The sequence below is a fragment of the Mobula birostris genome, chromosome 10 (genome assembly GCF_030028105.1).
Source record: "Mobula birostris isolate sMobBir1 chromosome 10, sMobBir1.hap1, whole genome shotgun sequence".
Lineage (NCBI taxonomy): Eukaryota > Metazoa > Chordata > Chondrichthyes > Myliobatiformes > Myliobatidae > Mobula > Mobula birostris.
In genome coordinates, this window is record NC_092379.1 from 93,557,046 (window position 1) to 93,629,134 (window position 72,089).

The 72,089-nt window shown below is 40.0% G+C and overlaps 1 protein-coding gene across 1 annotated transcript; it reads left to right on the top strand.

Annotated features, from left to right (window-relative positions):
- The first annotated feature begins 30,000 nt into the window (after positions 1-30,000).
- LOC140204165 (endothelin receptor type B-like) lies at positions 30,001-48,721 on the top strand. Its single transcript, XM_072270605.1, has 8 exons — positions 30,001-30,140; positions 36,163-36,691; positions 39,311-39,423; positions 40,371-40,575; positions 41,968-42,117; positions 43,141-43,274; positions 45,310-45,418; positions 46,794-48,721. The coding sequence occupies exons 2-8, from the start codon at positions 36,236-36,238 to the stop codon at positions 46,938-46,940; spliced, it is 1,314 nt and encodes a 437-aa protein (XP_072126706.1). The 5' UTR covers positions 30,001-30,140; positions 36,163-36,235; the 3' UTR covers positions 46,941-48,721.
- The last annotated feature ends 23,368 nt before the right edge of the window (positions 48,722-72,089 follow it).

The window sequence follows — 72,089 nt, forward strand, 5'->3', positions numbered from 1 at the left end:
GTGGTCTAATCTGCTAAAAATACAGTAAAAGCATAGAGGAAGAAACAGACTACCTCATCAGAAGGAATAGCTGGCAAAAAATTGCCAGCATCATCAATTATCATTTACACTAGTCAGCTTAGAGTAACTCTGGGATGCAAATTTAGTTGTGAACATTGGGTGGTCTGCCATAAATTAGCAGAAGGAAGAGGCATACCAAGTGGGAAAAAATGCACTTAAACAGAAGTTATGCTGATATCAGCAATTGACTACTAAGTGTTTGGACAATGATAGTAGGATCCTACCATGTAAAGAAGAATCTGAGCTAAATTTCAAATGCTGTCTCCGTACTGAAGTCATTACAAAATTATGTAGCAGTTGCCAGGCAAACACAAGGAATTCTGCAGATGCTGGAAATTCGAGCTACAGACATCAAAGTTGCTGGTGAACGCAGCAGGCCAGGCAGCATCTCTAGGAAGAGGTATGGTCGACGTTTCAGGCCGATACCCTTTGTCAGGACTAACTGAAGGAAGAGCCTCCCCCTCCTGTCTTCTCCTATCATTTTGGATCTCCCCCTCCCCCTCCCACTTTCAAATCCCTTACTCACTCTTCCTTCAGTTAGTCCTGACGAAGGGTCTCGGCCTGAAACGTCGACTGCACCTCTTCCTACAGATGCTGCCTGGCCTGCTGCGTTCACCAGCAACTTTGATGTGTGTAGCAGATGGCAGGACTAATTGCCAAGGGAAAACCAGTTGCTATTCTTCAGAACAAAACTGGAGGTATTGTTTCAACAATGCAGAGTAGTTGGGACAAGTGGCAAATGCATTAACCTCCGCTTATGTTGCACGGGTGAGGAAAGTCCAGTAGCATGGCTTCACTCCATTGACTGGCTAATCCACTGGTATTCAGGCCTGTTGTGAGTGATAGGCAAAATGAGGAAAATATCCATCGGATTCCCAGATCACCAAAGAGAATGTGTAGAATGTTCAGAGTGCTCCCGCTCTCCGATTAAGAAATATTGCAAATTCAAGAAGTCTACCTTTTTAGGAAAAAATGGACATCATCATGATTTCACCATTGACAATGCTTTCAATGAACATATCTGAAAGTTGCCATTTCTTCACTCAGTCCCCTCAGATACATCCAGAGGCAGAAAACTCTCAACTGGTGAAGGGTGTAGAAGTATAAGGCCCCAAACTACAGACAGATACATTTGTTTACAACCAAAAATTAGCAAGCATCATACGGTTCCTGATAATTATTTGGGGGTTAGGCAATTTAATTCATATATAAATGTAAGTTACTTTGTGCATTATTATTATTATGAATGATCAGTTCCAAATCATTGCTGCCTGCATCCTAATTAACACTACTCAATATCCCAATTTAATTGACCTAAATTAGCTCCAACTTCCAGACCACCTTAATCCTGGGCCCATTCAGGATTTGACAATGCTAAGTAATGACCATCTCTGTTCTTAGAGTTTCATAATCAGATGAAGGAGTCTGCCACATATCTGACCATGGCTTCTTGAGTACTACGATAACAACCTGCAGCTTTTCGTTCCCCCAAAATGTATCAAAGTGTCATAAGCGTCTCAGGAGTATAATTAAAGAATGACTTGTTGCCAAGCAAAACATTTGACCATAAGACCGAGGAGCAGAATTAGGGCATCCGGCTCATCAAGTCTGCTCCACCACTCCAATCACAGTTTATTTATTATCCCTCTGAACTCCATTCTCCTGCCTTCTCCCCATCCCCATGAATCAAGACCCTATCAACATACACCTTAAAATACCCAATGACCCAGTGACTTGGCCTGCACAGTCGTCTGTGGAAATGAATTCCACGGATTCACCACCCTCTGGCTAAAGAAATCTTTCCTCATTTCTGTTCTAAATGGATGCTCCTCTATTCTGAGGCTGTGCCCGCTGGTCTTAGACTCCCCCACTGTAGGAAACATCCTCTCCGCATCCACTCTGTCTAGGCCTTTCAATATTAGATAGGTTTCAATGATATCCCACCTCATTCATCTAAACTCCAGAGAGTACAGGCCCAGAGGCATTAAACACTCTCCATATGTTAACCCTTTCATTCTCAGGATCGTTCTCCTGAACCGCTCTGGACCCTCTCCAATGCCAGCCATCTTTTCTTAGATAAAGAGACCCAATACTGGTCACGATGTTACAAGTGTGATCTGACCAATGACTTATAAAGCCTCAACATTACATACTTGTTTTTGTACTCTAGTCCTCTTGAAATGAATGCTCACATTGCATTTACCTTCCTTACCACTGATGAACCTACAAGTTAATCTTCAGGGAATCCTGCACAAGGACTCCCAAATCCCCATGCACCTCCGATTTTTTTTAAATTTTCTCCTCACTTAGAAAATAGTCCACATCTTTATTCCTTCTACCACACTGCATGAACAAAACTTCCCTACACTATATTCTATTATAATTTGTAACTCCAGAAACTAATCAAAAGGAGAACACTGGAGCTTTAGTGAGGTGCAAATGTATGACGCAGTGGCATAATGTCCTATGCCATGCATGTAGTTTTACATATAACCTGTAATGAATTATGTAAACAACTAAGAGTGCTGAATCATAAAATATATTTACAACATTACTGAAATATTAAGTACACAACACTCCTCCCTGCTTAGCTATAAACTCCAACTCAATATAGAATGCATCTCAACTTATATACCTTTAAGAGTGACTCTGCTTGGCAGGAGAGGCTTGCAGCTGTGTAACAATTTAAGGTTCTGAAGCCTCCTCAGTGGTGGTTGTAGGAGCTACTCTGGACTGCAGGAAATGGTTCTGAAAGCTTTAGACATCATTCTTCCACAAAATTGACTCTGCTCTCCTCACCTGATCAATGCGTCAACTCTAGATGGTGTCCAATGCAATCTCCACTGTGTAGGAGAATGGTCCAGTTCTGGAGTTACTATTTCCAAGTACCCCCGTCAGGACACTTGTCCAGGAGTGAAACTTCAAACCTATTTGTTTGAGGAGCCTTCAATTTGCCTCAGCTGCTTATCCTGCGTACTCCTTCTGAGACTGGGTTTGAGGAGATCCAGAGGGGCAACCCAGGAACAGCTCAGCTGATGTGGAGTGTGCTGCATTGCGATATGCAAGGAGGAAATTCGCGAACTTCTGATTCAGTATCAATGTAGTATGTTGTGCTGACATCGCTCACAGAGCACTCTTTAGACTCTGGACAAACTTTTCCATGAAGCCATTTGTAACTGGGTGGTACAGTGCAGATGTCATATTGCTTCTCTACTGGTAGTTTTCACATTGAAAATCTCAAGCCTACTCAGTCCTGTGTCACTTTCATTATCAGATTTTTTTTATTAACAGCATGCAGATTAGTGCTCTTTTTGAAAATGCAACTTGATATTATATCTTTTTCTCTTCCCTGCACAGTCCATTTACTTTTGTCTGCTTGACCTACTATTTGTATATGTCCTACTTTGCTGCATTTTCTGCAAATTTTGCCTTTAAACCTCCATTGGTCTGCTGTATGTGAGCTCCCACCACAATGGTATAACAATTTGTTTGGGCAGACAAGTTTCTGTCCAGACATTGCAATTTTACTCCAGCTCCCTTTCATTCCCGACTGCAACTCAACTGCAAATCTCTCAGCTGTTTCCATTGATACAGCAATTTCAACGGTTACATATGAGTTGTGCTTCAGTTAGAAGCCATTTTTGAATGCTTTCTTGTAAGATTCCGCAAACTAAACAATCTCTCAGTTCATCATTAAACTCACTATTGAACTGACAACGCTCAGACAATTTCTTCAGTTCAGCTACGTAAGCTAAAATGGACTCTGCTTCTTTCTAATTCCATTTAAGAAACCTAAAGCATTCTGCAATCAAGATAGTTTTGGTTCTAAATATTCTTGCCTTACATTCATGTTATCAGCAAAACTCATGTGGACTGGTTTGGTTGGAACAGTCAAACTTCCAAGAAAGCTGTATGCTCTTCCATAAATTTCACCCAGAAAAACTGGCACTCACATCTCATCAGCTATTCCATTTACTTCAAAATACTGCCCAATTCATCCAGGATACAAGATCCAGTTACCTATGATGCAATCAAACATGTCAATCTTTCCAAGCCAGCCATTTTCTGGTTTATAATTATTATTATTATCATTCTGTACTCACTGTTTATGAACCCATGAATTTCATCCATTTTCTGCCTTTTTTAACTCAACCATCTCTGTCCCTTTCTGAGGAAAAAAAAGTTGCTGCACTTTTTTTTAACTCGAATATCTCTCTCCCCTCTGAAGAAGAAAAGTGCTGCGCTTCAGCAGGTAGATAATTGTCTTGGGTTCATTTTAAAACTTATTCATTACCACTGTTAACGTTTTGTGACTCCAGAAACTAATCAAAAGAAAAACACGGGAGCTGGGAAATGTGCGTCTACTTCATTTTTACTTTAGTGAGGAATGCACTTCAGATGTGGTGGCATAATAACTTATGCAATCCACATACTTTTACATATAACCTGTAATGAATTATGTAAGCAACAAAGAATGCTAAATCAAACAATATATTACTCAAATATTACTGAAATATTAAATACACAACATGTGCCATCTGCCACTTCTTTGTCATTTCTCCTACTCTGTCAAAGTCCTTCTGCAGAACCCCTGCTTCCTCAGCACTACCTGCCCCTCCACGTATCTTCGTATCATTTGTAAACTTGGCCCCAAAGCCATCAATTCCTTCATCCAAATCATTGACATAAAAAGTGAAAAAAGCAGTCCCAATTTTGAACCCTGCAGAACACCACTAGCCACTGGCAACCAACCAGAAAAGACTCCCTTTATTCCCACTCTTTGCTTCCTGCCGGTCTGCCAATCTTCAATCAATGCTAGTATCTTTCCTGTAGTACCATGGGCTTTTATCTTCATGTGCAGCACCTTGTCAAAGGCTTTTTGAAAATCCAAATAAACAAAATCCTCTGACTCTCTTTAGTCTATCCTCCCTGTTATTTTCTTGAAGAATGCCAACACATTTGTCAGGCAAGATTTGCCCTTAAGAAAATCATGCTGACTTTGGACTGCTTTATCATGTGCCTCCAAGTACCCCAAAACCTCATCCTTAATAATAGACTTCAATATCTTTCCAACAACTGAAGTCAAGTTAACTGTCCTATAATTTCCTTTCTTCTGCCTCCCTCCTTTCTTTAAGATTGAAGTGAAATTTTCAACTTTCCAGTCCTCGAGAATCATTCCAGAATCTATTCTTGAAGGATCACTACTAATGCCTCCACAATCTCTTCAGCTACATCTTTCAGTGGCCTGGGTGTAGACCGTCTGGTCCAGGTGACTTGCTTACATTTAGACTTTTTAGCTCCCCAAGCACCTTCTCCTTAGTAATAGCAATGACACTAATATCTGCTCCCGACACTCTCACTTTTCTGGCATTCTGCTAGTGACTTCCACAGCGAAAACTGAGGCAAAATACTTATTAAATTTGTCCAGCATTGCTTTGTCCCCTGTTAGCACCTCTACCTTATAGATGTTTGAAAGATTTGTTTAAGACTCAAGTTATTAAGGGGTTATCTAAAGGAGAGAAATATATAGGAGAGACTGGAAGGGAAATGTCTAAGCCTAATGTCCTATACAGGTTCCAGTTAATATGTCCAGCAGGGGTTCACAACCTGTGGTCATGGACCCCTTCTTTAATGGCATTGGCCCATGGCATGAATAAAGGTTGGAAAATTCTGATGTAGGGGAGGTTGTGTATGCATAACAGACCACAATGTAGGAATGCAGAGCCGGATGTAATTGAGACGTAATGTTTCAGTTGTAATGAAAGTTGAACCAGAACTAAAATATATGTTTGTGCACTAAGTAGTCTCCTGCTAGTTCTGATTTGAATTCTGATTGGAATATCCTGAAGGTCTGGTCATTTAAATTACATAGAGTATCCCAATTGTTACAGATGTTATATGACAAATGTATGACATCAACTTATCAAAGATTTCCCTGAAGGATATTCCGTATGGAAGACTAGCAGCCTCTGTCTGTAACCTTGTTGTGTCATCCAGATATTCAATTCATTCCGTCTCCACAGACAGTTTATCTCCATATCAGGATCCTTAATCCTAACAATAGGCCACCATAATCCAGGGGATAGTATTGAGAGCGCACCATACAGTCAGAGAGTTATAGAGCACTACAGCACAGAAACAGGCCCTTCGGCCTATCTAGTCCATGCTGAACTGTTATCCTGCCTGGTTCCATCAACCCTCATCTGGACCATTGCCCTCCATACACCTCCTATCCGCGTACTTCTCCAAACTTCTCTTAAATCTTGTGCAACCCTCGGTTCAGCTAGAGGCTTAATCTAGGGGAAGGCAGCCCTCAGCCCAGCCAAACTTAAGAAATCTTGTTTGGGTGGATGCTGTGTGATGTGTCCCCTTTTATAAATCAGTACCATGAAATTACAAAGAGTACACAATATGCAATTAAACGATTGAGCTTTATAATTCTTAATTTGATTATATGGTTAGTAAAGAAACAAAAAAAAAGTAAAGGGCCCATTCTCATGAAATAGTCCAATGCACAACGTTGGAGCTCACTGTTCAGTCCACTGGTTCCCCGTTGACCTCCTCCGAGCGTAGCTGACCCTCGTACCCTATAGACACACACACACACACACATATACTTACTGGAATTCATTTTTTTTATTATTTCTCTATTATTGTGTGTAGCATTGTACTGCTGCTGTAAAATCAACAAATTTCACAGCATACTCTGGTGATATTAAACCTGATTCCATTTACCATTCTTAACACATCATTGTTTGATTCCGTTTCTAAAGTGGTTCAAGTTCAAATTAGTCAGCAGTGACTAAAGGCAGCCTTCTTTGCTAAATTTAAAATGTCATCTTAAAGACCTTTGAAGCATGCCAGAAACCATGACAGCTGAAACAGCACATGATCCTGCACTCAAACCAAACCTGAAAATCCAGAGCAAACATTAAAGCAACGATGAAAAAGTCAACTGTTGAAGTCAACATGAGCAGAAAGTCCAGCAATGTGGATGTATCACGGGAAAATGTCCAATGGACTTTTAGTCTGAGAATGCAGGGAGGAGGTACAGTGGCGTTCTCGGAGAAATTACTATCAGAAGGACGAGGTACTGTACTAGCTGCATGGTGGGCATGATGGTGTATAGCCCTGGGTAGAAATTCCTGAGCCGTTACAGTGCAAATGTTGTCCCAGGTGACAGATGACTTGAGGACAGAGAATGTGGCCCCTTTATTCAGGATGGACAAGTCAAGTAATTACAGGCCTAGTAGTAGTGGGGAGGAAATCAATGGAAAAATCTGAGTCACACGATTAGAATACACTTAGAGAGGCAAGGATCGATCAGGAATAGTCCATATGACTTTGTTAAAGGAAGATTCTATGACAAATTTGATTGAATTTTTTGAGTAGGTGACAAGTGTGTCAAAAGGGATAGCATGGTTGATTTAGTCTTCAGTGAGGCCTTTCGTATGGGAGATTAATCTAAGAGGTAAGAGACCAAGGGATCCAGGGCAATTGGGCAAACTGGATATGAAACTAGGTTGGTGAAAGGAGATAAAGGGTGAAGATCACGAGCTGGTTTTACAACTGAAAATAGTGTTCAGGGTGAAGGGCAGGAGTTGGCAATGGGATATGTGCTATTTGTTTCATGCATTTAACAATCCGAATGTGAATGTAGAAGTTATGATTAGTAAGCCTGCAGATGGCACGAAGATGGATAGTGCTGTTGATAGTTAGAAATCTGATCAACTACAGAATTATATTGATAAATTGTTAAGAACGACAGAGAAATGGCAGATGTAATTCAATCTTGGAAAAATGTGAGTTGAAATATTTTGGGAGGACTAATGAAGCTGGGATAACATGCAAAATCAGAGGCACTGAGGAACACAGGCAGCTTGATGTACAAATCCAGTCAGCAGCAGAAATAAAGGCAGTGGTTAAGAGTGCATAGGGGACTCTTTCCCTCATTCGCTGCAGCATGTATATAAATTATTAGTTAAGGCACAGCCAGAGTACAACGTATCATTCTAGTTGACATACGATATGCCACTACGCAGGATAGGTAGCAACTGCAGAGTGTGATAAACTCAGCCAACTCCTTCATGGACATTAGCCTCCCCACCATCTTCAAAAGGCAATGCCTCAGAGAAGTGACATCCATCATTAAGGACCACTACCTCCCAGGACATACACTCTTCTCAGTACCACCATCAAAGAGGAAGTACAGGAGACTGAAGGCACGTACTCGTCACTTTAGGAACAGATTCTTCCCCTCGGTCATTAGATTTCTGAACTAATAATGAACCCATGAACACTACTTCACTATTTTGGGCTCCTTTTGCACTAGTTATATTTTTAACATATATTTCTCATTGTGATTTATAGCATTCATGCATTGCACTGTACTGCTGCCATAAAAGAACAAATTTCATAACAGTTTCAATAATAACAAACCCGATTCTGTATGGATTGCAGAGGAGATTCACCAGGGTATTGCCTAGAATGGGGCATTTCAACAATGAGGAAAGACTGGATAAGAGGGGTTTTTTTTTTCAAGCAAGGAAGACCGAGGCCTGACTCAATTAAAATACGTGCAAATATGAGGAAGATAATAGTGAGAATTTTCATCCTTAGCAGGGTAACACTCTGAGGAATCAAGCAAAGCAGCAGCAACATATTGCAGATCAGAGAGAGCCAGAGGGAGAGAAGATAGCCCTCCCACAACTGGGTGACCAAACCATGGTAAGGGAGCTGCCTGAAAAGCTAGGTTTCACTCTCAGGTGGATAGGATGACAGGTGGTGCTCCAGACAAATGAATCTGTGTTTATGTACAGACCAGGGCCAGACTTAGTGGGGTCAGGGCCCCTGGGCTGGAGGCCCTGATGGGCCCCTGCCGACACTGTAAAATGCTGCTGTACCAAGCAAAAAAAGGCAAGAACAAGAGCAAAGGTCGTACTGGTCTAAATATCAAAGCTGTGGACCAAGACATTGGTTTAGTACAATACATAGGCTATAAACTTACAGGCCTTAAGAGGGAGGACAGAAAGTAATGCAGGTTCTTAGTTTGAAGGACAGCATCTAAAGCACCCAAAAATTGACCTAGGCTTAGTTGGCTTAGTAAAGTTATGAGGGAGACAAAGTATGATGTACCCAATCTTAAATCTTTATTTAGCTATTGCTGCACATACCATAGGCCTTATTTCTCAAACAATGCCAAAGCATTTTTATCTAGGTATTTTTCTCAACCGTGTGTTCTGAGAAAGTAAGATGGAAATGAGAGACAAAAAGGCCAAGAGAGATGGCACGATGGCAAACTAGGAAACTTGACAATACTCCAACAATCCTTTTGGAAAATGAGATCTTGCACATCTAGCAGATGTGCTGTGTGGCTTGCAAAGTAAAGCCTAGTTCTTCTGGATTTCTTCACAGCAAAATCCTTGATCAGATCACTAAAATCCAGTTTCTGAACAAGATCACTTTCAAGTGACATCAGAGTAAGATGATTCAGCCTGTCCTGTCCCATTGTGGATCTGAGCCTATTCTTCACTAGCTTGAGCTTGGCGAAAGATCGCTCACCACTTGCACTTGTGAGAGGGAGAGTCAGGTAAAGCTTAAAAGCAATGTTTACATTTGGCAAGATGACCTACAAGTTTTTTTCTCTGTGGAAGCATAAAAGCTTTGTTGCGGATGAAATATCTTTGCCACTTACAAATTCCCTGAAATGGACAATCTCCTCCACAAAGTCTAACTCCAGGTCAGCTGAATATCTGCTTTGGAGATCAGATCTTGTAGAGAGAGAAGTAGGGATGCCAACTTTCTCACTCCCAAATAAGGGACAAAAGTAGCAGTCAAATACGGGACACTTCTGAAAGACTACCATGACCATGAAGCCTTGCGCGGGCACCTGTGTGCGCATATGTGACGTGCACATGCGCATACGTGCTGATTTTTTCCCCCACAAATCGATTCTGTATTAATCTTCCCGGCTGCACTGTACATACATTATTTCTATTTTATATAGGCTGTGTATTTATCATATCATTCCTGCTTGTACTATAAGTTAGTATTATTTTAGGTTTTATGTGATATTTGGTATGATTTGGTAGGTTATTTTTGGGGGCTGGGAACACTCAAAAACTTTTCCCATATAAATTAACTGTAACTGCTTCTTCACTTTACGCTATTTCGGCACAAAAGGTTTCACAGGAACGGTCTACCTTAGCGTTGCTGTGTATCCCCGCAGTGATCTCACCAAGTTCACAGCATTATACAGGTCTAGATTTACAACTTGCAATGCAACACTTGCACTTCCAAAGTGCTGAAGAATGCAATGCCGGTGGAAGAGGAATATAAGAGTCATTTCCTTGATATGTACTCACCATTTAAGAGCTTGCATTTGAAGTGAAATTTGGAGAAAAAAACATCTCTGCTGTTTGCATACTCATTCCGAAGTTTTGATATCCATATCCTTATTCTGGCAGGACTCCGGCCCTTTCTTAGCCCAGTACGCTCGGACTGAATCGTCTAACGTCTCCTTTCCCCAGCGAGCAGGATCAGTGCTGTAAGGATCCTCAGTAGCGGTAACCTGAACATTAATGGCGGCCCGACTTGATTGTTCAGAGGCCTCTGTGATTGGGAATCCCAAAGTCATGCTGTCTGCCTCCTAACATTAGCTGCTGACTGTGGCAAGGACGGTGGTCCTGTGCTAACGCTGGTGCCAGCACTAGCTGTTGAACAAGTCTCCATCTGTCCACCAGTCTCAGACTGTGACAAGAGCAATGGTATTGCTGCATCATCGAGAACAGGTTTAAAAAATTCTATCAATTTCAATGTTTTTTTTAATGCTTCTTTCTCACGGTCCTCTTTTTCTTGTTTCTTTTTTCTTTGCTGTGCTCCACTCTCGTCTTTTTTTTTGTCCGCCATGATGATAGTTACCTATTTTGGGCCCCTCTGCAGCTCTGGCCCCTGGGCTGCAACCAAGCCTAGCCCTGCCTGAAGTCCAGCCCGGGTACAGACCCAGAGAGGCAGCCAGTGGAAACACCGGACTCCAGTTAAAACACGTCAAACACCTTCTTGTCACCCTCACAGACAGAACAAGGGATCAAGTCTACCCAGTAACAGTGCCATTTGCAGAGAATCTAAGTGATGAATGCCAGTCTGCTGTGTCATGTCTGACCACATCTGACTGAAGTAGACCCACTGATCAAAGAGAACAGAAACGCAAATGCAGATGGCAGAGAGAGAGCATGTCAGCGAACTGTGACTAAAGTTTAAAGTATAACAGTAACTGTACTGGAGGCTGGTTCTCGGAGGTAGATGATTAGTTTTATAGATTGGAATAGAATTTGGGGAAAATAGATGGGAAGGGATCCATGTTAAGGCAGAGATATCAAGTTCCACAACCCCGAGAAAGGGAGAAGAAATCTTAGAGCTGGTTGGTAGCTACCCCAGCTGAGTGGGGGATGAACACAAATAAGCTGAGCCCTTTCAGTATTTGGACCAGCAACCAAAAGGATTGCCCAAGAGAGTGTGCCACTGGGGCAAGGTATTCGAATAGAGACCACACAAACCCTTCTGTGGAGTGAACAAAAAGCCTGGTTGTCAAGATCATTCTGATAATTTTCTGTCACGGCATGGAAAGTGAACTGCTACTGATGAACCTGAAAGAAAGTTTCCTTGCTGTGATGCTACCCACAGATTAACTGCTGACAGCTACTACTGAAAGCTTTAGTTATCAGAGATTGAAGGGTCAAAGAGGATGTGATCAAATTTCTGGAAGGTTTCATTTCCATTTTGTAGATAGCCAATTAGGGATGTTAGATAGAGTAGATGTAGGTACAGATAGGTTGGTAATTGGGGATGTTAGATAGAGTAGATGTAGGTACAGATAGGTTGGTAATTGGGGACGTTAGATAGAGTAGATGTAGGTACAGATAGGTTGGTAATTGGGGAAGGGATCTGAAGTGAAGGGCATTTTTGTTGCCCTGCTTAATCAGATCCTCCTTAAAGTAGGGCCTTTCTGGGACAGATTTCTCTCCAGGACCTGGGCAGTGGGGTACATTAGGGAGTATTCTGGAAGTATGTGAATATAGCTGATATTAATTCAAACAAGAAGCAGGCTTCAGTTCTTACTGTAAATGTAAGTAAATTCAGGAAGCTTGCAATTAGCCTTCAGTTTTTTGAGTAGTAAATTGAAGTTAAAAGCATGGACTGCTCCATAGACTAAAGGATTGCATATGCAAGGGCCAAATGTTAAGACAATGCATCAAACCAAGCAACATGGCTAAGTTACCTCAAAGCACTGGAGAGATGGTACCAATGACATCACTGTAATGTTCTCCAAATCCTTTGCCAGGCTAAGGAAACCAATGTCAACATCCTGTCTTCAAATCATTGTTCCCATCATCAAGATTCTCATTACACCCATCAGCTCTGATGGGTGGGCTGCATCATTCTCATACCTGACAACAGTCTCATAAAACATACGCTATTTCTAAACCTGCCTCGAAAAAATATGTAAATTTCTTCAGAGATGTGGGAATCTCTTACCCATAGCCACTCAAAATGGGAAGAGGCTACCCAGGAACACACTGAGTACTTTAAGTCTCTTCATTGAAAGAATGAAGAGGCCATGCAAAAACACCAGAAGGAAGTCACTCAACCACTCAGTCTATCAATTGTTTCCAGTCTCATTCCTTTCTGTATCAAAGTCTACTGATCCCATATTGGCTTCATCAGTTGCCGCAGATATGAAATGGAAGCAAGTCATTCTTGACGTTTAAGGACAGCATGTGTAAAGCTTATCCAAAGAATACCTTAAAAAAGATAAAACTCTCTCAAGTAGAAATCTATTTGAGATAATGCCTCAAACTTAAGGTTTCCAATAAAATATTTAATAAATAAATTATCCGGTTGTATCATTTTTCACAAAATAGAACATCCACATACAGTAGCATGCAAGGGTTTGGGCACCCCGGTCAAAATTTCTGTTACTGTGAATAGTTAAGTGAGTAGAAGATGAACTGATCTCCAAAAGTCATAAAGTTAAAGATGAAATATTCTTTTCAACATTTTAAGCAAGATTAGTGTGTTATTTTTGTGTTAATAGTGTGTACAATTTTAGAGTGGAAAAAAAGGAAGGGAGCACCATGCAAAAGTTTGGGCAGCCCAAGAGATTTGAGCTCTCAATAACTTTTACCAAGGTCTCAGACCTTAATTGCCTTGTTAGGGCTATGGCTTGTTCACAGTCATCGTTAGGAAAGTCCAGGTGATGCAAACCTTTTTTTGGCGTGTGCCTGCGTGCATGCGAGTCTGTGCGTGTGCGTGCGTGCGCGTCTGTGCGTGTGCGTCTGTGTGCGTGCATCCATGATGATATCTTTTTCATGGCTTTTTTTTACAAGGCACAGAGCGAAAGAGAGACTGTGTGGCGTGCCACTCCTCACACAGGCATTTTCGCAGTATTTTCCCCTTATTTTACAAGGTCGAGTTGCGATCTCGACACTCAACCCAGCACGGATGGAAAGCATACTCAGGAGCGGACCCGGCTGGTTTCGAACCCGGGAACCTCTGCTCCCAGGTTCAGTGCTGATGTCATTGCGCCACCAGCCAACCCACAGGTGATGCAAATTTCAAAGCTTTATAAATACTCTGACTCCTCAAACTTTGTCCCAACAATCAGTAGCCATGGGCTCCTCTAAGCAGCTGTCTAGAACTCTAAAAATTAAAATAAATGATGCCCACAAAGCAGGAGAAGGCTATAAGAAGATAGCTGTTTCCTCAGTTCATAATGTAATTAAGAAATGGCAGTTAACAGGAATGGTGGAGGTCAAGTTGAAGTCTGGAAGACCAAGCAAAACTTTCCGAGAGAACTGCTTGTAGGATTGCTAGAAAGGCAAATCAAAACCCCTGTTTGACTGCAAAAGACCTTCAGGAAGATTTAGCAGACTCTGGAGTGGTGGTGCACTGTTCTACTGTGCAGCAACACCTGCACAAATATGACCTTCATGGAAGAGTCATCAGAAGAAAACCTTTCCTACGTCCTCACCACAAAATTCAGAGTCAGAAGTTTGCAAAGGAACATCTAAACAAGCCTGATGCATTTTGGAAACAAGTCCTATGGACTGATGAAGTTAAAATAGAACTTTTTGGCTGCAATGAGCAAAGGTATGTTCGGAGAAAAAAGGGTGCAGAATTTCATGAAAAGAACATCTCTCCAGCTGTTAAGCACGGGGGTGGATCGATCATGCTTTGGGCTTGTGTTGCAGCCAGTGGCATGGGGAATATTTCACTGGTAGAGGGAAGAATGAATTTAATTAAATATCAGCAATTTCTGGAAGCAAACATCACACCATCTGTAAAAAAAGCTGAAGATGAAAAGAGGATGGCTTCTACAACAGGATAATGATCCTAAACACACCTCAAAATCCACAAAGGGCTACCTCAAGAGGGCAAACTGAAGGTTTTGCCATGGCCCTCACAGTCCCCCGACCTAAATATCATCGAAAATCTGTGGATAGACCTCTAAAGAGCAGTGCATGCAAGACGACCCAAGATCTCACAGAACTAGAAGCCTTTTACAAGGAAGAATGGGCGAAAATCCCCCAAACAAGAATTGAAAGACTCATAGCTGGCTACAGAAAGTGTTTACAAGCTGTGATACTTGCCAAAGGGGGTGCTACTAAGTACTGACCATGCTTGGTCAGTACTTTGCTTCGGGCCCTTTTCTGTTTTTGTTATTTTGAAATTGTGAAAGATGGAAATATAAAAGTAATCTTGTTTAAAATATTAAAGAAATGTGACAACTTTAACTTTATGCCTTTTGGAAATCGGGTCATCTTTTACTCGCTCAGCTATTCACAGAAACAGAAATTTTGACCAGGGGTGCCCAAACCTTTGCATGCCACTGCATTCAGATAACTCATCTGACATGAAATGGGGATTAGATTTAAGCATAACAATATTTATTACAAAACCGCTTTTGTGATAAGATTACTAAACGTAGTCCTATGACTGGTGTGATAAAGGATGTCTGATTTTGTTAAATGTAATCAGAGTGTATGAACAATGTTCCCTTTGTGTTAGTACTAACAAACTCAATCCTGTGACTGTAACAACTACAAGAAAGCTTCACAAATTGATTTTATGGAGCGTCGTTTCTTTATAATAAACCATTCAAGAAGGATTACTATCAATACATCTGTCAAATATTTATTACTGGAAGCAAAGTGTGTTGGGTTCTGTTATGTAAGCATATTGCACTGAGATATGTACAAATTTTAAATATATTCTCTTTATATGTAGTGCATGTAGTAAATTGATCTATAGCTAACTAATAACTGTAAAGATACGGTACTTTGAGGAAGCCAGCTTTCCTGAAAGGACAGATTTGCAAGGGAAAGGATGAATTCTTCCTGACAATGAACAAATACTCACATGTTTAGTTCCCAGAGAGCCCAACTCAATCTTTTCACTGAAAGGCAATTATGGAATCCTTTAAAACAGTTACATTATAAGTGAGGATCATTATTCTGTTTGAGCAGAGTTCCTTTGTATATAAGTTGAGTTCAAGATGATTTTGTTGAGGGTAAAATGCCAGTGGCTAACCTGTAACTTAACGTCTGAGACAATGCATACTGATACCTGGTTGTCAAACCTGGCTCATGGGGAGATGCTGAAAGACTTGCATTTATGTATATAGCTTCTCTCAGGACCATCTTAGAATTCTTTATGGCCCAATTTGCATTTCGAGTACTGCAACATCCACCAAGCATCAGAAGTGTAACAGCATCAATCTTATAAAGCGGTCATTTTGGTTCCACATTGGCACGCCAAGCCACAATTTTCCAAAAGCTAGCTAAAACTGAAGTGTAAAATCATCAAGGCTCAGATTTAACACAGGACCTTTGCCTGTATATTGCCTATTTCTGTGTACATGCTTTAGTTGAAAGATAATATCATCACTGGTCCAGATGTATTCAGAGTTTCAAAGGAATAATGAGTGAAGTGAATGGATCAGAGAAGCCCCAACCACAAAACTTCGCTAGGAGCCTTCAACAGCTGACAAAATTCCTCACTCCCTGTTGATGGCTGTCAAAGCTGTCAAATATCTTTAAACAATTAAAATATTAAAAATAAAATATATTGCAAATGCTTAAATTTAAAACATGGACGACGTTTCTTTAAAATTTTGGTTATTTGTACCTTCTTTTTTTCCTCAATTCTCACTAAAATTAATAAACTGGGTCCTACATCAGGTACAACCAAGAGTAGATTCCTCAGCAGTAATGCTGGTGAATTCTGGTAAGATTTTTTTCGATCTCAAAACCTTACACAGTGCAACTGTGGGACGCTGAGAAAAGGTTACAAACCCATATTATAAAAATCACCTGGTTTTTATTTTATCAAAAAAAAAGCTTCAGCAAAATGAAAAAAAAATGTTGTGCAAGAACTACTACAGGCTGACAAACAAATAAATAAATAAAATGCAGCATTTATTCTACACAGGCAGTTCACACAACTAGGAAGGGCATAAATACTACCCAATCTGTGTTAGTGAGGTTTATTATGAAATAAGTATCAATAGTCAAAGGACTCCATAAGATCATAAGACAAAGGAACAGAAGTTGGCCATTCGGCCCATTGAGTCTGCTCCACCATTTTATCATGAGCTGATCCATTCTCCCATTTAGTCCCACTCCCCCGCCTTCTCACCATAACCTTTGATGCCCTGGCTACTCAGATACCTATCAATCTCTGCCTTAAATACACCCAATGACTTGGCCTCCACTGCTGCCCGTGGCAACAAATTCCACAGATTCACCACCCTCTGGCTAAAAAAATTTCTTCACATCTCTGTTCTGAATGGGCGCCCTTCAATCCTTAAGTCATGCCCTCTTGTACTAGACTCCCCCACCATGGGAAACAACTTTGCCACATCCACTCTGTCCATGCCTTTCAACATTCGAATTGTTTCTATAATGTCCCCCTTCATTCTTCTGAACTCCAAGGAGTACAGTCCAAGAGCGGTCGAACGTTCCTCATATGTTAACCCTCTCATACCAGGAATCATTCTAGTGAATCTTCTCTGTATCCTCTCCAATGTCAGCACATCCTTTCTTAAATATGGAGCCCAAAACTGCCCACAGTACTCCAAGTGAGGTCTTACTAGTGCCTTATAGAGCCTCAACATCACATTCCTGCTCCTATATTCTATTCCTCTAGAAATGAATGCCAACTTGGCATTCGCCTTCTTCACCACCGACTCAACCTGGAGGTTAACTTTAAGGGTATCCTGTACCAGGACTCCCAAGTCCTGTTGCATCTCAGAACTTTGAATTCTCTCCCTATTTAAATAATAGTCTGTCCCTTTATTTCTTCTGCCAAAGTACATAACCACACACTTTCCAACATTGTATTTCATTTGCCACTTCTCTGCCCATTCTTCCAATCTATCCAAGTCTCTCTGCAGACTCTCTGTTTCCTCAGCACTACCAGCCCCTCCACCTATCTTTGTATCGTCAGCAAACTTAGCCACAAAGCCATCTATTCCATAATCCAAATCGTTGATGTACAACGTAAAAAGAAGCAGCCCCAACACGGACCCCTGTGGAACACCACTGGTAACCGGCAGCCAACCAGAATGGGATCCCCTTATTCCCACTTTCTGTTTCCTGCCAATTAGCCAACGCTCTATCCACGTATGTAACCTCCCCGTATTTCCATGGGCTCTTATCTTGTTTAGCAGCTTCATGTGCGGCACCTTGTCAAAGGCTTTCTGAAAATCCAAATATACAACATCCATTGCATCTCCCTTGTCTAGCCTACTTGTAATTTCCTCAAAAAATTGTAATAGCTTTGTCAGGCAGGATTTTCCTTTAAGGAAACCATGCTGAGTTCTGCCTATCATGTCATATGCCTCCAGGTACTCTGTAACCTCATCCTTGACAATCGAATCCAACAACTTCCCAACCACCAATGTCAAGCTAACAGGTCTATAATTTCCGTTTTGCATCCTTGCCCCCTTCTTAAATAGCGGCGTGACATTTGCAATCTTCCTGTCCTCCAGAACCGTGCCAGAATCTATTGACTCCCTACTTTTCAAATTATACCATGCGATGTTTACATCCAATTCCAGTGCCCATTTCATCATCTTATCCAACAGACAAGAGCATCAAATATGCAGTGGAGTGTCTACTACTGGAGTGTCAGCATAGATTATTTGTACAGGAATGCACAATAGTCTGACACACAGATCTTCGTACTACTTAGTCGAAACTAACACTGGCTCAGAGCATGCAAATTGAATAAAAATTCAGCAGATTTGTTATTTCTTCACCAAATTATTGGTAGTGGCTACCTATGTCACCTCTACAGGATGTGACGACCCTGCCTTACACGAGTCCTGGGCTCAGCTGGCTTCGGCTGACGGTACCCAGTATGGGCCCCTATCCAGGGTTACAGATCCCACTGCCTTGTGGGTATCTTCAGGAGAAGAGAAAGCTAAGGAGTAAACCCTACACAAATCCGGAGTGGAGCCCCTAAGGCGGTTGGATGACGTATCACGTCACCTCCCAGCAGCTCCTGCAGCCAAGCTGATGCCAAATGTACTGCTTCGCATTCCTTTGGACCACATCCACGAGGCCAACAGGGGGATCTTGATGTCTGGGCAGCCCAGGATCTCCATTTTTATTGCCCAGGTCTGTGCCCCGGAACGGGCACATCCATTGTCTACTTAGCCAGATGGAGCCATGATGATATTGATAACAATTTGAAACCTGAAGGCTGGCACTGGAATCTAGAAAACAAGAAGAGCTCAGTAGGTCAAGTGGCATCAGTGAAAGCAGAAGATGCACAGTGATATTTCATGTTCAGACCGTGCATCGTGTTGAGAAGGAAGAGGAAAGAGTGCCAGGATATCGAACTGTGGGGTTGCTGTTGGGTGCTGAAGGTGGTAAGTATAACTAGTTGATGAGTGGATGGTGGATAGGTGCAACCAGAGGAGTGGAGGAATAGGAAAAGCTGAACAAATAGAGACGAATAGAAGGAGGACAAGTGACCGTAATTTGTTTTGTAGTGGGTAGTACTAGTGTTGAATGGGGAAATGTGGAAAAAAAGGACTCAATTACATTTCATGACCTCTAGTTGTTATATGGTGCTTTATAAAACTATTATAATTGATTAACCACAGAAGAACACACTCTAACAGTGTAGTGGCAGTTATAATGTTTGGACATATAAGAACGCCCGCAACATAATGCCTCTATTTGCTAGATGTATAGGCCACATACAAACATCAAAGGGCTTAGTCAGACACTTTGTTGCATATTTATAGCTAGTCACGCCAATTCTAACACAACTTTGGAGAACTTTCACCAAAGTTTATTAGATAGGTTAGAACAATGGGAAAAGCCCATTACGATTATGGCAGAAAAGGCAAAGTGACATTCAGCTAAAGAGCAGCACCTCCAGCAAAACCACACCTTAGTTGATTACAGGTTCAGGTTGAATCCAGCTCAGAGTAAGTGTTGAAGTACTGGAGCGTAAGCTGAATGAATAATCAACTAAACTATGGCCAAGGGTTTCACCAACTATCTAAGCCCAGCCAAAATTCATAGATTCATAGAGTTATACAGCTCAGAAACAGGTCCTTCACCCTAATCATCTATGCTGACAATAGTAGCTATCTACACTAATCAGACTAGCCTGCATTTGGCCCATTTCAGTGTAAACCTTCTCTATCCATGTACCAAATGTCTTCTCACCTTGCTACCACCACCTCCTCTAGCAGCTTATTCCACATACATTCTGTGTGAGAAATTTGACCATCAGATCCCCTTTAAATACGTCCACTTTCACCTTAAATCCATACCTATTTGGACTCCCTTACTTTGCATTCATACAGATATGTAGATATCATAATTTTAGGTCATTCTTCACATCAATATATTGGCCACTTTAACAGAAATGTGGCCAGAATAAAACAAATTTTTTAAAAACCTTGTTCTCCAACTATTCCTCCAACTGCAGCAAAACATTTCTCTTCCTAAACTCCAGTTTGGCTTATTGCTTTCAGTAAAGCAATGATTGCAAAAGATCATATAGAACTAGGTCAATTTCCGTTAGATATAGTGGTGCACCCCTACCTGATAAAAATATTCAGAGTGACTCACAGCATTTGAGATAATTAGCTAATTCAGACTACTTTTTTCAAGAAACTTCCTGTTCTATATAACCTTTAATTTTCTGCACAATCCATCTTCTGTGATACATTCAGCCATTTCTCTCACTAACTTAATTTTTCTCCATCATTTGATAGAGAAAGAACATTTAAGTCCAATACTCCAAAGAGCCCTTTAGCCTAGAAATGGAAGCTGTTACAAGAATCACCGCTTGTAACAATGATCAGGGAGGAACAGAGAGAATCTGTAGTTACAGGCAAGTACCTTCATTGTCCCAACAGAAGAACACATGAACTTACACAACCAATATCTGTGTACACACCAACTAAGTTTTCCTGAACTTCCATGAACAGTCAAAGAACAGAAAAGATATTACCAGTTAAAAAGTAGTTTTCTGCTGCAAGCCATGTATTGTATGGAGCTATTTCTATTAGAGCAATGACCCCACTGCTGAGCACTACATATTGATCTGTTGCCCGCCCATGCTCTGTTGTCTACACACGTGCATTGTTCTCTCTCTCTCGCTTGTTGCAATATGAATACACCAGTTAAAGCCATCTCCCACATGCGTGGTTTTATTTAATTCGCAACAAATAATGCGCAGACACAACAAATCGGCGATGAGTATGAACTTGAATATTAGAAAATATCATGAGCTGCACCAACAGTTACAAGACAAAACAGCAAGAGTTAAACAGCATGAGAAAGCCATCACAGCTGCTGTCAAGCATGTGAGTACAGTGCATGGTAAGAGTGAAAGACGCGCAGAATTTAAAGCGAAAGTAATGTGGTGATGGATTCAGTCTGGAAAGTTGACAAATTTGATAGTGCTAATGAAGGCTGGGAGTCGTGCATTGAGAGGGTTAAACTGTGTTGTAACACAAACAATATGGATGAGCAAAAGAAAGCTTGATGTGTCTGGTGTAAAACTAAAACTAGAGCTGGAATCAAGGTCAGCTTTGTCTATAATTCTAGAGGCTGACTACAACAGACTGTTTTCTAAGGTACCACTAGAGCTCAGTGATGCTAAATACCTACACAGGTGAAAAAGTGTCTCCCAAAGGCAAACTGAAAGTGAAGGTGATGTGTGGAGGCCAGATACAACAGTTAGAGCTTTATGTATTGAATAGTGGAGGGCCAGCACTTTTCAGAAATGAATGGTTGAGAAAAATCCAACTAGACTGGCACTCAATCAAAGCTCTCATGTGGCATTGACAGGCAACTGCAGCCAAATGGTAGCACTAATCAGAGGCTGTCACAACTGCTTAATGCTAATCAGAAGATGTTTGAGAAGGGAATAGATAAACAGACTGCCCCCACTCTGAAGATTATCTTCACCAGAAATGGCTTACCAGAACAAATTGTGAGTGATAACGGACCACAATGCACATCAGAAGAATTCCAACTGTTCATGAAGAGAAGTGGTATCAGACATTTCAAGTCATTTCCTCACCACCCAGCAATGAATGGATTAGCTGAAAGGTTTATCCAAACCTTCAAGAAGTCCATTAAAGTGATGAACAAAGAGGACATCTCTCTACAGCACTTTCTTTTTGTATTTCGGAAATCTGTTAATGCAACAACAAATCAATCACCTACAATGCTGCTCATGAACAGGAATCTGAGGTCTCACATAGACCTCCTGAAACCAAATCGACGGAGGAAAGTGCAGAATAAACAGTTCAGCCAGTTGCCAAGTGAAGCAACAAGGAGCTTTGAGATTGGACAGGAAGTCCTAGTATATGATTACCAAGGAGACAAGTGGACACCTGCTATGATAGCTACAAGAACTGGACCGCTAATGTTCACAGTGGATGTTAGAGATCAGACACGGACCTGTCATGTGGAACAGATATTGGATGCTCAACCGAAGAACACATCCGAGTCAGCTGCGTTCAACAAGATGGACACATTACAGTCACCGGACTTACCTCTCAGTGATGATATCATCTGACAGCAATGGAACACAGGAAACTGACAGTGTTGTTTTAGACAAGACACCTATCAAACCCAATATTACTCCACAGGTCCAGATGCGTGACGAGAACATTATCGTTGGCATCTGCCAAACCTGAGGTCACTCCACAGGTCTACAGGCACTATCCTGAAAGAAACAGCATTATCCGAAAAACTGAGTCTTTAGAACTGTGAAGCTAGTTATGTGAAAGCATGATTATTTGGAATATGGGTTTATGAAAGGGAAGTTGAATGTTTTGCACATATACGGCTTTATGTCGTATTAATCTAAAGGGGGAGGAAATGTAATGTATGGATCTATTTCTTTTAGAGTAACCACCGCCGCCCCCCCAGCACTACGTATTGATCTGTTGTCTATGCATGTGCACTGTTCTCTCTCTCTCTCGTTGCAATGTGAGTACACCAGTTAAAGCCATCTCCCATGTGCGTGCTTTTATTTAACTAATAAGTACAGCGGTGTTATAAAGGTTGTGAATCCTACAGAATTTTCTCTTTTTCTGCATAAATATGGCCTAAGTTGTGATCATATCTTCACATAAGTCCTAAAACTAGAACGCAATTAAATAAATAACACAAAAGAATATTATACTTGTTCATTTGTTTATTGAGAAAAAAATTATCCAATATTACATGTATTTGTTGGAAAAAATATATGAACCTCTGTGGTAGTGCCTTCAACAAAAGCCATTTGGAGTCAGGTGTTCTAATCAATGAGATGAGCTAGGAGGTGTGGGTTGCACAGGTGCCCTGCCCTATATATAAAAAAAGACACACAATGTCAGGTTACTGACAGAGCCTGCTCTTCTCAAGAAAGATCTGTTTATGTGCACCATCCTTCAATCAAAACAACTTTCAGAGGACCTGAGAAGAAGAATTGGAGCGATGCATGAAGCTGAAAAAAGCTACAAAAGCATTTCTAAAGACCTGAGTGTTCATCAGTCCACGGTAAGAGAAATTGTCCACAAATGGAGGAAACTCAGTACTGTTGCTACTCTCCCTAGGAGTGGGCATCCTGCAAAGATCACACCAAGATGCTGAAGATGCAATGCTGAAGGAGCTGAAAACGAATCCAAGGATAACAGTAAAAGACCTGCAGAAATCTCTAGAACTTACTAAAGTCCCTATTCGTCCCCTACAGACAGAAACAGGTGAATTGATTATGGGGAGCAAGGACATGGCAGACCAATTGAATAATTACTTTGGTTCTGTCTTCACTAAGGAGGACATAAATAATCTTCCAGAAATAGTAGGGGACAGAGGGTCCAGTGAGATGGAGGAACTGAGTGAAATACTTGTTAGTAGGGAAGTGGTGTTAGGTAAATTGAAGGGATTGAAGGCAGATAAATCCCCAGGGCCAGATGGTCTGCATCCTAGAGTGCTTAAGGAAGTAGCCCAAGAAATAGTGGATGCATTAGTGATAATTTTTCAAAACTCGTTAGATTCTGGACTAGTTCCTGAGGATTGGAGGGTGGCTAATGTAACCCCACTTTTTAAAAAAGGAGGGAGAGAGAAACTGGGGAGTTATAGACCGGTTAGCCTAACGTCGGTGGTGGGGAAACTGCTGGAGTCAGTTATCAAAGATGTGATAACAGCACATTTGGAAAGCGGTGAAATCATCGGACAAAGTCAGCATGGATTTGTGAAAGGAAAATCATATCTGACGAATCTCACTGAATTTTTTGAGGATGTAACTAGTAGAGTGGATAGGGGAGAACCAGTGGATGTGGTATATTTGGATTTTCAAAAGGCTTTTGACAAGGTCCCACACAGGAGATTAGTGTGCAAACTTAAAGCACATGGTATTGGGGGTAAGGTATTGATGTGGATGGAGAATTGGTTAGCAGACAGGAAGCAAAGAGTGGGAATAAACGGGACCTTTTCAGAATGGCAGGCGGTGACTAGTGGGGTACCGCAAGGCTCAGTGCTGGGACCCCAGTTGTTTACAATATATATTAATGACTTGGATGAGGGAATTAAATGCAGCATCTCCAATTTTGCGGATGACACGAAGCTGGGCGGCAGTGTTAGCTGTGAGGAGGATGCTAAGAGGATGCAGAGTGACTTGGATAGGTTGGGTGAGTGGGCAAATTCATGGCAGATGCAATTTAATGTGGATAAATGTGAAGTTATCCACTTTGGTAGCAAAAATAGGAAAACAGATTATTATCTGAATGGTGGCCAATTAGGAAAAGGGGAGGTGCAACGAGACCTGGGTGTCATTATACACCAGTCATTGAAAGTGGGCATGCAGGTACAGCAGGCGGTGAAAAAGGCGAATGGTATGCTGGCATTTATAGCGAGAGGATTTGAGTACAGGAGCAGGGAGGTACTACAGCAGTTGTACAAGGCCTTGGTGAGACCACACCTGGAGTATTGTGTGCAGTTTTGGTCCCCTAATCTGAGGAAAGACATCCTTGCCATAGGGGGAGTACAAAGAAGGTTCACCAGATTGATTCCTGGGATGGCAGGACTTTCATATGAAGAAAGACTGGATGAACTGGGCTTGTACTCGTTGGAATTTAGAAGATTGAGGGGGGGATCTGATTGAAACTTATAAAATCCTAAAGGGATTGGACAGGCTAGATGCAGGAAGATTGTTCCCGATGTTGGGGAAGTCCAGAACAAGGGGTCACAGTTTGAGGATAAAGGGGAAGCCTTTTAGGACCGAGATTAGGAAAAACTTCTTCACACAGAGAGTGGTGAATCTGTGGAATTCTCTGCCACAGGAAACAGTTGAGGCCAGTTCATTGCTATATTTAAGAGGGAGTTAGATATGGCCCTTGTGGCTACGGGGATCAGGGGGTATGGAGGGAAGGCTGGGGCGGGGTTCTGAGTTGGATGATCAGCCATGATCATAATAAACGGCGGTGCAGGCTCGAAGGGCCGAATGGCCTACTCCTGCACCTATTTTCTATGTTTCTATGTTTATCCACTCTAAGAAAAACACCGTACAATAATGCTGTTGATGGAAGGACACCACGGAGGAAACCACAGCTCTCCAAAACAAAAACATTGCTGCACGTCTCATGTTTGCAAAAGACCACCAGGATGTTCAGCAACGCTTCTGGAACAATGTTCTGTGGACAGATGAGATAAAATTTGAATGTTTTGGCAGAAATGCATATTGCTATGTTTGGAGGTAAAGGGACACTGCACACCAGCACCAAAACCTCATGCCAACTGTGAAGCATGGTGGAAGGAGCATCATGGTTTGTCTCAGGGCCTGAACGGCTTGCAATCATTGAGGGAACAATTATTCGAAATTGTATCAGGACATTTTATAGGAGAATGTCAGGTTACAGTCCGTTATTGGATGAATCATGATATTGGACTAGGAGGTGCCTAGTCCAATATCATGATGGAAAGAATTTCCACAAAAATGGGTGCAAAAATTTTGAAATAGCATATAAAATGCACTTTGTATTTATTTATTAAAAAAATAGAATCATATCAGTCACAGAATGTAACAGCACAGAAATAGGCCATTTGGCCCATCTAGCCAATGCCAAACTATTATGCTGTCGCATCTCTCTCCATCCTCTGAGTGAAAAGGATTTTGCCCTTAAACATTTCACCATTCACCCTTAACTCATGACCTCATGTTCCAGTCTCATCCAACCTCAGAGGAAAAAGTCTGCTTGCATTTACCCCATCTGTACACCTCATAATTCTGTAGACTTTTATCAAATCTCCCCTCACTCTGGGGATTAAAGTCCTAACCTATCCACTCTTTCCCTATAACTCAGGTCCAGCAACATCTTTGTAAATTTGTTCTGCACTCATTCAATCTTATTGATATCTTTCCTGTAGGTAGGTGACCAGAACTGCATACAATACTCCAAATTAGGTGTCACCATCATTTTATACAACTTCAACATAACAGCCAACTCCTGTACTCACTACTTTGATTTATGAAGGCCAATGTACCACAATCTTTCTTTGCAACTCTATCCAGCTGTAACACCATTTTCAAGGTATTCTCCATATCCCCCTGTCCTTCCATATTCCTTGGTGTGCAAAAGGTCATCATGTAAATCCTCCCAAAGTCCAAAACCTCACATATGTCTGCATTAAACTCCAGCTGCCATTTTTCAGCCCATTGTTCTAGCTGGTCCAGATCCTGCTGCAAGCTTTGATAGTCTTCCTCATTGTCCACTACACCCCAATCTTGGTGTCATCCACAAATTTGCTAATCCCGTTTACCACATTATCATCCAGATTGTTGAAATAGATGACTGATGCTATATTTCTAATTCAATTTTTCAGCTTTCTACTTCTGTGCCTTTAAATGAAACCTTAACAGCTTATTTTTTAAATGTTATAGTAGACATGTAGGAATTGCAGACCAACATTAGGAGAAAAAAATATATTATATTAGCACATTGAATGCTTAATGGTGATCCTGATTAAAGGGAAAAAGTTATTTGTTTGGTGTTAAGGAAACAAGCTGCATTTTCAGAAAGGCTCCATCTGGGGCCCTTAAACAAATTCCACTACTGATGGTGATACCACCCAAGAGAACATTCATCAGAGTAGTTTTTGGCAGGTCTCTTAATTGGAGAGTAGAGTGGGACTAAATGATAAGGCTGAGAACAGATTAGGAATAAAGGATGAAAACTGCCTCTGCAAGAGAATATAGTAAAACTAATTTCTATGGAGCTGGCTATTACTGCTCCCACTGTCGTTCCTCAGCAAATCTGTTCAGAGAGGGATTGCATCCTGCAAACCCTGAGCACAGCCATCCCCACCCTCCAGAAATTATAGAAGCTTTCTGAGGGATACTGGAGAACCAGATGTGATGTTGCAAAGAAAACTGGAATATTAGCCAGCAGACATTGAACCATAGTTAGCTTGTGTGAGCATTGAAGTTGGGGATTAGTCCTGTCTGGGAAAAGGCACCCTCCAAATTCTTTGCAAAGCACTGTGCAGATTGGGTGGTGGCGAGGAGAGAGTGTAAAGCATAAGGTGCACATTGACCCAATCTGGGAGGATGCAGGGGTAAGTGGATTGTGAGAAGGGTGATTAGGAATAAGGATATCATCACTCTTCACAGATTTGTGCCTGTTGCTGCTTCGGCAGTGGCCCTTTCGGGTAAGGTCAGCACAATCCCCCTAAGAGAGGTAAGAACTTGCTTTTCCTTCTCCTTTTCCTCAGTTTATTTACATATATTTAGAGATACAGCATGGTAACAGGTCCTTCCAGACCAATGAGCCCACTCTGCCCAATTACACCCATGTGATCAGTTAACCGACTAACCCCTACATCAATAGAACGTGGGACAAAACCAGAGGAAACTCTTTATGGATTCCTTATAATCTGCATACTTTGTTATCGCTTGGCAACTTATTGCCTGCACTTTTACTATAATTTATAACAACTTATTCTGCATTCTGTTATTGATTTCCCTTGTATGATTTGTAATGAAATAATTTGTATGGATAGTATATAATAAAAAAATTTTGCACTCTACCTTGGCACATGTGACAGTAATAATTTGATTTACCAACCTGAGCTCCTGCCATTAACGTGCTTTCTGATGCCAATGACTTGGATCATTTGCATAAATGTCAATAGGATTGATCACCTCCTCTACAAGGACTTCCAGAACATCACTAGAAATCCCTTCTGCCAATTCTCTTGATGTGTTCTGCCATTCTTCTCTCGTTCCCAGGACATTTTCAACTGACTGTAGACTTCCATAGAGTGCCTGCTAGCCATACATAGTGCTCCTAAAATTCAATTTTAAGATTCTTACTCATCTATGAAGCCAATTAGAGACACAATGAGCACTGACTGCACATTGGCCCATTTCCTGGAGATGCCATGCTGTGAGCATTACATGAAACAGATGCAGGATAACAGTGTATCACGATACCCAATTTTGTTTTCCGGACCCATCCAATTTGTGTTTTGTAGAGTTTGTCAGGAAGTTATTTATTAACTCTATTGTACCAAACCCCACAAAAGTCACATTGGGTAAAGTGTTGCAAACTGAAACTGAATGAAAAGAAATATAAAAATGTCATGACATCCTGTACCACACCCATTTTCTCTTGCTTGAAAATAGTGGCTTATGAACAGTATTTAAGAGGAATGCTTTGAAACTTCGGTCAACATTCTTATCAATGCCTTTTATCCACCTTTAGTTAGTCTAGCAGACTTGTATGCACAAGCATAATGAGACCCATTCTTTAATTTTTAACTCTTTAATTTGCTGTTTAAAGTTAGCAATGTCTGTTGGTGCAGGATATACCTAGACATAATAAGCCCAAAGTGATTATTCCTAATTGGTTCATTAGTATGAAAGGAAGCTAATTACTGTAAATATTTCAAATATCGATGTTTGCATTGGCACAAATATGAACAAAGTATTATTCAATATTTTAACTATTTTATCTCTACCCCAGTCAAGTAATCATTCCAGAGATTAAGATGCTGCTCTATGATTGTCTATAGCAGTTTTGTATCAGTGGATATGTTGGTGTTTGACTTTCAAGACTATATTTTTGAAGTGCAAAGGACAAGGAATCGAATAGAAAAATAAAGTTCTGCTTTGAAACCACAGACACGCAATTATTAAAAAAAGAGAGAAGCAAGGACAATTGTTTGGTTTAGAGTGATAGATCAAGTTCCCCAACAGAACTGGTGCAAACTTATCAGCCTGGGACTATTGACAGCACCATGCTATTACCTGGGATAGAAATTTGATAACTTGCCCTTCTAACTTGTCTGACTTGTTATTGTCTTCCATTAGTTCAATACACCATCTGGTATAACTTCCGGACCACTATTTATCAGGAATTACAAGTGAATACTGCAACCTATACTTACTGTACATTACAATGCCCAAAACCCCAAAAATAGCATTCCTAATTAGCAACTGGATGTTAAATGCACTGTATGTCCTGACTTTGGGGTTTGATATTGTTTCATGCTTGGTGCTGAACAGACCTTCAGTCTTTTGGGATTCAAAGCATGTTAGACTGGACCATCAGGATTTTATTTTATTCTTTTGGTTGGTATTCATCCTCTACTTCCTGACTGAATTAAAACACTGACTGGATTTTCAGTACAGTTAATATAAAGGTTTACTATTAGATTTGAAATTAGGTTAGGATTTTCATGTCTCATTACATTTGTGAACTAAATTTACAACACCAGCAATATGCATTATAATATTTATGCTACCAAATTTTTTAATTATTTGTACTTCAAAATAATTTGTGCAGTGTAACATTCAAAAACAAACATCCTACATTTCTACACCCACCTTGGTGGATCAACATGCCACTTGAATGCAATAGCTTTAGATAGAAAATGTGAAGACAGTAAAATTAGTTTCTAAACACAAAAATGATAAACCATTCTTCCTAGTTATTAGACAGTGTCATGCATCTGCTATTAAAGTTTTCTCTTTTGGGCGGGAAGGAGAGCAATCTTGCATCTCATCTCCACCTAATACCTAAAATCAGAAAGCATCTTTTATTATAGTTTAAAACTTCTGAGATTATTACACTTTAATTGGATATAGAACAATTTATTACAATAAATAATTTATATTGTATTAAAATCTAATTTAGATTCATTAAAATGCAGCTGCAGGCAATGTCAAGTACAACTGTGGACAGTCCACTTCTGTAGATTTTTGCTGGTGAAAAGTCATTCACTCCAGAACAGTTCTATACTGCTTAGCTATTGGTGCCAAAAGTTTCAGCCCCAAGACAGAGGAACTGAGTCTATAAAATCTCCACGGTGCTCCACATTATACACAGTCTATTCTCAGAGAAGCACATTGAAAGGAAGTGCCTTAAAAATATATATCCACAGCACTGCAAGGATCGTCTGCCCTTGATATTATTAATTGATGTGAAGGAAACTTGTCTGGAATCGCTGGAGTATCAGAAATTTTTCTTCAGTTTTATCGCCCATCTCAAGAAAGAGGTAAACATTTTTTTATTATTAACAGATTTCCTTTAGATATGAAGAAAGTCTGTTATGAAAGAAAAGTGAAACTAAATATATAAAGAAAAAAGTTACGTCAAATAATAATTTGGATAATCAGACTTACTGGTGTAGGTCACTCAAATGAAAATAGTTAGAATAGAAACAGTAAAAGGAGTCGATAAACTGCACTGAGGATTATAATATTGTGCATTTTTACCAACATGAATCGTGTGACTAAAATCTCCTTTGGTACAGCATAATAATTAAGTCTGGTAATTCACAAATTAGATTGGATAGGAGGTTCCAAGATATTATAAATAATATTTTAATGGTTTTAATAGAAATTTTTGATTTATACTTTGTGAGAATTTTGAAATTAAACCTGTCATCAAACCAGCTTTTATGAGGAATGCTCTGAAAGCTGCTCACATCCTACTGCCATAAGCTAAACAAAGTACAGTCAGAATTATAGTGATCAGAATCAGATTTAATATCGCAGGCATATGTCATGAAATCTGTTAACTTAACGGCAGCAGTACAATGAAATACATGATAAATAAAGAAAAAAACTGAATTATATAAAGTATGTATATGTCTATTAAAGTTAAGATAAGTAGTGCAAAAAACAGGAATTTAAAAAAAAGTAGTGGGATAGTGTTCATGGGTTCAATGTCCATTTAGAAATCAGATGACAAAGGTGAAGAAGCTGTTCCTAAATCACTGAATGTGTGCCTTCAGGCTTCTGTACCTCCTCCCTGACAGTAACAGTGTGAAGAGGGCACATCTTGGGTGGTGGAGATCCTTAATGATGGACGCCACCTTCCTAAAGCACTGATCATTGAAGATGTTCTGGATACTATGGAGGCTGGTACTCATGACAGAGCAGACTAATTTTACAATTTTCTGCAACTTAATTCAATCTTGTGCAGTAGCATCCCCTTATAGATGGTGATGCAGCCAGGCAGAAGTAATAGAAGTTTTCAAGTGTTTTAATTGACAAAACAAATCTCCTCAATATATAGCCACAGTCTTGCCTTCTTTATAGCTGCATCAATATGTTGCGTCCAGGTCAGGTCCTCAGAGATATTGACACCCATCGACATGGTGATGGGAAGAATAGTGCTAAAGGTGAATGATCATGTAGTAACAGCCACAAACTGGTGCAGCACAGATGACTGAATTTGTGGTGACAGGGCATTTAGTAGTATCAGACATTCATTAGATTTACCCCTGCACTCAACTCAAAGACAATTTTACCCATAATGTATAATCTGATAGTACAGCAGTGAGAGAAAAAAAAACATAAAAACAGAACATCAACCTGACCTCTCATTTAAAAATAAGATTCAAGAATTGGGAAATAAATTGTTAACTGAGGATGAGGGCAATGTAATTCATGTTAAATAATGTACAGAAAGGAAAACATGAAATATTGATTAAGTGAATATAACAAAACTAAACATTTTAAAAATCTTTTTGGAAAATTCAAAACTTGGTCTATATGCCACATCTTCTACAGTCAATTTTCAGAATAGAAAGATTGATAAAAAGAAATCACCTTGTTGTTAAATAAATACTCATACTTCTAATTACTAGCTTTAAATATCATTGAAGAGCTCAGTTCAAAACCACTGGATATATATTGCAAGTGCATGACATTGACCTAGATTTGTGAATAGAAGCATTACAATTATTTATCTTTATGTTTGACTCAAGATTTTATTATGGGTTTGCACTCCTACTCTGCAATGTGACAAATCAGATTAATGCACTGCCCTCTATAGTAGATCCACATGAATAGCACAAACAAATGTATTAGTGCATGCAAGGGGCTAGTAGTTAAATTATTCTTTATCAGTTTCTTTAGAGGTGAAAATATATCAGTTATTGCTTGGTACTGCTTCAAAGTAAAGAATCAAAGCTCCTTTAAATTCTGGCTAATATATTTTACATTCCACAGAAGATTCCATAAGGTTTAATAAAATGCTTTTGAAATATACTGTATGTTCCTCTGCCAAAACTGCTCACTATCCTAAGATAACTTTGGAATGAACAGATAGCCATTGGTGTCACTTGTTCCATCAGAGTCTTCAGTCCTTTTCCCTGGCTGCCTCCTCCCTGAGAGTACAGACTGTACGGACTGTTCACAGATTATTGTCAAAAGATTGTGAATAACTATCGAGTACCCTTACACAAAATATTCTGCAGATGCTGCAAATCCAGAGTAGTACACAGAAAATGCTGAAAGAACTCAGCAGAGCAGGCAGTATATATAGAGACGAATAAAGAATCGATGTTTTGGGCCAGGACTCATCATCACGACTCTTTCATCATGAATTCAGCATCCTTTGCTGCTTTATCCCTCCCTACTTAACCCAATCAAACTTCTCTCAAGTGCCTTGTCAGCTATCACTCATAACTCACATCCTTTTCTGGATCCACTTTCATCCTGCTTTCTCTAAGCTCATCCTATGCATCAATCCTTTTGCCTGCCCTCTTAAGCCTATTCCCACCAAACCAGAAACCATTTGACTTCCCCTCCCATTCTGCCCACCATGTTTGCTAATTCAGTAATAATTCCATTGCTTCCTCTTTTCTGATATCCATTCCTTTCTTCAAAAAAAAAACTAGTTTCAGTATGCTATTAAACTACTGTTCCATCTTCAGCTTCCTGTTGTTTTCCATGTACAATTATTTCCAATCAAAACTTTGGCCTTGCCACAGCACTGAATTAGCCCTTACCAAAGACATCAATGGTGTCATGGAACAGTGCTCAGATGCACCCACAGGGACATTTAAAATTTAGAAACCTCCTGATGAATCCAAAAAAAAATCTCTGGGAATTCCAGACACAAACTTTTCCAAAATAAGACCAATTTTTTGGATACATAATATACAAGTGACCAAGTACTTCCACGGACATTTCTCAAAAGGCCCTTTTTAGTTGGAACTTACTCTACCTTAGATAAGCACTGATCTACTCCTGGAAATTGCAGAACGCTTAGCAGCATCGATAGCTGGCATTGCTGAATTGCTACTCCATGACAAACAGCTCATGATGCACATGGTAATTAGTAATGCTGGGAGAATACATTCAACAGACTGCCTCTGGGATATGTGCTGGCTCCAACCCAGTACAGCCTCTGAAACAACAACCTTCCACAAGCCCAACCATGGAAATTTAACTATACTGATGATATCTGCTGTAAAATTCATTCATAATTCCTCTAAAGATATATTCATCAAGTAGAAACATCACAAAACTCATCAACTTCTGCCAGATATAATACGGTCAGCAAAAATATTTCCAGTATTTTCCACCTGTTCTAATTGCGAGAGGTTCTTCTACCTGGCCAAATGATAAAACACCTAGGGGTGATGATATTTCTGACACTGAGCTGCTGCACCTATCTGAAGAAGATAATATCAAGAATCAAGACAGCAACCCTTAGAATAAGAGCTCATGCCATACAATACTCTGCAGTAGATTACTGTGGAGTAGAGTAGATCCACCAAAATTGCTGATGTGCATTATCTCAGTAATTTGGTGACACTTCACAAGGGTCCTAATCCTGTACAACCTTGCACCACTTTATATACAACTGGAAGTTGTAACTAAGAGGCTACTGGAGAAGAACTGTGCCAATCTAAATCTGTTGCAATAGAATGTTATCTATTATCCACCAACTGCTCACCTACCATCATAATTCACTGAGGTTCAGATACTGATCAGCGTTACAACAGTGCAGGAAATGGAGTTTGATATCACCACCAAAAAGCTGTAAAGTTTCCCACAGTCTGCCTACTTGGCACCAATCTGACATGCCACCAACGTTTTGTCAAGTAGATTCAAGATCTTTATTACAACACACATAGTACAGTATCAGACTACAAGAACCTCATGTGTCCATAAAATGTAATGAATAACTCTACTATAATGCAAGTGCCAACTGTGCAAGTCAAAGTCACAGAGTTAGGAAACCTAACAGCCAACTTTCAGAGCTGCTGTGATTAATATAAGTGATAATCAAGACTCAGTCAACTGCACTCATGGTACGGTTAGATAAATTCATATGTATAAGGAAAGAACAGATTCAGCATCTATCCCTCTTATATCTATAATACCTATTGTTTTAAACAAGAATAAAGCAAAGACAACAGGTAGTAATTATTTTAAATTCTCTTGGGATGGAATAACATTTCTTTTTTGCAATAACTATGCCTTCAGTCGATGTCATAAGAAAATCATATTTTATGAAATCCTGGTAACATGGTGCAGATCCACTAAAATATGTTAATTCACAACCCAACTTATAAAATATTAATTGTAGAATAAAATAGAATCAAAGAAGATTTTTGATTACATATTTGCATGAGTAAATTGGTAATCAAAAGCACCAACAATGCTTAATACTTTTCAGAAGGAATCAAGAGGTCACAGGTTTAAAATCCATTTTAGAGGTTGAGCAGCTGTGCTGAAGCTGTCAGCAACAGAGAATGATGCACTGTTGGGGGCTTTAAACTGAAGTAAATCATCTGGCTATTGGGTAGATGCATGAGATCTCACCACACTTATTCAAAGATTAGTGGAATTCTCCAGGTATCTCAGCAGCTACCTTGAACAAATATCACAGAAATTGGGTTATTCAATTCTCATTTTCCTGTTAGTGTGCTCTCACTGTGGGCAAACAACTATTTTCCCTTATGTTACTACAGTGTCTGCAATGGACGTAACAGCATACTATCAGGTCTGTCTCACATCTTGTTGATTAAGGAAAAATGTTCTTTCAGTATCCTAAAACTCTGAGCTATATACTGTATATGCAAGCATTATAAGAGAAAAAATTCTACTTGCACTTAAAATACTTATGCTTTGGTAGGTGCTGGTGAGACTAAATCTGGACTACTGTGTTCAATACTGATTTCCATTTTCGAGGATGGACGTTGACACACAGAAAGCAGTTCAGAGGAGGTTTACAAGATTAATGCCTTGCAATAGATGTTTGTACAGTTTAGCTTAGCAGAGTATAGGGCATTTAATTGAGGGATCTTGATGGGTCAGAATTGGAGGGTATGCTTCTTCTGGGGAAAAGATTAGAGCTTTGGGTCACCATTTTAAAATAAGAGGTTGCCCATTTAAGGCAGAGATTAGACTATAGTTTTCTCCCGGACGGCTGTGAGTCTTTCTCAAAGGCTGGGCCAGAGTCTTTGCATATTTTTTAAGACAAGTGTTAATGGATTTCTGAATAGTTAAGGAATGAAAGCTAACCAAGGGTAGATGACAATTCAAAGTCAAGATCACTGTCAGGTCAGCACAAATTAGTTAAATGATAGGGGCTCCTAATGTAGCCCTTAGTATAGTGATTAATGATTTTAATAATACAGGAAGGAATTCATTGCTGGCAAAGAGGTTGAAACAAAATAGATCAAAAAACTGAATGACAATAACAATGCAGCAGTATAATTTATGTTTCAGGTTTTGAGCCAGAATGCAACACAATAACATCATTTAATTCATATGAGGGAACTAATTAGAAAGTGATCAGTGTTTTGGAACTGAACTCCAAATTCTGCAGCCAAGATGAACTTACAAATCTCTTTATATATTGACAAGTTGATAGTCAGAGTTGCTGGGTTTGAAGATTCATCTGACTACTGCAGCATGGAGTGATAATACAGGATTAATTCATCATGGGGACTTACAGAAATTAGAAAACCTAAATATTTCATATTTAGCATCAACTAATTTTGATTATAGAAAATATAAGATGAACTCTAAAGTAGTACAAAATCGTTTACAGGAACTGTCCTTAAATGAATGTTTATGATGTTAGACAATCACAAATGAACAAAATTATTTGCTGTTAAATGCTGGTTCTAATATAAGAGATGAGTCAGTAAAGTACCAAGGCAGTCTTATCAAGGTTCTACATTCCATTTTTTTTTCTAAAAATATCTGAGTATAAGATAAGGAAACATTTTGTAAAGTAATTTTTTCTTCTGTTTCTCATGTATTTAGATACCTGTAGAAGACATCTTCATTGCCACCAGTTTAAACACATCCGGTGACTGTGCCTGTTTCCAGCTTTCAAATGGCCACTATGGTGGTTTTCTCACTTCTATTCATCTGCCTGAATGTCATCACTCATGGGCAAGAAATATCTTTCAAAAATACAACCAACAGGAATTTTATTACAGAAAATCTAAAGCCAAGCAGAACTTTGTCTTCAAACCCATCAAGACCTACTAGAGTTTTGCTGTACACAAATGGATATCAAAATCTAAGTAAGAGACCCTCTGAGAAAGCACCTGGGTCTTCAACTCCTCCAATGTGTGTTAAGCAAACAGAAATACAACATGCTTTCAAATACATCAATTCTGTGGTCTCCTGCATGATCTTTGTGGTGGGAATCATTGGCAATTCCACACTGCTCCGAATCATCTACAAGAACAAATGCATGAGAAATGGACCAAACGTCTTGATTGCTAGCCTAGCACTTGGAGATCTGCTCTACATCCTGATAGACATCCCAATTACTGTTTACAAGGTACTATGGAAATAGAGATGGGACAAAAAGATGGCTTTGATGTACAAGGAAAATGGACAGGTTTTACAATGTGATTAGACTTTCTTAGCAAGATAAGGGTGTGTATTCAATAGATAAATCAGGTACTCTTTAAAAAAAAGCAAGAGCTGATCTATGCAAAGAAAGGAAATTGATTAGGTACAATTGCAAAAGAGCATATATCTTTCCCTAGAGGTGGTCTAGTTGGAATACAGTGAAACTGTTTGTGTTCATCCCAAAACTGAAAACATGCAGTATATAAACCCAGTGACACATATGAAATACCTTTGGAATCAAAATTTACAGATCAAATAGATTTACACTTGGTCCAAACTAGCTGAACTAAAATCAAATTTAATTCAATAGATCAAGCTAGTGCTACACTCCAAACAGAACTTGCTAGCTCAATAAGACAGTAGTACAAGAACTTACGGAGCTGGCTGTTATGGGTATTCAGCTTTTTAATCAAATCCAGTTTATGGGAGAGGATATGTATCTGCGTACCACTAATGAAACAAAAACATTGCAAAACTATTGAATATTTCTTAGTTAATTCAGGAATTCACCCTTACATGTCAAAGCATTGTCACAAATACTTTCTTCTTTTACTCTGTGGTTCTCCATCACAAGTCCATGTCTTTTCATACATATCCTACATGCCACTCTTCATTACATATTACACTCAGCTAAGCCCCCACTTTGACATCCCTCAAAATACTGTCATCCTTTCATCTTTGCAATTCAGTATTAAAATTCAGGTGCATTGAAATCCCTACAAAATATCAGCAAGACAGCACCTAAAGACATTTCTCCTCCAGTCCACTGATTTTGTCAGCTACCGTCTCATCTAAGCTCAGATGTACATCCAGTATTGTGCTTGACACAAAAAAGGAAAATGCTGGAAGAACTCAGCCAATCAAGCAACACCTCTTGAAGGAGAAAGCAGTTAATGCTTCAAGTCAAAGACCCTTCATCAGAACTGAGAAAAAGCAAGCTAGTCTAAGTAACTGAGAAGGTGGGAGAGGACAGTGGGTGGAAATAGCATGAAATGATTGGCAGTCTTTGAATAAAGCTCTTTTATCTGTGTAATATGTTGCTAATGATGTAAACTCATTGATGTTGTATAGTCTGGTCTACTGGGATTTGCTGAGCAGGCCAAAATATAAAAATGAGAAAAAAGGGAGAGGAATGGCAAATAACTACTTCTAGAACAGGCAGAAAAAATGTTACCTGAAGTTGAAGAATTCAATATTGAGCTTTATGCCAACTGCAATGCGCACAGATTAACAATGAAGGGTTGTTTCAGATTCCAGTATTTGCAATTGTATTTATTTTCCAGCATTCTGCCTATGAATTCAGTATCCTTCCACACATTGTCTCAAAAAATTATTTCAATGCACTCAAAACCTGAAGGAAATCAATTGGTTAGCAGCATCTATGGAAATGAACGATCCACATTTTGAGCCAAGACCCTTCATCAGGATGAAGGGGCTTGGCCAGAAACATTGACTGTTCTTTTCCCTCCATGAATACCATCTGACCCACTGAATTCCTCCAGTATTTGTGTGTGTTCTTCCTGTTTCCAGCATCTCTATTCTCTCGTCATTTTTTCAATTTTCCACTTCTAAAAGTAGCTGGCGCTTTTCTTTATGTCATCAAAATCTGCTTAATACTTCACCAGCTTGAGACTTGATCACTTCGATGCTTTTCTGGATAACTTCCCTTACCTCAACATCTTGAGACATCAATCATCAGAATATCATAATTCAAAATGCTACACACCAGAGCAGATTTTGGTCTCATCATTCATTGGCTTGCTATACCCTAAAGAAAGTCATTTTCATTTTTCTACAGCGACCCCTGCAACCCTTCCTGTCACATCCTATAGAAAGTGTCTTACTCCTACTATCCAAATCAACTTTACTCCCCCTATTAATAAGCCACCACCTTCTGAATCTTCCTCCATTAATATAAGGGTAAGTTGGTAAGCTTTTTTCAAGAAGTATTGTAAGAAAGAAACTTCACTTAGGAATGAGTATTATCTGGAAACAAATGAAATGTTTAAGTATATTGTTACATGGAATTTTGCCTTTTCAAATAAGTCATATTGAAAAATTACAATTAAAAAACATTGACACAAAATTTAAATCATTTGAGAAAAGTGTACTGCTTCTAGTTGTTACTAATTGCATACATTTACTGTTAATATAATTGCACCCAAATGAAGATTTTAAGAATAATCATCAGTGTATTTTTTTGGGGGGGGGGTTGGTCTTCACTTTACTGGATTCTTTCGGATTTATTGCTTTGTGACTGCCTGTAAACAGACAAATCTCAAGGTTGTATAATTTGTACATTCTTTGATAATGTATTTTGAAACAGTAATATAGCCAGAATATCAACAAGCTAATCATCTACGAGCAAGTTATCACACTTTAATTTTCATTCTAAGCACTCCATACACATCTACTTTGCAGAATAGCTATGCAACACTAGCAGCATCTTGACCATACAATAACATCCTGGATGTATTGACTGTTCACTCAATATAAAAATTAACTATATTTCTAATTTCTTATATCATCCATTTTTTTTAAATAGCTACTGGCAGTAGACTGGCCTTTTGGAGTGGAAGTATGCAGATTTGTACCATTTATTCAGAAGGCATCTGTTGGCATCACAGTCCTCAGTCTTTGTGCACTGAGCATTGACAGGTATAACACATTCATAAACTTTATTTTACATCTTATTCACACAATTAGTGGAAGATACACAAATTACATTGTGATCACTTGTTTCATCATCTATTACAGAATTAAGTTAAACAGGACTGCCTATACAAAAATAATATATCATAAACAAATTCTGTCCATGTTACGGAGTATACTCAATTCCAGATTAGATTGGGCTGCTTGGGATGAAGTTAATCATTTTAGGCAGACTCCCCAATTATTTTTCCAAACATTAATTACTCACCTTTGTGTATAAATATAGTTCAAAGATGACAAATTCCAGGTCTATCAAAAAAATACAACTTCAGTAAAATAAAACAACTATTCTTATTCAGTGCAGTATTTCTTTATTACTTCCTGCAACATAATATACACCCTATGTTATCCATCTTTAGTGAAATATACTGAAAACACAGAGTGATGGTAAAGAATACTGTACAATTTTCACTTATGTTGGGAAAATAACATTTACACTGATCATGTATGCAAATCAACTACTCTATGTAATAGAGCACATTTATTTTAGAGAAGAAGTAATCAAAGCTGAACTTGCAACACACTGAACTGTGGACTGTGTGTTGGACTGCTGTGGACTGAAAGTTGAGAGGACCATGTAATATTTGCTAAGTATAAATTAGGGTGTTGAATTATGTAGGAAACCATTTAATGTGCTGGAAAAAATACAGGGCTGGATTTTCTGCTTGTAATAATAGTGCAACTGTTTTGTGTTCATCACAAAATTGAATGGAACGATGATGCAAGCACATGCACAGTTAAAAAACAAAGAATATTTTAGTAGATAGAAATTATCTTTAGTTAGCTGATATTTATATTTCTTTGAAATGAGTGTCATTTTATTTGCAGTCACAACTGAGAATAATAAGGTATCTCAATGAGAAGTTTTTATCTTTCATTATTTTCTTAAAAAGGTACCGAGCAGTGGCTTCTTGGAGTCGTATCCAGGGCATTGGCATCCCCTTGAAAAAAACTTTAGAAGTGACAGCCATTTGGTTGGTTTCTGTTGTCTTAGCAATTCCAGAAGCTATGGGGTTCAATATGGTTTCAATTAAGTATCGTGGAGAAGAACTCAAAGTGTGTCTGCTTCACTTATCCCAGCCATCGGAATTCATGGAGGTAAGAGTCAGTGCAAAATATTTTCAAATTTTGATATTGAATTTACTCAATTAAGAACAACAAGCTAACTGAAAATTTGAAAACATCAATTCAATTTGTAACAGATGTGAATATTTAGACTGTTTAGTTCATTATCTGCAATATACAGGTAAACCCAAATGTAGGAAGGGGAAGGGCAAAGGAAGACTTGAGCAAAGCTCTGATCCAGATGCAAGGGCATTAAATCTTAAACAGGGTCAGAAAGAGAAAATTCAAACAAATAACACTCAAGTGTACAGGAATCTGAATCACAGAGCTTTATAAGCGAATTGTAAGATCATTTCTGGCCCAACAAATAGACTGCAATATATTGTATTAAACACTGAGAACTTCATCCTGCTGTTGTAAAATACATTTACAATACAAGACTTTCTATTAAATACAAATTAATTTGGGTATGTAGTTACATTATAAATTTCAGACAGTTGAAACACAACTCCTAATTGAATTCTGGTGATCTATCCAAATCACGAATCAAACCAGACAAGACCACTCCTTCAATTTGGAAACAAGGAATTAAAACACAAGTTACATTTGAGTAGTCAAGAGTCAGTGTGCAAATGCTTCTCCAAAGTATAAAGCGAAACACTGTATTTGATCTTGTTATTTCTTTATTGGTTAGATTCAACATTGGCCTATAGAATGTGACAAATGATCCTTTCATTTTTCACAGTACTGTACACCCAAAATTTCTTCTCTATTTCCCAGAATGGAAAGTGATTGTGAATAAACTCCCAATCAATTGATGATGTTCTAGAAACTTGTTCAGGTGCTTTCAGACAAACTTCAAGCGTACCTGAATCATCAACATCCAATAGTTCAATATGCAATCTCTGTGCAACATTTGCAACCTTACTGGCAAAACTAGTCTATATGTCCCAGAATCATGATGTCAAAGCTGTTCAGGTCAGACTACTTATCTATGCAAATACCATTACTTACACTTCCATCGGGCATCCTGCCCAATGTGCTGATGTGATCAGGCAGGTCTCAACCATCCTGCCTACAGACAAGGCCGCCGTTTATTCCAAAGACGTACAGTACTGTGCAATAGTCGTAGCACAAATCAGGTTCATCACTCAGATGTCATAACATCTGTTTTTTTTTGCAGCAGTAATACAGAAAAATACATAAAATTATGACAGATATATGCATGTGTATATATCTATCTAGGCAGGCTTATTGAACATTCTCAGCTGATGTCCCACACAGTGACCAAAACTAAATTACAAACTTTTTTATTCAGAGCATAAAAGTAGTTTCATGATTCCAATAATAGATGCAGTTCATGGAGAGTTCAGATAGCTGTTGCTTACCCATTATAAGCTCATACAATTTGTGCTACTTTAACAGTTTTACAAGAATGTGAAAGATTGGTGGCTTTTTGGCTTTTACTTCTGCCTGCCTCTGGCTTGCACTGGTATATTCTACACTCTCATGACTTGCGAAATGCTGAGTAGAAGGAATGGGATGCGAATTGCTCTCAATGATCATATAAAGCAGGTAAGACTATTACAACAGAAGAAACTGAGTAGAAAAAACAAAGACTAGAGTAAGCAGATCGAAAAGTTTCAGAACCCTCCAAAACCAAGAGCATGAAACTGTTTACCTTATCCACAGTTCCATTTCTGTCTTCTTTCACCACACTGGAAGTTGAGCAACTTTTAGTTTTTTAACCAGACTACAAGTTTGGTTACTAATATACAGCCAACAGACAATCTGATAAGTTTTGATGAATGAGAAACCTAACTCCTGTTACCCAGTTCCTTTCCCTATTCCCTGCCTAAGCCCTGTGACCAATTTCTTTCCCATCACCCACATGGGTCCATCTACCTATGCACAATCCACTGAGCCTCCTAGCCCCTCTCCCACTGGTTCCAACTGCCCATTGTCCCCTCTCCTTCTATTTCCATTTATCTTTTTCCTTGCTTATAATATTCCAGAGTATCACCTTTAAGTCTCTAAATCTACCTTCACCCTCCACTCTCCAAACCTGGGTGTATCTACTCACCATCCCTCTCCCCACTTGGATCCATCTACCAGCTCTTGCATCACTGCTCCCACTTATCTCTTTATACTGGAGAAGTGCTGATGCAGCATCTCACGCCAAAATGTACATTACCCCTCAGTCTCTACAGGTGTTGTTGAGTTGCTGAGCGCCTCAGCAGTTTGTTTGCTTTTAGCTGTCTAACCAAGAACACTCTGAAACCACAACATATCCATCAATTAAAATGATCAACGCCCTAACAAACTTCTCCACGCAAAATTCTTTAACGCCTTGGCATCCCTTCAGTACAAAGATATTCTTTGTAGCCAGTCTAGTTATATGGTGGCTGGAATTGTAATTTTATTACAGTTTGTCCTCCATATACAAAAACAATTCAGAACTTACATTCATCTAATGACAATTCGCATCAATAGCCACTATATTCTTATCAAGGTGTTTTTAGCCATTACTTTAATAGAATATAACTATCTGACATGAAGAGATGATCACATTGTTCATTGTTCTTTAACATTTCTCAGCGACGTGAGGTAGCCAAAACTGTCTTCTGTCTGGTGGTTATCTTTGCCATGTGTTGGCTCCCACTGCATTTAAGCAGAATCTTGAAAAAAACTATTTACGATGAACAAGATCCCAATAGATGTGAACTACTCAGGTAAGCTTCTGGCATCTTTAAAAAGATTATCTCACTTCTGCTTTGTCAGACACAGTGGATCTTGGGTTTCTCAATTCAGGCATAGAACTGATAACAAACAATAATCAAACACAGGTCCACCCCGAGTTACAATCACCTGATTATGTGCAGCCCATACATAAGAATGAGTAACTGGGAGACCGGCAGGATGGATTCACCGGCTGCTATGGGGCTGCAGGGATCTTCTGCCAAGTGGGAACTCAGTTAATGGCAATATCTGAATGGGTAAATTAAATGCCCTGTTTAACAATATGTTGCCCTTGGTTGGCCTGCTTTTTTGTTCCACTTAACGTTCTGCTAGGCTGCCAAATTTCTGACTTGTGAAAAGTTCAGATAATGAGCAGCTCTCAGGAATCTGTTGTAACCTGCGAAGGACCTGTGAAAGCAAAACTACACTTATATATACTATTAAGTGTTTCTACACGAGATTTCAAATTATGATGCATTCCAGATTTGCATTCCACACTTCTAAAATACATAAAGTGGGAAATTAATTGCAATTGCTTGCTCTTCTGTAGCAACTGCAGTGACCTGTGACTCATTTTCAAGGAGCCTTTACAACTCATGTTCGCAATGTTATTTTTGTTTGCAGTTTGTCTTCTTTACGCTGCATTTTGGGATTTAGCAGTCTTAGTTTATGTATAGTTTTTCCTAAAATTCTATTGTATATTTTTTTCCTGTAAATGCCTGCAAGAAAATCTCAAGGCAGCATATAGTAACACATGCATACTCTAATAATAAATGTACTTTGAAATCTGAACCCAACGTATCCGTTAAACTTGTAGTTCCTTAATTAGTAGTCACTGTTCCCAAAGTAGAATAACATATTTTCATATCTCTTGCTGCAAAATATTAAAAATATTAGATTACTAACCAAAATACACTTTACCAATATATCATATATTTAAGATACATTGAAATAAGATACTTGTGAGTTTAAAATAATTACAGGACAGTGAACTACAATCCTGAATTGCATGACTGTGTAATCCGAATCTGATGATAGTGGAAATGCCCCTGCCCATCTGCAAGACCAATAAGTTCCAGTATTGTTCACAAAAATAAATGCCTCCGAGGTGCCAATCTTCTTTGCACTGCCAAATGCAACTTGTTAAAGAGTGGCTTTATATCTTAAGAGCTGAAGATTTCGACAGTGTTACTGCCCACAGATCATTTTGCTAGATTTAGACAAAACAACTTCTATATCTTCTCCAGCAATTCAAGACTCTCCTCTTATTGGCCTGATCTACCAGTATGTACTTCTGTACTTTTTAAAATCACCTATTTAGAATAGGAACTCTTCAGTTGGTTTATAGTTTGACACAAGATAACAAATGTGTTATTTTAAAAATGCAGATTCTTCATTGTAATAGGATGTAGCACAATAACCATTTGTCACTTTCTCATAGATATAATGGTAAACAATCATAAATGACTAAATATCCAAGTCCTTTTTCTGAAACAATGAAAAAAAACTCAAAACTGTCCATTAAATTAACATTTCTGGCACTAAGATACGGACATATAAATATTAGGGGTGATTGATAAGTTCATGGCCTAGGGTAGAAGGAGTCAATTTTAGAAAACCTAGCACATTGAAGGAGATGAGTTATACGGCTCTCGTTACATGCATATGTAGTTCAACTTTCAGTGATTATGCTGAAAATTTGAGGTTAATAATTCATCAGGGGTGATTAATAAGTTTGTGGCCTAGGGTAGAAGGAGATGAGTTATTACTCAAAGAGTTGAACTACAAACTTATCAATCACCCCTGCTGTGGACACTTTCTGGAGGTCCAAGATCCGTATGCTCCATGACCGCTGGACTCAGTGTGTAAATGTAGGAGGGGAGTATGTTGAAAAATAAATGTGTGCTTTGGTTTTCTAAGATTGACTCCTTCTACCTTAGGCCATGAACTTATCAATGACCCCTCGCAGTAATGCCAAAAAAAGCTTCAACTTGCAATGCAATTGATTATTGCACCATTTTTGTTCAGTTTTCTTCTAGTTCTAGATTATATTGGGATTAATATGGCTTCTCTAAACTCCTGCATAAATCCAGTGGCATTATACTTTGTCAGTCAAAAGTTCAAGAACTGCTTCAAGGTAAGTTTGCCCAAATGTCAAACAAAATATTTTATTCTCAATGTAAATTTTCACAGAATACAGAACTTTCTTGAGGACGATGGACTGCAGTGTTGACCAGATTTGGGGTCCTGAAAATACTGCAGTAAAGCTTAACCAGAAAAATAGATGCATGCAACAGGACCTTCAGTAACCAGGAAAGATCAGAGTTAATATAGCACTCAATTCAAAAACCGAAATCATTGTATTTTTTTTTTAAACCAGAAAATTGGTGGGGCTCAACATACTCTGGAGATCACCATTCACAAACCCAGTTTATATTCCTCTCAGGAATGAAGAGTAGACCTTTATCTGGAATCAGATGGCCTAGCTTCACCAAAGTATATGGCTTAATGTTCTGATTCTTATCTTACATACAGAACTTTCTTCACAGTTACATATCCCATCACAATCACAATCCCAAAATTACTGACCTGTAGTACAGCTCCTATTGATGTTAAAATTTTGCCTCTCCACTGTTCTTTTGACTTCTTTTCAATTAAGCACTTTGCCTTTTTTCAGTTTCCTTTCCACTGTATCAAAGCAACTCTCCATTCTTGAGGATTCAACATTCAATCTTCTGTCCAATTTTTCTATCATCTTACCCTTCAATTTAGTCTTAATCTATATACAAGATTCCAGCCATAACCCCAGCACACCCTTGGTTGCTACTCAACAGCTTACAAATGAATATTTTCTGACCACTTACTCGCTCTTAATTCACTTCCAGCTCCGTCACCTCCATTATATCACTGTCATCATTCACCATCAACTTCCATCCTTCAAACTGTGCAAAACTACTATCTATAACCGTATATTCTGCACCACTCATCTCATCCAGAAGTGGCCTTCTTGACATCCCTTTATACAAACTGCATTTAAAGCAAGCACTATTATTTACAAATCCCCAACTGTGCAAGCATTTGTAATTTCATAATTTCCGTTCTATATCGTGCAGTCCTCCAGCTCTAACCATTTCAGGTTTCCTCATCTTCTTGTCATGTCTGGATTAAGAGTTTTGTCAAATGGATCCCATTCTTCCAAACTTCTCTACATTGTCAAATTACAAATATCTTTTCAGAACGTATTATTTGTTAATTTTAGTTTGTTCATTAAATGCAAGTTCACAGTTGATGCAAAATTTGCGGATTCCACACTGACAATTTCTAATCAAAACCTCTTACAATGTAATTAGGAAGAGAATAAAAGGAAAAAAGAACTATGTACCTTCAAGCTACTGATAAAAAAAGATAAAAGGCTGAATAAAATGCTTTCTCCACCTTTTGAGAAGGAAATGTAATATAAAAGTGTGTTTTAGGTTGGTTTGTTGCTAATTTATTTTCATGTTACCATTCAGTCCTGCTTATGCTGTTGGTGTCAACAGTCAACTCTGAGTAGATCAATAGAAGACAAAATGGCTGTAGTCAAATGGAAAGCCACCAGCCATGCAAATGGTCTGGATCGGAGCAGTTCACGCTTCAGTAACAAATACAGCTCATCTTGAACTTTTCTTTAGTTAAAAGAAGGAAAGCACCACCTGGTTCTCCACTGTCATATAAACAGTTTCATACCTGTATATAAAAGGTATCATATTTTGCAAATTCAAAAGCATGTGTCTGCCTGTATATTGACGGTCTTTGGATGTTTGGAGTAATGATTAGAAACAGAAATCAACTTCTTGTCTACAATATTTCACTGTAAATGTGTATCTTTAGTTCATAACAGTGTTTATTGCCAAAGAGAACATCAACTAACATACAAATAAATTACCCTCCAAGGTAAAGACTACCTTGGTAATTATGAAAAGAAATTGAAAATTATGGTTATAAGTTTTACCAAAATAGGAACTTTAAGCACTAGTGATTTCGCAAGAAGTAGGAAAGATGTCCAACTGTAACTATGCACTAATTTTTCCCTTTGCACTTCAGACACATGCCCAAATTTTGAGTGAATCACATTTGTCTTCCTTAGTAAGTTGTGTATCACAATTCCATACAGATCAGTTGTATGGCAGTATTTCTGCACTAGACCATTGTTATTTTGTTTCCATTTAGGAGTTCTCTGAATCTGTTTAACGCCTAAATCTTAATTCTGTATTTTTGTCTAAATAGTAAGAGTTGAGTCGGTGCCGAACTGCTATTATTAGGGAGATGCTTGTCAATAATTCTCCAAGAACCATTTCATTTATGATCAATGTATAAAGAGAAATTCAGTTTCTGGTCATAAATATAGCTAATAGCATAAATATACTTGACTGATAAATTTACAAGATTTAATTTTAAAAACCAAGATAAAACAGACATAAGATACTTTTAAGCGCAAAGTAAACTTCCATAGCTATAAAGTAAGAATTAACAGTAACACCAAGAACAGGCAAAAGAGAAAAGATACTTTGTAAGCAATAAAATTAATTAAATAATTTGTTAATTTGTTCCATTTCACCCTCATTAACTTAAATACCCTTATGGCAATGTGGTAAGAGTTTGGATAATACAGATTTAATTCTGCACTCTGCATAATAATGACAAAACACCAAGGGAAAGCATTTTAATATCCCAAATATTGTTTTGATCTTAAGGCCTGATAACTAGTTTCATTTCAGAGTCTTATTTATGAGCTTTTCCTTGCCAGCCTTCAATTTTCAGAGATGTTTCATTCATTAACCATTAGTGGCTTTACTGGGTAAAACTACATACATAACATTCATGTCCTTTCTTTAACCTGTGTACATTATACACTGGTCAAGTAGCAACTGATGGCTAACAGAAACATATTGCATCAATGAAACTGTAAAGCTCAAGCACAAATAAAAAGGATGGGATACACTCTTCATCAATGATACCTGCGCAGCTGGAACTGCAAAATTAGTGCTGAGCTAAACTAAATACTTACTCACTTAATTCAAAGGTTTTGTTCCATCCAAGTGACGTCGCAGAGATTCAATAAGCGTCATATTATGCAAGCAAAATATCTCGTCATTTTTTATGTTTATTTTTCAAAATATATAAATGTACAGTATTATGTTGTATCAAAATTGATCCATTGCTTCTTGTTTATGCTGCTGTTTGTATTCCTTTATACTGTCCTGAAAGAAGAAATTATTCATCAGTGATGTGACTGTGGATGAAAGTTTTACTGCAAGCAGACATTCTAAGAAAGTATATTTTCATATTATTGCATTCAAGTTGGAAAAAATAAGCACGCTTTAACTATTATATTTAAAGTATATAGCCTCAACTGTGGGTTAGTTACTTTAAATATTTTTGGTTTCATTTATCAGCAATTATATGTCAAACTTATTATAGATTATAGCTATGCATTATAAAGTTAATAACACAACCTTATTTAAATTGAAAGTCTATGGTTTTATTATCGTTAGTTGTGGTGTTGTTTTTCCAAATCTAACTCAGAAACAAAGATGTCCAGATATTCTCTTGGTTGCTACAGTGAACTAATAATAACTATTTTAGTTAAAGATTTGATAGAGGCATCCAAAATTATGAGGGGAATAGACAAGGTAAATGCAAGCAGGTTTTTTCCCCACTGAGATTAGGTGAGAAGGTGAGACTACAACTGGAGGTTATGGGTTAAGGGTGAAAGGTGAAATGTTTAAGGGGAACATGTCTTCACTCAGAGGGCCATGAGAGTGTGTAACAAGCTGCCAGAGCAAGTGATGGATGCAGATTCGATTTTTACATTTAAGAGGAGTTTGAATAGATACTGGACATGGATGGTAGGAGTATGGAGGGCTATAGTCTGGGTGCAGGTCAATAGGACTAGGCAGATTAATGGTTCAGTACAGACTAGGTGGGCTGAAGGTCCTGTTTCTGTGCTGTAGAGTTCTGTGACATTTAAGAAGTGTTGTAAGAAAGGAGGATGATGGATGGGGGTGGACCAGAGAGTCACTGTGAATGGTTCCAGCAAAATCCCATCACCTCATTACATTGGAATGAGACCCATGTTTTCCCAACTCAAGGGACTGAGTTATGGAGGGAGGTTGAGCAGATTAGGTCTTTCTCTCTTGGAGCATAGGGAATCGAGGGGTGTCCTTGTAGGGGTGCGTAAAATCTTTGACAAATTGCTTTATTATTGTCACATGCAATGCAAGACAAACTTTTTGTTGTAGTGTAGCTCCTCACAAACCATATTTAGGGACTGGAACTGCAGCTGGATGACCGTCATCTCATATGGGAAAATGAAGAGGAATAGATAAGAGCTACAGGGAGGTCATCGCCCCTAAATTGCAAGAGGCAGATAGCTGGATGACTGTCAGAAAAGCAAAAGTGAATAGGTAGACAATGCAGAGTACCTCTGTGGCCCTTCCCCTCAATAATAAGTATACCACTTTAGATAGTGTTGGAGGGAAATGATCTACCATGGGAAAGCCACAACAACTAGGTCTCTGGCACTAAGTCTGGCTCTGTGAGTCAGAAGCAAAGAGGGAGAAGAGGAGTGCAGTGGTGATGCAAATTCAACTTTTAGAGGAACAGACAGGAGATTCTGTGGTTGTAAAAGAGACACCCCAATGGTATGTTGCCTCCCAGGTGCCAGGGTCAAGGATGTCTCAGATCTGGTCCACAGCATTCTAAAGGGAGAGGGTGAGCAGCCAGAAGTCACGATACATTTTGATACTTATGACATTGGTAGGAAAAGGGATGAGGTCCTGAAGAGAGAATATAGGGAGCTACGTAGAAAGTTGAAAAGCAGGACCTACTCCCGCTGACCTCTCCCACGCCCACAGCTCTGCATCTATCCCTGAACTAATACCATTGCCTCACTCTGTCCCAACAACCGGACCATTCCACAAACTACTTACAAGCCCCATATAATTCCCACCACCCCTTGTCAAAGGCAATCTAAGCCCATTGCCCAAGTCACTTCCTACAGCCCCATGTTGGTCCCCAAACTAATCCCACTACCCCGCTCTCTACCTACAGCCCTGTGTCAGTCCCCAAACCAGTCCAACTGCCTCGCTCCCTCACAACTGTTCTCTGTCAGTCCCCAAACTAATACCACAAAACCTTCCCTCTCCAGGCAGCACCGTTTCAGAATTAAAACACATTCCACTGTCCTGCTTTCTCCCCACAGCACTGAATTGGTGCCTAAATAATGACAGTACCGCACTCTATTTCCAAAAACACTGTCAGTTCATTACCCTATCTAATCCCACCATCCTGCACTCTCTTCCCACAGTTCTGTAATTGTAATGACTAATACCACTCCCCATTCTCTCTCAACAACGCTGTGTTGAGCCAAAACCTAATCTCCTTGCCCCACACTCTCCCTACAGACTCATGTACCCAAAGAAATCCCTCTACCCCATACTTTCCCTGGAGCCCTGTGTCCATCATCAAACTAATCTCACTGCTAAGCTCTGTTGACACAGTCCAGTCTTGGTCCCTAAATAGTGACAGTGCCTCATTCTATTTCCAAATTCATCCAACTACTCCCAGTGTCCCACTCTCACCTCACAGCATTGTGTCAGTCCCCAAAATAATTCAACATCTGCACTCCCCCTAAAGTACACCTGCCCTTCCTCGCTCTCTCCAGAGCCATGTCGGTCACTGAACTAGTATAACTGCAGGGAGAGTGCAGGGCAGTGAGATCTGGTTCGTAGTCTGGCGCAGGACTGTGGAAAGAAAGTTGGAGTGGGAGGTGTATGGGGACTGGCATGGGAATGTGGGAAAAGACTGGTGCATTTGGATTGGTTTGGGGACTGACACAGGGACATCTCTAGTATTTGACATTTCTATACTCTGGAAGAGACTACCTACTCTATCTACACCTCATATAATTTTATAAACCTCTACCAGGTCTCCCCTCAGCCTCTGACAGTCCAGACAATATAATCCAAGTGTGTTCAACCTTTTCTTGTATATAATCCAGGCAGCATCCTGCTAAATTGCTATTGTACCCTCTCTAAAGCCTTCCTATAATGGGGCAACCAGAACATTACACAATGTATTTTATGCACTTTCTGGTTTTGTTCTGCATTTGCTGTTTTATGGAACATAGCCCAATTTAAACTCTGAACTCAGGGGAGGATGATAAACTGTCCCAAAAGAAGCCCACAACACTATCCCATTTATCAGCATTTGGTCTGTAACTTTCTGTGACCTGGCTCCTCTAGTCACAGTATGAGTATGACAGTATTTATTGCCACCACCTACTTAGACAAAAAAGTTCCAGACTGCAACCACTCTCCAGGTGAAAGGCTTTTTCCTCAGATTTCTTCTAACTCTTAAACATCTTCCATTGGCTTTAGTTGATTTTCACTAGAGGGAAAAATTTTGCACTATGCACCCTATCAATACCCTTCACAATTTTGTAAAGGGAAATACTAGAGATAGTTGAGAGCTTCAAAATCTTAGGCATAAAGATAGGATGGCCAAGCTTTTCTGCTGGTACAGCCACATTGATGCTACAGCCAAGAAAATGAACTTGCACCCCTACTTTCTCCAAAGGTGAGGGAAACTTGGTGCATTGTTCACAAATGCACCACAGAAATCATCCTAAGTGGATGCATCACGGCTTGTTATGGCAATTACTATGCGCCAGACCCAAGACACTGCAAAGGCCTTCACACAAACCATCCTATCCTCCCTTCCACTGACACTGTCTGCACTTCCTAATGTCTCAGGAAAGCAACCAAAATACTCACGAACCACTCCCAGTTCAATCATTCTCTTTTCTCTCTTTTCCCATTGGGCAGAAGTTTATAAAATTTTAATCACCAGACTCAACGACTGCTTCTAATTCACTGTTATCAGATGCTTGAATACATTTCTCATGCACTAAAAGATGAATTTTGATCTCCCAATCACCTTGAGTTGGCCCTTGCACTTTGTTTATTGATTTGTAGTGCGCTGCACTTTCTCTGTATTTTATTTCTTTTACCGCCTTGAGGTACATATGCATGGAATGCCTATCTGGATAGCAAACCAAAAAAGAAGCTTTTTATTGAATCGCAGTAAACATGACAATGAGAAAACAACATTCACAAACATGAATCAGTTCAACCCTTTGCCAAAAGGGTAATTACTTTACCCAAGTTTTATATTGAAATTATTTAGTATAGTGATACATTAATAAGCAACTATTTACAACAAAATTATTTACAGTAAGGCATCGCTCCTAAGCTTGAAGTGTCAGAAAACTTTAGGTACTCTGTCAGCTGTCACTGCCATGGGTTCCAATTGGCTGCCTTCCAGGTTTTTGAACGCACTAAGGTGCATTGAAAGAAAGTCACGATGCCTGGGGGAATCTTACTTGGATGCTGCCCCCTTTCTCGATTGATGGGAAAAGCTTGATTACCGATCACAGGGTGTGTCGGGGAAGGAGTTAATCAAAAACAATTTCTTTTATAAGGTGTTGATTACTTTTTGATATGTTTTCTCGGCCTGGCAGGGAGTGGCGGCAGAAATGTCCTCACCCTCTGTATCTGGATAGGTCTCGAGATCTATATCAAACCACTGGTCTTCCAGGACTGGCTCTGAATTAGGTAACACAATACTCAACAGAAATGCCTGTGACTTGCTCAACAAAGGGTGCCATTCAACACACATCAAAGTTGCTGGTGAACGCAGCAGGCCAGGCAGTATCTCTAGGAAAAGGTACAGTCGACATTTCAGGCCGAGACCCATTCTCCTTGTTTACTACTAACTGCAGTGCAAGCAACGAAACATTGCTTTCCAGCTGGTTGTTCAGAAACTCCATCTTTCCGACTCCACGCACCACATCCCTAGATAGCACAGCCTCCATCTGAATCTCATACTGGTCCTAACTTTCATGTACCTCACCCTCAGGAGATCTGGGCTTTTGTAAGTTGCAATCCGCCAGTTTAAATGAAATGTAATTCATTGGTCAAATAAATTTCTCACACCACAATAAATATATGAGATGCTGATACATTCATCTCGACAATGAAAGGGCACAGAGACAGATTCAGGGCAAGTTGGGGGCTAATCAAAATGCTCACATAAACATATTGGCTGCCCTCCCAGTTGAGACTACAGCAGGCACCAAGGAACAAAATTTTTTCTCATACATCAGGTAAGCATGAAGACAGTAAGTACAAAATGGCAACAATTGATACCTTGACAACACCAAGCAATGCCACATGCTTCATACCTGGCAAAGTGACCTCATCATAACCCAAGGGGGATAGGTACAGCTTTCTCCGAAAGGGAGGGAGGGAGGGAGGGAAATAGGAGACAGAATCAGAGAGTCAGGCAACTCTGAGACACCATACTCAAACTCAGAATGTGCCAAAGGTCATTTGCAAAAAAAAATTAAGCATTTTCTTGAATGGTCACTAACGTAACATCGGAACACATTTGTAAACCAGTGAAGTTACAAAGAATGAGATGGAGACCAAATGAACTGATAGCATAGATCATAAGCAAAAGGGTAGATCCAACACCCACTCTTTCTGACCCAAATCTCAAGTCATAATAAACAAATTCCTAACAATTAACACTGACTTTCACCCAAGCCTCAACCTATAACCATCAGCCCAATGCCCAAGTACTAACCACGTCTCTGATCACAGCTGTATCTTGTTAATATAACCCTAATCCCCAACTCTAAATACCATTTCTGACCCATAGCTGACCTGTAGAACTAACTCATCCCTACCACTAAATGCTGATTTATACCTCAATTTATAACAATAACCCTCATCACTAACCCAACTTCTCACTTGGTTTACCTGGATTTTCATAAAGTTTTTGATGAGGTGCCGCACATGAGATTGCTAAACAAGATAAAAGTCCATGGTATTATGGGAAATATACTAGTATGGATAGAAGATAGGCTGACTGGCAAGAGGCAAAGAGGGGAATAAAAGGGGCCTTTACTGGTTGGCTGTCAATGACTACTACTGTTCCACAGAGGTTGGTGTTGGGGCTGCTTCTTTTCACCATCTATGTCAATGATTTGGATAACGAAATTGATGACTTTGTGGCCAAGTTTACAGAAGATACAAAGATAAATGGAGGGCCAGGTAGTGTTGAGGAAGCAGAGAGTCTGCCCAAGGACTTAGACAAATAAGGAGAATAAAGGAAGAGGCAGATGGAATACAGTGTAGCGATGTATATGGTCATGCACTTTGGTAAAAGGAATAAAGATATAGACTACTTTCTAAATGGGGAGAAAATTCAAAACATAGAGGTGAATGCCATGTGCAGGATTCCCAAAAGGTTAATTTGCAGGTTGAGTCAATGATAAGGAAGAATGTTAGCATTCAGTTTGAGGACTAAAATATAAAGGCAAGGATGTAATGCTGAGGCTTTATAACGCATTGGTCAGAGCACACGAAGTATTGTGAGCAGTTTTGGACCTCTTATCTCAGAAAACATATGCTGGCATTGGAGAAGGTCCAGAGGAAGCTCACGAGAATAATTCTGGGAATGAAAGGTTTAAAGACCAAAGAGTATTGGATTGCTCTGGGCCTGTACTCACTGGAGCTCAGAAAAATGAGGGTGGATCCCATTGAAACTTATCAAATATTGAAAGGCTTAGTTAAAGGGGTAGCAAATTGTAAATACAAAATACTCTGCAGATGCTGGGGTCAAAGCAACACTCACAGCACGCTGGGGGAACTCAGCAGGGCGGGTAGCATCCGTGGAAACGACCAGTCAACATTTCAGGCCGGAACCTGACGAAGGGTTCCGGCCCGAAATGTTGACTGATCGTTTCCATGGATGCTGCCCGACCTGCTGAGTTCCTCCAGCGTGTTGTGAGTGTTGCTTAGATAGAGGGGACATGGAGAGGGTGTTTCCTGTCGTTGGGGAGCCTAGGACCAGCAGGCACAACCTCAGAATAGAGGGACATCCTTTTCAAACAGAGATGAGGAGGAATTTCTTTAGCCAGAGGGTAGTAAATCTGTGAAATTAATTTCCATAGCCAGCTGTGGAGGCCAAGTCATTGGGTATATTTAAAGGGGAGGCTGAAAGGTTCTTGATTAGGAAGGACATCAAAGGTTACACAAAAAGGCAGGAGGATGGGGTTCAGATGACTAATAAATCAGCGATGATGGAATGGTGGAGCAGACTCAACGGGCTGAATAACCTAATTCTGCTCCATGTCTTATATGGTCTTGTGGGTTAATTTTCTCCAAGTGGCTCCCAAAAGAATATTGCAAGTAGAATGACGTCGCCCAGTCCGAGGATGGTACAAGTGTTACATGATGCATTCCAGAATGAACTTAGTCACATTTCCATACCGACCCAGAAGTAGTTTATAGCATACTTCACTCAGGTAAAATCAATTTTCAGAAAGTCACAGATCACCATCATGGAAATTCCCATTTTCTGAAGATCCACAAAAATATATAAAATTGGAAAGCAAATAATATTAACGAAAGACACAGAAGTACTCTTTCTTGAGTACTTCTTAGACATGTTGAAATTTCAGAGCCTTGCATACCCTGAATACCCTCACTAACCTTAAGTGTTAGTCACTGAAACATTGATGCCAGCAACTAATTAATGGGTAAACTGCATAACTGCAAATTCAACAATGCAGAATTCAGTAGGGAGCTCTCAACCCAACTGGACTAAGCCAACCAAGATGCTCATCTAACCTAGTCCCATTTACCCACATTTGGCCCTTTTCATCCATGTAGCTGTCCAAGTGCTTTCGAAATGTTATAGAAACATACATAGAAAATAGGTGCAGGAGTAGGCCATTCAGCCCTTCGAGCCTGCACCGCCATTTATTATGATCATGGCTGATCATCCAACTCAGAACCCCGCCCCAGTCTTCCCTCCATACTCCCTGACCCCCGTAGCCACAAGGGCCATATCTAACTCCCTCTTAAATATAGCCAATGAACTGGCCTCAACTGTTTCCTGTGGCAGAGAATTCCACAGATTCACCACTCTCTGTGTGAAGAAGTTTTTCCTAATCTCGGTCCTAAAAGGCTTCCCCTCTATCCTCAAACTGTGACCCCTCGTTCTGGACTTCCCCAACATCGGGAACAATCTTCCTGCATCTAGCCTGTCCAATCCCTTTAGGATCTTATACGTTTCAATCAGATCCCCCCTCAATCTTCTAAATTCCAACGAGTACAAGCCCAGTTCATCCAGTCTTTCTTCATATGAAAGTCCTGCCATCCCAGGAATCAATCTGGTGAACCTTCTTTGTACTCCCTCTATGGCAAGAATGTCTTTCCTCAGATTAGGGGACCAAAACTGCACACAATACTCCAGGTGTGGTTTCACCAAGGCCTTGTACAACTGCAGTAGTACCTCCCTGCTCCTGTACTCGAATCCTCTCGCTATAAATGCCAGCATACCATTCGCCTTTTTCACCGCCTGCTGTACCTGCATGCCCACTTTCAATGACTGGTGTATAATGACACCCAGGTCTCGTTGCACCTCCCCTTTTCCTAATCGGCCACCATTCAGATAATAATCCATTTTCCTATTTTTGCCACCAAAGTGGATAACTTCACATTTATCCACATTAAATTGCATCTGCCATGAATTTGCCCACTCACCCAACCTATCCAAGTCACCCTGCATCCTCTTAGCATCCTCCTCACAGCTAACACTGCCACCCAGCTTCGTGTCATCCGCAAACTTGGAGATGCTGCATTTAATTCCCTCATCCAAGTCATTAATATATATTGTAAACAACTGAGGTCCCAGCACTGAGCCTTGCGGTACCCCACTAGTCACCGCCTGCCATTCTGAAAAGGTCCCGTTTATTCCCACTCTTTGCTTCCTGTCTGCTAACCAACTCTCCACCCACACCAATACCTTACCCGCAATACCGTGTGCTTTAAGTTTGCACACTAATCTCCTGTGTGGGACCTTGTCAAAAGCCTTCTGAAAATCCAAATATACCACATCCACCGGTTCTCCCCTATCCACTCTACTAGTTACATCCTCAAAAAATTCTATGAGATTCATCAGTTATTAATATACTTGCCTCACCTCTTTCTCTGGTAGCTCATTCCATATATGGACCACATTCTACATGAAAAAGTTGCTCCTCAGCTCCCTGTCTTTCCCATCCGACCTTAAACTCAACCTTTCTTGTTCCATGAAAACCCCAGGAAAAAGACTATCAATGTGTCTCAAGTATAACACAATATTCCAAATGCGACCTCACCAATGCCTTCTACAACTACAACATAATATCCCACATTCTAAACTCAATGCTCTGACTAATGAAGGCCACTGTGTCAAAATCCTTCATCACCACCGTGTGAAGCTACTTTTAGAGAACCATGTACTTCTAATCCTAGGTCCTTCTGTTCTACAACACACCCGAGGGCCCTGCCATTCACTGTGAAAGTCCTACCTTGATTTGTCTCCCCGTAATGTAAGACCTTGCACTTATCCAAATTAAATGCTATCCAAATGCTATTCTTCAGCCCACTTACCCATTCTGCTGTAATTCCTGATGACAATCAATTTCTAAGACATGCCTATTTTAGTGTAACCTGCAAACTTACTAACCATGCCTAGTACATTCACATCAAAAATTATAGATATAGTTAACAAATAACAGTGGGCCTAGTAACAACCCCCAAGGCACAACTCCAGTCTGATAAACAACCTCTCACTTTCACCCTCTGCTTCCTACCATCAAGTCAATTGTGTACTCAATTAGCCAACTCTCCCTGGACCCCATAACTTTCCATAGCAGCCTACCAGGCAGAACCTTATCATAGGCTTTACTGTAGCCCAGCTGTTCCCAAACTGGGGTCCATGGATCCCTTGCATAATGGTATTGGTCTATGGCATAAAAAGTTTGGGAATTCCTGCAGTAGTTCATATAAACTTCATCTACTGCCCTGCTCTTATCAATCTTCCTGATGACTTCTTCATAAAGACAAGCAATCAAATACATAAGACATGATCTCCCACACACAAACCATGCTTTACTATTCCTAATCAACCCTGTCGTCCCAAATGCATGCATACCTTATCCCTCAGAATACCCTCCAGTAACTTACCTACCAAACTGGCCGACAGTTCTAGGTTTTTAGTTGCAGCCATTCTTAACTAAAGCCACAATAGCCACCCTCCAGTCATGTGGCACATCACCTCTGGCTAACGATCTGCATAACTCTCAGATAGAGCTCCCACAATTCCTTCTTTAGGTTCCCAGTGTTCTTGGGCAAACTGGATCAGGGCCCAGAAATTTATTAATCTTCATATCAGCACCTCCTCTGCTGTAATGTGGACATTATCCCCAAGACATCCCGATCAATTATGTCAAGTTCCACAGTCTTCAAGTCTTTCTCCATGATAAAAACAGAGGAGAAATATTCATTGAAGACTTGCTCATCTTCTGCAGTTCTACATGATGATTTCCACTTTGGTCTTTGAGGGGCCAAAATCCCTAGTTATTCTTTTTCCCTTAATACAAAATCTCTTTGGATTCTCCTTTATCTTCTTTGCCAAAGCTATCCCCCTTTCTGCCCTTCTGATTGTGCTCTTCCAGGGATTAATTTGATCCCAGCTGCCTAACACATGCCTCCTTTTTCCTGACCAAGCCTCAATCTCCCTTGCTATCCAGGGTCTCCTAATCATGACATCTTTGTCCTTCCCTCTAACAACTACATGTGGATCTTGAACTTTAAATCTCCAATTTTCTAAACCTCCCTTTGCTTGCAAACAACCTGCTCTAATCAACCTTTGCAAGTTCTTATCTAATAAGATCAAAATTTGTCAAATTCATCCAGTACCAATTAAATTTTCCCACTTTAGAATTTTGACCATGAAGTAAATATGCCCCTTTCTAGAACTATGGTCACTGATCCCAAAGTGTTCCACCTCTGACTCTTCAGTCATTTGCCCTGCTCCATATCCCAAGGGTGGATCCACCTTTGCCCTCTTCCTAGTAGGTCTATATGTTTCTATTTGCTGAGGAAACTTTCTGAACACACTAAACAAATCCCACCGCATGTCCCCCTCCTCCACCTTTATCCTGTCTATAGCACCTGTATCCTAGATATTTATTGTAGCTGCCAGTTCTGTCCTTCCCTTAACTATGTTTCTATGATGGCTATAATATGTAGCCTTTTATGTTCTGAACTCATCAGCCTTACCTGTCAAGTCTCTTGATTTGAAATAAATGCAATTTAATCCAACAGCCTTTCCCTGTTCCCTGACATGCTACTGCCAGTTACGACTACTGCACAGGACTGAAAGAAGCTGCAGAGGGTTGTAAATGTAATCAGCTCCATCTTGGGTACTAGCCTACAAAGAACCCAGGACATCCTCAAGGAGCGGTGTCTCAGAAAGGCAGCGTCCATTATTAGGAACCGCCAGCACCCATTGCATGCCCTTTTCTCACTGTTACCATCAGGAAGGAGGTACAGAAGCCTGAAGGCACACACTCAGTGATTCAGGAACAGCTTCTTCCCCTCTGCCATCCGATTCCTAAATGGACATTGAACCCTTGGACACGACCTCACTTTTTTAAATATGTAGTATTTCTGTTTTTTGCCGCTTTTTAACCTATTCAATATACATATACTGTATAAAGTACACTGAATAAGAGTTACTTATTTACTTCTTATTATTTTATTTCTTCTCTATTATGTACTGCATTGAACTGCTGCCGCAAGTTAACAAATTTCACGTCACAAGCCGGAGATAATAAACCTGATTCTGATTCTGAACTCACTGTTGTTGAATTCTATATCAACATCCAGCTACACATATGCTTCACTGTTGCTTTGGATCCCAAACCCTGCCAATCTCATTTAAGCAGTCCCCAGTAGCACTAGTAAATCTGCCCACCAGGATATTAGTCCCCTTCCAATTTCAGCTGCAACCCACCAACCCATCCTGCTTGTACAAGTTACCTCTGCCCCAGAAGAGATCACAATAGTCCAAAAATTCCTGCCCCCTGCAACTTTTTGCCAAAGCCTCTTAAATCGAAGCCTAACGACAAACTCAGTACTTCGACCTCAGATGGAACTACTCTCAAGCTGGCTGCCCTTTATTTGAATCTAGCTCTCATCCTAACAGCTGCTTTTCAAAACTCCTCCATTCCTCCTCTTGCAAGTTCCACACTCCCTTTAGAGAATGATTAGTTAAAAGAATGAGACTCACCTCAAAGGTATTTAGTACATGTTGACATACAGTCATTAGTTCATTGAGACCTCTACGAAAAGGCTCTATAGATGGAATTCCCCCTGGAAGAGTTCACAACACAGTAATTAACTCTTTCATGCCCACTTAGCATTTCAGTAGCAGAACACAAGAACACAATAAAATATGAACAGGAGTTGGCCTCCAAGCTGGAGGAACATAGCAGACAAGACAGCATCTATGGAAAAGAGTAAACAGTCAACGTTTCGGGCCGAAACCTTTCACCATCCCTTGCAACATCTGTGCCAGATCTCCATGCCCCTCAATTCCTCGATCTTTCAAATATTTATCTATGTCCATCTTAAATATATCTAATGATCTTCTAAAGATTCGCTGCTTCGGCATCAGTCAACTATATTACACAACAGTAATACATTTCTTTACCAACTTGCTAAGACAAAGGAATGAGGCAGTTCCCGTAAGAGCAATCTCATCAGTCCCATTCCCCTTCTCATTTTCCTGTAATCCTGTAATTTATCCTCTTAAACATACCAACTCCCCTTTGATTCTTTTGCCACAATTCTATTTCAAAACTTCTCACAATTTGTGCAATTCAAATCATTCCAAGTTTTCACAACTTATCAAATATTTTAACACTGCTCATTTTTTTCAGAATTATATATATACTACTAAAATTCTCATGCTCTGTTTGTTTGTTTGTGACCTCCAATTAGCCCAAACGGTGCATTACAGCTGCACTTTTTTTTTGACTAAATTGACTTAAAATGCGCTAACTTACAGAATGCATGCAAAGTTCAGGTTTCTACTCCTATAAAAAGGGTTATATTCATATAAAATCGCTCACTTGTCAACGGGCCGCGCTTTCCACACCTGATTCCAGCTGTCATGGAAACCGCAACGCGACACCACGACGCATGCGCACGGTCAGCCTCAGCAGCGCCTCATAACGCTCACAGCAGCGACACCAACCGCAGCAAAAGGGCAGGGCAGCTCTATTTCCAGTGGTCACATTCTGCTAATCACCATCAGCATGTGCAGGATTGGGACAGATCAAACTGCGACTCATCAATAAGGGATAATTAAATCTTATTGTAATGAAGTACTTTGAAACACCCATCAAACCCTTTGCTGCAGTCTAAGGACAGCGGTGACTATATCACATCCACTTAGGAGAGCGCCAACCACATCATCAAGAGAAATCAGCATCCTGGAGGCTTTGGTGTTATTGCTTCTATCTAGCATTAAGGTAAAAAAGATATGGTCAGCTTAATTATGGCGCGTGGAAAGAGAAGGGGGACATTATGGTCAAGGGATTACGTCAAACATCATCGGGAAGCGGCAACAAGAATCGGATGAGGCCAGGGCCGCACAACTCCAGGACCAAAGAGTCAGGACAAAAAAGATGTGAGAAGAAGAGACAGAGGAGGAGACACATGCACATCTCCAAAATGACAACAATAGGCACAGAAGGAGGAGAGAACAAGAATCGGATCAAGCCAGGGCCACATGACTCCAGGATCAGAGAGAAAGAACAAATGGTAGGAGAGATGAAGAGATGAAGGATGAAAGGGCTGTGCGTCTCCAGAATGACAACAACTGGCATAGAAGGAGGAGAGAAGAAGGGACAAAGGAGCTGAGAAATGCACATCTCCAGGATCAGAGACAAAGAACAAACGTTAGGACAGATGAGGAGACCGGGGATGAATGGGCAGCGCATCTCCTGAATGACAAAAACAGGCACAAAAGGAGGAGAGAGGAAGAGACAGGGGAGAAAAGGAAAGATCAACTCGAGAATATGCGGCAAAGAGTAATTATTGCGAGAGTTGCTGAATACGACAATGCCCGCTTTCAATGACAATATCTCAACAGAGGAAGAACAAGGCAAAATGCACGACTTGCATGCCGTAACATCTCTGCAGACGCTGGTACGATGACCAGAGTACGCCCTCACTGAGGTGCCTTCCTATTCACTGGAGAAACCGCAAATTTCTGCTGTATGAAGGGAAAGGTCAGGATAAGCAATTTGCAACCTCTACCCAATGAACTCCTCAATTTATACAGCAATGATGAACCTATTGCAAACGACTTCAGGAAGAACATCAGACAATACAACTATGGAAGAATGTATTGACTTCATCTACTCAACATTCGACAATCCTGCAGATCTGTTCTCGAGGAATTCTATCTTGGTTCCTCTCAATGAAATGATGCGAAAAATCAACTTCACATGCATTAGACGCTTCCCTGGAATCATGAAAGAATACTGTTCCTTCACTGCCATAAGTGAAGGAGCTAACGCCACTCATTTTCCAACAGAATTCTTTGATTCGGTCGAACTCTCTGGATTGCCACCACATAAACTGAGGGATCTCCCATCATTTCAATGAGGAACTTGAATCCAGCAAGGCTCTGCAATGGAATGCGAATGATGGTGGAAGAACTGCACGACGATCTCATCGTAGCAAAGATAAATATTGGTGCCTTCAAAAATGACATTGTCATGATCCCAAGAATTACTCTCAGTTTATCAGAAGGGGAAGATGTCCCCCTTCAGCGGAGCCAGTTCCCGATACAGTTATGCTTTGCTATGACTATACGTAAGGCGTGAGGTCAAACCATGGAGAGTGTGCTGATTTATCTGGAGAAACCGGTATTCCAGCACGGTCAGCTCTATGTGGCTTTAAGCCGGGGAAAAAGAAATGAAAACGTTAGAGACTTCTTGAAGGGTGGCAGATCAACCAGAAATGTTGTCATCAAAAGTGTCCTTCGTTAAATGAGGAAGGAGCTATATTTGTCTTGCTACTCATTTTTTTTCTTTAATACACTGAGTTTTTCTTCTTTAATTTCCAAAGCAAAGCGATAACAAGAGCATTCTGGGAAAGTTAATGTTCATTCTGGTCATATCAGACTACACTACCCTTCTCTCAAAGGGTGCCCCAACGGGTCACCCGATTGTCTAGTAATATTAAAAGCTTTAAATTCAATTTTGTGGATAGAATTCCCATGTCACTGTTCAACTATAGGATGCTCTGTTTGCTATTAGGGCTTTCTACTATCAAGACTAATTAGAAATAAATTTTATAATAGGGAGTCACCTCACTTAATACAAAAGAGGCAGAACAAATTTTTGCTCAGAAGGTTGCAATTCTTTAGAAGCCTTTTCTGTAAAGAGCAATGGGAGCAGGAGGTTTCAATATTCTTAAAGCAGAGACAGATACTTAATAAACAAAAGAGGGAGAGGTAGAAGTGGGGGGATGGAAATGCAGACTCAAGGTTATAATGTGATTAGTATGATGTTAATTGGTAAAATAGGTTTGAGGGGTTGTAACGCAACTACTGCTCCTAATTCATATAACCACATGCATCTTTGGGAAGAAAAGTCCACCTTTGTACTATAATCTTCTGGGATGCTGAACCTCACATTTAGATGCCAGCATAACAGTCGGGCACCAACTAGTCTGAAATTAGCAGAACTATAAACTATATGAAACTACTTGACATTTGGTGTCAAGTCAAGTTTATTGTCATTTTGACAATAAGCTGCTGGTACAGTTCACAGTAAAAACGAAACAACGTTCCTTCTGGACCCTAGTGCTACATGAAACAACACAAAACTACACTAGACTACGTAAAACAAACATAAAAACTGCACTAGACTATAGACCTACACAGGACTACATAAAGTACACAAAACAGTGCAGGGCAGTACAATAACTAATGAACAAGACAATAGGCACAGTAGAGGACAAATTACAATATAATAATAAATGATGTAGACGTCAGCCCAGACTCTGAGTATTGAGGAGTCTGATGGCTTGGGGGAAGAAACTGTTGCACAGTCTGGTCATGAGAGCCCAAATGCTTCAGTACCTTTTGCCAGATGGCAGGAGGGAGAAGAGTTTGTGTGAGGGGTGCGTGGGGTTCTTCACAATACTGTTAGCTTTGCAGGTGCAGCGTAAATGTCTGTAACAGCGGGAAGAGAGACCCCAATGACCTTCTCAGTTGACCTCACTATCTGCTGCAGGGTCTTGCGATCTGAGACGGTGAAATTCCCGAACCAGGCAGTGATGCAGCTGCTCAGAATGCTCTTGACACATCCTCTGTAGAATGTGGTGAGGATGGCGGAGGGTGGGAGATGGACTTTTCTCAGCCTTTGCAGAAAGTAGAGACGCTGCTGGGCTTTCTTGGCTATGAAGCTGGTGTTGAGGGACCAGGTGAGATTCTCCGCCAGGTGAACACCAAGAAATGTGGTGCTCTTGACAATCTCAACGGAGAAGCCGTCAATGTTCAGCGGAGAGTGGTCGCTCCGTGCTCTCCTGAAGTCAACAACCATCTCTTTTGTTTTGTTCACATTCAGAGACAAGTTGTTAGCTCTGCACCAGTCTGTTAGCCGCTGCACCTCCTCTCTGTATGCTGACTCATCGTTCTTGCTGATGAGACCCACCATGGTCATGTCATCGGCGAACTTGATGATGTGGTTTGAGCTGTGTGTTGCTGCACAGTCGCCGGTCAGCAAAGTGAACAGCAGTGGACTGAGCACACAGCCCTGGGGGGCCCCCGTGCTCAGTGTGATGGTGTTGGAGATGCCGCTCCCGATCCGGACTGACTGAGGTCTCCCAGTCAGGAAGTCTAGGATCCAGTTGCAGAGGGAGGTGTTCAGGCCCCGCAGTTTCAGCTTTCCAATCAGGTGCTGAGGAATGATTGTGTTGAATGCTGAACTGAAGTCTATGAACAGCATTCGAATGTATGTCTTTTTTGTCCAGGTGACTGAGGGCCAGGTGGAGGGTGGTGGCGATGGCGTCATCTGTTGAGTGGTTGGGACGATACGCGAACTGCATAACTGACAATTATGCCATCTGAATTTCAAAAAAACCAGAAGGATACAATAGATCATGTCAATTGCATTTTATTTAACTTACTTACAAAATAATTCAAAACATAAGAAAGGATACAATCAGAACTAAGTTTACCATCATGAAATTTGTTGAATTGTGGCAGCAGTACAGCGCAAAAGATAAAAATTACTATACGTTACAATAAATAAATAGTGCAAAAGAGGGATAGAGAGGTCGTGTTAATGGTTTCATTAACCATTCAGAAATCTGATGGTGGAGGGGAAGAACTTTTTCTTAAAATGTAGAGTGAGGCTCCTGTACCTCCTTCCTGATGGTAGTAATGAGAAGAGGGCATGTCTGCATGAGGGCTGTCTATTGAAGCACTGCCTCTTGAAGATGTCCTCAGTGGTGGGAGGGTGATGCCCAGGGCAGAGTTGGCTGAGTCGACAACACTCTGCAGGTTTGGAGTCTCCATACCAGGTGGTGAAGCAAGCAGCCAGACTGCTCTTCACTATGCATCAAATCTCCTCAAACTCAGAATGAAGTAGAGCCATTGGCTTGCCTTCTTCATACTGCATCAATGTGTTGGACCCACGATAGATCCTCTGAGATACTGACACCCAAGAACTTGAAGCTGCTCACCCTTTCTATTGCTAACCCCTCAAAGAAAACTGGTGTGTGTTCTCCCGACTTCCCCTTCCTGAAGTCCACAATCATTTTGTTGTTTCGCTGAACTTGAGCCTGAGGTTGTTGTTGAGACATCACTTAACCAGCCGATCTCTCTCACTCCTGTACATCTCATCACCATCAAATTCTTTCCTCAAATTTCCACATTTATATTCAGAAAAAACAGAGCATATTCGTTCACAACTGATCCAAGCATAGTTAGGTTCAGAAGGAAGTATTTCATTTCTGTGTGTCATGGACTGACTGACCAAATAAGGCCCTAAATATCATCTGTGGCTGGGGGAAAGAGAAGTACTTTGTGAAGTCAAACAGAGAAAACCTACAGCACAATACAGGCCCTTCGGCCCACAAAGTTGGGCCGAACATGTCCCTACCTTAGAAATTACTAGGGTTACCCATAGCCCTCTATTTTTCTAAGCTCCATGTACCTATCCAAAAGTCTCTTAAAAGACCCTATCACATCTGCCTCCACCACTGTTGCCAGCAGCCCATTCCACATACTCACCACTCTCTGCGTAAAAAACTTACCCCTGACATCACCTCTGTACCTACTCCCAAGCACCTTAAACCTGTGCCCTCTTGTGGCAGCCATTTCAGCCCTGGGAAAAAGCCTCTGACTATCCACACGATTAATGCCTCTCATCATCTTATATACCTCCGTCAAGTCACCTCTCATCCTCCGTCACTCCAAGGAGAAAAGGCCGAGTTCACTCAACCTGTTTTCATAAGGCATGTTCCCCAATCCAGGCAACATCCTTGTAAATCTCCTCTGCACCCTTTCTATGGTTTCCACATCCTTCCTGTAGTGAGGTGACCAGAACTGAGCACAGTACTCCAAGTGGGGTCTGACCAGGTTCCTATATAGCTGCAACATTACCTCTCGGCTCTTAAATTGAATTTCACGATTGATGAAGGCCAATACACCGTATGTCTTCTTAACCACAGAGTCAACTTGTGCAACTGCTTTGAGTGTCCTATGGACACGGACCCCAAGATCCCTTTGATCCTCCACATTGCCAAGAGTCTTACCATTAATACTATATTCTGCCATCATATTTGACCTACAAAAATGAACCACCTCACACTTATCTAGGTTGACTCCATCTGCCACTTCTCAGCCCAGTTTTGCATCCTATCAATGTCCCGCTGTAACCTCCACACCATCCACAACACCCCCGATCTTTGTGTCATCAGCAAATTTACGAACCCATCCCTCCACTTCCTCATCCAGGTCATTTATAAAAATCACAAAGAGTAAGGGTCCCTGAAGCACACCACTGGAGACCGACCTCCATGCAGAAAGATCCTTAATCTAATGAAAGACTAGAGAGTTGGAAAATAAATAACAAACAAAAGCTTATAGTTCATTATATTCTATGCTTACTTCAATTTGGATCAAATGTGAATGCATTCCCTTGCCAGTTTGATCATTTGCTTAGAATCTAAAGTAGTGCAGATTCTGCCATATGCATCACCATCAGTACCAAGTACAAATAAGGTTAAGTTCTGAACTAGTTAATGCAGAAGCCTATAATTTTATTTTAATGCTCACAATCATTTTCACAAATCCAACCTCCCCAGTATCTACACTAATTAGTATTCAAAGGTTTTTAAACTTAAGCCATATCTGTGTATCTTTCAGACTGAAACAGAAACAGAATCGCGGCCTCAAGATTTAAGCTTGTTGCTGGCTACAAATTTTATAAAACAGGCATGTCAATTTCTATCTTCAAAAAAAAAAAATTCAGTGCACACAATGGTTAAGCAAAATTACATTGTAAGGTATCGTATTGGATCACATCTACGATGACATCAGTCTCAGCATTGTTACTGATTTTTCTAAACCCACCCAGAATGAAGCAACAACTGTGCAATCGAAGTAATTTAGCATTGATGGGATAGGATGAAAAAAAAAATTGATCTCAGGGGGGAATATTTTCCAAGAAAGAAATTGGAACTATCACATATTAATGATATTTGGATAAAGATTTGTACTGCAGAGTAGTGGCATTAGAGAACACTGGAAAACAGATCTCATTGATACTTAGGAGTCAGGATTCAACATTCACTAAGGGTTAAACACATGCAAAGAGTTAATGCAGCCTGGTTAGGCTGGAATAATTGGCAGTGAAAGAAGCAAGCAGCAGGTGCAAGGGGGAGGACTTCATATGCAAATTTTAAATACTGAACTGAGTCCATTGATGTTAAGTTGGAAATAGCGGTAGGTCATCTGGTAAATTCTATCAAGAGTATTCTGATAGCAGAGAGAACTCAAAGAATCATGAGTAGCTTTTATGTTCTAATCAAACATTAGCCAAATACAAATAGAAACTGATCCCCTTATCTGTGAATGCTGTTGATTATGTGGTAACCTTGGAATACTCTAGAGATCACTATTTGAGGGTGCGAATAGGGATGTATGAGCAGAATTCTCATAGGCAAGTATGAATTATAATAGACAGGTATGAATTAAAACAGAAAGACATGGCAATTTCATCAGAGATTGGCAATAGTAAAAATGTGATGGAGGATGAAGTTAGGGTCAACCTAATAAAATTGTGCAGTTTTCAGGAGGAAATTTTTCATAGAAACTCCAATACATAAAATGCTGGAGGAACTTAGTGCATCAGGCAGCATCTATGCCATGGAGTGAAATGGACAATCCATAATTCCGGTCAAGACTGTTAATCAGGACTGGAAAGAAAGAGGGGAAATAGCCAGTATAAAATGTGGGACAGGAAGGGATGGAGCAAGAGCTGAAAGATAGAATAAGCAACACACAGTATAGAAACAGGCTCTTCGGCCCAGTGGCTACACTCATTCCCAACTTTCCAAGCCTCTCCCCTCCATGTACCTATCCAAATACCTCTTAAATATTGCAATTGTACCTAACTTGACCACTTCCCCGGCAGCTCATTCCAGGTACTCACTACCCTCTGTGTAAAAGAAGTTATTCTCAGTTCTCTCCTATCTGTGCCCTCCAGTTTTGGAGTCCTCAGTCCTGGGGAGAAGACTATGACTGCCGATCTTATCCATACATCTCATGATTTTATGAACTTCTATGGGCTCACCTCATATGCTCCTGTGCTCCAAGAAATAAAGAAACAGAATGGCCAACCTCTCCATATAATTCAGGTCCTCTAGTCGAGGCAGCATCCTCGCAAATCGCTTCTGCTCCCTCTTCAGCTTAACAATATCTTTCCTATAACAGGATGATGAAAACTGTATACAACTCAGTTGGCATTGATGGATCCAGATGATGGGGATGATAGGCAAATGAGGGGAGTGGAGAGTGGGAATGTTATAAGAAGCTGAGGTGACGACGAGCCGAAAAAAATGGTTTCTGATGGAAGAGGACAGTGGGCTCCCCTTCCTTATAATTCCACTTATGAAACCTAAAGCATTCTGCAATCAACAATGGTTTTGGTTCTAATTTTTCTGCATTACTTTCACTATGCCAGCAAAGCTCATTTCAGCTGGTTTGGTTGGAGCAGTCAAACTTCTAAGTATATGCCTTTAAACCCAACGCACTTAGTAAAATTGGTACTTATTTCTCATTGGCTATTCCACTTGATTCAAAACACTGTTCAATTAGCTCAGTATACACAAGCCAATTACCTGTTGAGTAACTGAATGTGTCTATCTTTCTGATATAGTATAGCGAGCCATTTCTGTTCTTTTTTTTAAAATATCATCACCTGATACTCACTCTTTATGAACTTGTGAATTCTTCCATTTTCTGCCTTTTTTAAAAACTCAATCGTGTCTTCCCTTCCAAAAACGTGTACTGCACTGCTTTTTTTTCTAAAAACTTGACCATCTTCGCTGCGCTTTTTTAAAAACTTGAATAGCTCGCTGTGCTTTAACAGGTCAGCACCTGTCTCAGGTTTGTTTTAAAAAAAATACCTCATCACCATCATTCGATTTTGTAACTTCAAACGATTAAACTAATTCAAAGGAAAAGAGAGCAGAGATGAGAGTCTTAGTTTCTTCTTTACTTTAAGTGAGATACACACATTTCACATGGTAGCATGATGACATGGCAAATTCACGTTTTCATACATATATTCCATAATGAATTATGCAAATGAACAAGAATGCTTAATCTATTACATATACACACACAAAGATCACTCAAATATTATTGAAATATTAAATACACAACATTATTCTCTTCTCCTCAGCTGCATATCACCTCCCCCTGGTGCCCCTCCTCCTTCCCTTTCTCCAATAGTCCACTCTACTCTGTTAGATTTCTTCTTTGCCTTTTAGCTTTTCCACCCATCACCTCCCAGCTTCTCACCTCATCCCTCTCCCCCACCCACTTTCCCCCTCACCTGGCTTCAATTATCACCTTCTAGCTTGTACAGTCGGTCCTCCATATCCACGGGTTCCGCATCCGTGGACTCAACCTACCGCAGATCAAAAATATTCGAAAAAAAAATTCCAGGAGGTTCCAAAAAGCAAAACTTGAATTTGCCACGCACCGAGCACTACACTTACTCCACGCGAATGAAGTGATGTGTAGGCATACCCTGCTGTAGCCACCCGACATCTCACAGATCCTCAGTCTCTCGCCAACACTCGTTGTTTGAGCATTGTTTGCCTTACGTCTCGTTTGTTCGCTACTTAGCCTCTATGAGCACCACTGTGAGGGGGTTGAGGAGAGCGAGAGGAAGGAGTTTAAGGCTAGTAAGGGATGGCTGGCTGGCTATGTAAAGCGCTACAGCCTCAAGAACTTAAAGATCACAGGAGAATCAGCATCAGCTGATGCCGAGGCAGCATCAGTGTTCCCAGAAGAGCACCGACTTTTTTTTCTTGTCATTGTTCCCTAAACAATACAGTATAACAACTATTTACATAGCATTTACATTGTATTAGGTATTATAAGTAATCTAGAGATTATTTAAAGTATACGGGAAGATGTGTGTAGGTCATATGCAAATACTACGCCATTTTATATAAGGGACCTGAGCATCCGCTGATTTTGGTAACCGCGGTGGTTCCTGGAACCAATCCCCTGCGGATACCCAGGGACAACTGTACTCCTTCCCTTCCCCCCACCTTCTAATTCTGGCTTCTTCCCCCTTCCAAGTACAAACGGTTTAAACTATTACAGTTGAGGACCTATACTGAGAGGCAGTTTTTTTTTGCAAAATGATAAAATCAATGGCATCTAAAAGGAACCAGGGTTTAAACAGACTGGACTAAACCCAGAGAGGAAATAAAGAGAAACTGCAGAGGATCATGGTTGCATGAATAGGTGGTTTTGTGGTATCCTAGTTCAACAAGAATATAAGCTTATTAGTAGGATATTATACTGCTGCAATTCACACGTCACATCCTAGTATAAACCCTTCACCAAGTTGAAGAGAAAATAAAATTGAAATTTTAGAAAACTATCATAATACATTAGAAATCCAAATATAAAAGTCAACAAGCTGTAGTCTCAACAAGTACCATCACCTGAGCCCTGATGAAGGGTCTCGGCCTGAAGCGTCAACTGTTTATTCAATTCCATAGATGCTACCTGACCTGCAACATTTTGTACATGTTGCTCTGGGTCTCCAGCATCTGCAGAATCTTTGTGCTTATGAAGCACCCTCACTGTAAGCTCCAACCTCATGCATTTGAAAAGTCAGTCAATAATTAACAAACTGCACAAATTTCTCAGATTTCCAAATCATGAGGGCATTGTTCCATGAAAAGGATAGCAACAGACTTCAAAAAGATAAAGTTCGATTGACAGAATGATCAGATAATATCTGTGGCAGATGAAATGTAAACTTTAAGCATTGCAAAGTGTTACATTTTGATAGAAAAATTGAGAAAATTAATTTACAAATTAAAAGGCATCATTGTAAAAGGGGTACAGAAAACAGATCTGTATCTATTTGTGTATAGTTCATTGGAAGTAGAAGGACAGATTTAATAAGTAGTTAAAAAAGCATGCAAATTCCAAGACTTTCAAAACAGCCATTGGTTACAAAAGGATTTACAGAGCCTCAGTACAACTACTGTGTCCAGTTTTGGATGACATACTTTAGGAAA

What these genes read in the sequence shown, in the direction of transcription:
- LOC140204165 (XM_072270605.1), top strand. Translation starts at nt 36,236, where the DNA reads ATGGCCACTATGGTGGTTTTCTCACTTCTATTCATCTGCCTGAATGTC. An exon ending in TCCCAATTACTGTTTACAAG is followed by an intron (nt 36,692 to 39,310) that starts GTACTATGGAAA and finishes TTTTTTAAATAG; the next exon opens with CTACTGGCAGTAGACTGGCC. An exon ending in AGTTCAAGAACTGCTTCAAG is followed by an intron (nt 45,419 to 46,793) that starts GTAAGTTTGCCC and finishes GTTACCATTCAG; the next exon opens with TCCTGCTTATGCTGTTGGTG.